Consider the following 71549-nt stretch of genomic DNA (forward strand, 5'->3'; position numbering starts at 1 on the left):
CTTCTTCTAGGTGCTGCCCTGACATCTGCAGCAGGGGTGGAGACAGCCCGTTCAATGGTTGGCCCTGTTGCCTCTAATGACTTTGGCATGCGTCCTCTGGCGAGCAAAGGCCCTGAGGGCCCCGGCTTGCTTTAACTGTCATTCTGTGGGCCAGCTGCTCCCTCTGCGTTAAGGGAGTCACAGGCAAAGGGGACTCAGAGGGAGCGGACAGCCTCCGAGATTCCTGAGTGGATGATCCAGGGCTATCCAGCTGCTGCTCCTCCTCCCTTTGGGTTCCCAAGGGCCCCGGCCTGACTCCTTGAGGAGAAGGAGCACCTGCGAGGATGTCAATGTGCCCCGTTTCCCTCTCGTGTTGCCACTGTAGGAACTCGCTTATGGCTATCATGATGGGATGCAGGTCTACGCAAATTTCCACATTCCACTGCACCAGGGCCTCCATGACATCTGCCACCTTTCCCATGGAGACCTCCATAAACCTACACGGGCATCACTTCATCAGAGAGCAGGCGGATGCACTCCTCCGACTCATGCGCCACTGTTGAGGGTTTCCAACAGCTCTGTGTGATGTTCCGGCGCCTTCTGCTGACTCTCCACGATGACCTGGGAAGCCAAATCCAGAAGCTCGTCACCTGACTCGGATCCCACAGACACTCTTCCCCAGCCATCCTCCGAGTGCCGGGGAGCTCGGCTGACCCTGCCTCCTCCTGCTGCGGACATGTGTCCGTGTGGTGACCACCAGATTGTGAAGCTGAGCCTGCTGTCGATCCATGTCCCACTGAGGTGTGTGTCTCTGCGCTGGTGGAGGGTGTGGGTAAGCGCTGTGACGGGTCTTCCAGGCTGCTTATTTCCAGCTCTTCAATGGAGGACGTGTCCTCTTGGCTGGAGGTGAGGACCTGGATGGAGCTGAAGGACTGGTTGGCTGAGGGTGTTGGTCGCTTGGCAGAGCTCCCTGTAAACCAAAGTAGAGATAATTAGTGTAAGGCAGCAGAGTCAAAAATAGGAGAGAGAGAGAGAGAGAGAGAGAGCACTCGCAGTTGCATTGAGAGAGGGATACTCTAAGGGTCTTCACTGCCAACCTCACTGTCACTGCAGGCAACGTCCATGTCCTCACCAGTTAGCGCTTCTCAAAATGAGTGAGGAGCCTAATGTGGACCACTCCACCCCTCATCTGGGTGCTCCCCCTCCTGTTGTGAGCCATGACTCAGATGAAAGCAGATGAAGAGAATGTGAGGACGCATGACACAGCAGATGATAAGGATGCGGGGAATGTTTCTGTGGTGAGTGGAGCCATGGACAGGATGAGGAGGTGAGCTCGAGAGGATATGAGCCTGATGGAGATGTGAGGGTGTGTGTGAGAGATAGTGGTGTTGACCCTTGAGGTGTGAGATCCCTGTGGGTGTGTGATGGGTTTGGGAGTGTGTGAGTTGAGAGTGATGAGGTGGTTGACTTACCCTGGAGGAATGGATGGCAGCGTTCACCCTCTTCCTGCACTGGATGGCTGGCCTCCTCTGTGCTCCATTGGCACTGTCTGCTGCTGCCACCGCCTCCCAGGCTGGATTGGTGACTCTGGTGGACCTCCTGTGGCCAGAGCGGGGTTAGGAGAGTTCGTGGAGGACTGCCACTGTGTCCAGCTGGTGCCCCAGTAAGAGGGCTGCATTCACCTTTGCTTTCAGGGCCAGCTGTGGCCTGGAGCAGCCCTGGTCTGTAGACATGAGGTAGGCTGTGCACTTTAAACATGGCTCCCAGAGTGAGGAAGGGCTGAGATCACGCCATATCAGGCAAATCCATGCCTACCCGCCAGCGATCCAGCGTGTTTCCCATGAATGCATTATCAATGAGGTGGGAAGAGTTTGAAAATTCGCCATTGCGGCCAGCGGGTACAATGTAATTTTTCACACCATGTTAGTGAAAATCTGGGACAATTTCACCCAAAGGTTTTGGAACTTTTGGTATTCTCTGTGCCAGAGAATTGTGGATGCTTCATTGTATGATTGTATGTCACTTCTAGCAAGTGTAAATGAGCCACATTGAGGGCTCGATTGATTACCTTAAATTGGTTGTTAGTGTAGCTGTTAGCACACTCAGGATTGTTCAGCAAGTGCTGTCTAGTCACAGACTCACATCTAGCAGTAGACATTTTGTTTCAGGGTTTGCAGGAACAGGCTGTTTTTGTTATTCATTCATGGATGTTAGCACTGCTGGCTAGGCCAGCATTTATCACCCATCCCTAAATGCACCTTGTTCAGAGGGCATTTTTAAGAGTAAACCACATGGGTCTGGAGTCACATGTAGGCCAGAACAGGTAAGGACAACAGATTTCCCTCCTTCAAGGGCATTTGTGAACTAGATGGGTTTTCACAACAATGGTTTCATGGTCATCTTTTAATTCCAGATTTTTATTGAATTTAAATTCCACCACCTGCTATGGTGGGATTTGAACCCACGTCCCCAGAGCATTACCCTGGGTATCTAGATTACTAGTCCAGTGACAATACTACTACACCATTGCCTCCCCAGTACAGTTTGTAGCCTCTGCCTATAATGAAGAACTGAAGGAAAAAGTCCCTTCAGAATTCTGCCCTTCTCAATGAGATTCGCCTCTCATCCTTCCAAACTCCAATTTACTCAACCTCTCATCGTAGGACAACTGTCCCATTCCAGGAACCACTTGAGCGAACCTTTGCTGTGCCACCTCCAAGGCAAGTATATCCTTCCTTAGAAAGAAGAAGAGGGGTTATTTTGGACTCGAAACGTTAACTCTGTTTCTCTCTCCACAGATGCTGCCAGACCTGCTGAGATTTTCCTGCATTTTCTGTTCTTATATCCTTCCTTAGATTTGGAGACTAAAACTTCACTGAGGAGTGCCCGCACCAAAGCTCTGTGCAATTGTAGCTGTTTCAGGACTGACAGCAGTGAATTCATTTGGCCGCATTGAACTTATGGATAGAAATTTAACAATGGTAATATTTCGAGAATAGTTCATGAGGTGATTTTGGTGGTGGGCTGGAGAGGGGAATTTGAATTAGGAGCATCACTCCTGACCACTTCTTCCAATTTCTCCTCCTGTTTAAAAGTGAAAAAGTGGTCAGCCGGGTCCCCCAAACATCACACAAAACCTTTCCCAAAGATTAGACTTAAAGGTCAGTTTGATTTTTAGATTTGAGGGTGATACTGGGTGCAAAGAACTCTGTCAACCAGGAACACTCTGAGATCTGATATAACTGCATCAACAACATTGAGGAACTATCTCTTCCCTTTATCAAAACCAGAAACAGAAATACCTGGAAAAACTCAGCAGGTCTGGCAGCATCGGCGGAGAAGGAGCACAGTTCACGCTTCGAGTCCTCATGACCCTTCATCAGAACTAAGTAAAAATAGGAAAGGGGTGAAATATAAGCTGGTTTAAGGGGAGGCGGTGGGGGACGGTTGTTGGGACAAGTAGGCATTGATAGGTGGAGATAACCAAAAGATGTCACAGACAAAAGAACAAGGAGGTGTTGAAGGTGGTAATATTATCTAAAAGAATGTGCTAATTAAGAGTGGAGAGCAGGACAAGCAAGGTACAGAGAGCTCTATTGGGGGTGGGGTGAAATAAGACTAACAGGGCATAAAAGATATAGATAAACGATGGATGGAAATACATTTAAAAATAATGGAAATAGGTGGGCAAAGAAAAATCTATATAAATTATTGGAAAAAACAAAAAGGAGGGGGAAGAAATGGAAAGGGGGTGGGGATGGAGGAGAGAGTTCAAGATCTAAAATTGTTGAACTCAATATTCAGTCTGGAAGGCTGTTAAGTGCCTAGTCGGAAGATGAGGTGCTGTTCCTCCAGTTCTTCCCTTTATCATATGATCTTCTAAGTGTTTGCTATGTCAAATATTTCCACAAAATTAACACACCTTTTATTTCCATTCCAAAGACTGGTGTTGCTCAAAGGAATGTACATTGTAACAGAGACATTTACCCAATCACATCACACACTACTGAACAACTGTTAAGCAGTCACTCCTGCTGCTTTAGATTATCTGGGGTCTGTGTCCTTTTGTCTTTATGCCAGTGTCTTTCTCTGGCTCTCTACACATTCCTCTCAGGCTCTGACCCAGTTTGGTGACCTGGTTTTCAGGAAGGTTTAGCTAAGCGGCCTAATTTAATCAGTGGCTCTGGCTCCCTTTCAACTCATGGCACAATACAAACCGCTGGGCTCACTTAACAGGCCTGCTTGGCGGGTGGAGTGCAGTCTGAGTGCGTGTAGAGGTCGACAGTTCAAAGTATGCCCTGTTCTAAAGAAAGAGCTTGCATTTGTATCATGGTTTCCAAACCGCAGGACGTTCCAACTCATTCTACAGCCAACAAAGTGTATTCGCTGTTGTAATGTTGGGAAAGGAGGCAGCCAATTTGCACACAGCAAGCTCCCACAATCTGACAATGACCAAAGAAGCTGTTTGCTTTGTGACGTTGATCGAGGAAATAAATGTTGGCCCAGGCACTGGGGATAGCTCCCCGAGGTTTCTTCAAAATAGTGCCATGGGATCTTTTATGACACCTGAGAGAACAAACAGGTCTCTGTTTAATGTTGCATTGGAGAGATAGGGGCTTCATACAGTGCAGACTCCCCAGGGACTGCACTGGGAGTGCCAGCTTACATTGTGTGCTCAGTACTCAGGGACATGACTTCAGCCACACCCTGACCCAGTGCTCACGGAGCCAAACTAAACTGGGTGATTGTTTCTTTAGTGATGCTGGTGGCAAGAGGAGGCATAATGAAAGGACACCAGGTAAACTTGCTCTTCTCCTTTGGAAAGTGCCATAAAAGCACTTTAAATTCCCACATGGCCGACTTTAACAAAGGCAAGTTGACACTCCAGCCCTCCCTCAGTATCACACTGTGGGATCAGCCTACATCAATTAGTCTGATCACCCCCTTTTCCCTCACTTTTAATAAATTTACAGCCAGTATTGCTTCTTCCTTTTCTTTCGCAGTTTAATTTGAGAACCAAATGAAAGTACAAAGCTATACAACAATAACATGACAGCTCTTTACATATTATACAACTGACAGTAAAAAAAAACATTCATAGTCAAGTGTCTGATAGATAGGAGAAGCTTTACAATTAACACAAAACATGAAATATCAGAACTTTTCCATCCCCCCATTATAAATACATAAACCGTGTCAATATTTACAATGCAACATATCGATGATTGATACAAAGTGCACGCTTATTCAAAGAGGCACTAGCCCTTGGGCTGACTAGGGTCTAACCTCACTGGGGATTTCATTAACATCTAGGGCTGGTTGGGCTCTAACTTCACTGAGGTGCTCACGTTTCGACAACACTTGAGATTGCCTTACAGGAGAAAAGAGACATCCTTACAGTGAATGCGTTGGCTTGTGAGATCAAAACTCCCCACGTACAGTAAACTAAGCAATTGGTCTCCGGGCTGGTAGGCTGGGGAGAGAAACCTCAGCTCCCTATCTCCCTGCTGCAATGATCTGCACTCGAAGGGACAAGTGTGTGAATGCCAGTCTGGTGGCGTTGCCCGTCAATGATTGAATTGCATCGCCAACATTCAATATCTGGCCTGGCAGGAAACATGAGAATGATCCACTTTGATGAGGGACTGGAGAAGGGCCTAGTTCCCATGGAATTTCCCTTGTGAGAGGCAGACCTCGCAGGAAAGTCTAACTCACAACAGTATAAACAGTCATCAGATATCATTCAGTTTGATCCTGTTAGTAGGGATCTAAACCCTTTACATAGTTTCGAGGTTGACCCACAGTGCAGAAAAATCAGACAGCTTCCTGGAGGGAATCAAACACAATATTTCCAAGTTTGCTGATGACACAAAACTAGGTGGGAATGTGAGTGGTGAGGTGGATTTTAAGAGGCTTCAAGGCGATTTAGATAAGTTGAGTGAGTTGGCAAATAGGTGGCAGATGCAGTATAACGTGGATAAGTGTGAAGTTATCCACTTTGGTAGGAAAAACAGAATGTCAGACTATTATTTAAATGGTGATAGATTGGGAAATGTTGATGTACAAAGGGACCTGGGTGTCCTTGTACATCAATCACTCAAAGCCAGCATGCAGGTTTTTAAAAATTCTTTCATGGGATGAGGGCATCGTTGGCTAGGTCAGCATTTATTGCCCAACTCTAATTGCCCTTGTTCAAAGGACATTGAAGAGTCAACCACATTGACTCTCAAAAGCAGCAAGTAGTTAGGAAGGCAAATGGTATGTTGGCCTTCATTGCAAGAGGACTTGAGTACAGGAGCAAGGATGTCTTACTGCAGCTGTACAGGGCCTTCGTGAGACCATATGTGGGCTGTTATTTGCAGTCTTGGTCTCTTTACCTAAGAAAGGATATACTTGCCATAGAGGGAGTGCAGTGAAGGTTCACCAGACTGATTCCTAGGGCGGCAGGATTGTCGTATGAGGAGACATTGAGTCAACCAGGCCTGTATTCCCTGGAGTTTAGAAGAATGAGAGAGGACCTCACTGAAACGTGTAAAATTCTGACAGGGCTGGACAGACTGGATGCAGGGATGATGTTTCCTCTGGCTTGGGGGGGAGGGGGGGGGGGGGGGGGGGGGGGGGGGGGGGTGTTGGTGGGGGGGAGGGGTGCCTAGAACAAGGGCTCACAGTCTCAGGATGCGGGGTAGGCCATTTAGGACTGAGATGAGGAGAAATTTCTTCACTCAGAGGATGGTGAACCTGTGGAATTCTCTACTACAGAGGCTGTGGAGGCCAAGTCACTGAATATATTTAAAGAAGGAAATAGATTTCTAGACTCTAAAAGTGGGATTATGGCGCTGAGATAGAGGATCAGCTATGACCAAACTAAATGGTGAAGCAGGTTTGAGGGGCCAAATGACCTACTCCTGCTCCTAATTTCCAAGTTTCTATGGATAATTGAAATATCCAATAAGGATCCAGTGCCAAAAAAAGATTGGTCAAATGTTTGTAAACATTGGATCTGAATTATCAAAACAGGATCAAAATTGTTCTTATATTATCAGTTTCTCTGACCATGAAAGAGGATAATGCTCCTTTAAAACAGGCTTAGGTTCATATATGATATTCGGAACTCCATCTCTAGGACATTCGCCCAGTAACTGGGAAACAATTGTTACAGCATTAATGATCTCTGGATGGTCAGTCAGTGCCATTTTGTTTTAATGATGAGAAGGGATGATTGACAGATGCCTGTCAGAGTGCTACTGATCTCATCCTAGATCTGGATACTCTCAGCTCCCACACCACTGCCTCAATTTCATTATATTTTTAATGATAATTGCACGTGGGCTAGACTAGATTAATTACACCAGGTTGAACAGCGCAGCTACAGTCTTGCTGATCCAAAACGTGGAGTGAACACCCAGAATTACAACCCAGTTGACACAATAACAGACAGGAATTTCCATTAGGTTCTGTGCAATACGCCCAAAATCAGCTAAACCAGCGGAATTTCAGGCATACATTACGTCCAGTGCAAATTGAGCTTCTGTGATCTCTCTGTATTTGTTTAAAAAGAATCTTGTGCTAGAGGCCAGACCTGGCCTCAAAACTGACCACTCCCCACAGATCAAAATACTGTAATCACCTTTGCAAGTTTCCACTAAGTGCAACGTGGGTCTTCAAGGAAGCTCTTCAAGTTAGGCTGCACTTCTTTTTCAAAAAAAAATGGCAGGATACGAATAGGCGCCTGAAAATCAAGAGGTGAAAGGGAGGGAGGAACTTCAAATAATCACCATCACCAGGGAAAGGCGCTGGGAAACGATTAGGCCTGAAGTCTGACAAATCCCCTGGGCCAGATGGCCTGCACCCTAGGGTCTTAGAAGACATGGCAGAGACAGTAGGGGCATTGGATATAATCTTCCAAAATTCCTTAGAGCCTGGAAAAGTCCCAGCAGATTGGAATAAAGCCAGTGTAACAACTTTATTCAAGAAAAGGAGGGAGACAGAAAGCAGGAAAGTATAGGCCAGTTAGTGTAACATCTGTAATAGGGAAATTACCAGAATCTATTATCAAGTAGGTTTTACAAGGATACTTAGACAATCCTAATGTGATCAGGCAGAGTCAACATGGCTTTGTGAAAGGGAAATCATGTTTAACTCATTTATTAGAGATCTTTGAGGAAGGAACAAACAAGCTGGATAAACGGGAACGTGTAGATGTGGTGTACTTGGATTTTCCTAAAGGGGTTTGGGATTGGAAGTGTGGTGGGGACAGCTTCGGCCAAGGTATTCAGGAGGGCATTAGATAATTGTTTAAATTGAAACAATGCGCACGAGTACAGGGAAAAGGCAGGGCAATGGCACTAGGTCATAATACTCATTTGGAGAGCTGGTTCAGACATGACGGGCCAAACAGCCTCCTTCTGTGCTGTTAAAATTCTGTGATTCTGTGTTTGATAAGGTGCCGCATCAAAGATTATTACCTAAAATAATAGCTCATGGTGTAGGGGGTAACATATTGTCATGGTTAAACTATTGGTTAGCTAACAGGAAGCAGAGAGTAGGGATAAGTGGATCTTTTTCAGGTTGGCTAGCTGTAACTAGTGGAGTGTCACAAGGTTCAGTGCTGGGGCCTCATCTATTTACAATGACCTGGATGAAGGGAACGAATATATAGTAGCTAAATTTGCTGATGACACCGAGATAAGTAGGAAAGTAAGTTGCCAAGAAGCGGTCAAGAGTCTACAAAGGGATATAGACAGGTTAAGTCAGTGGGCAAAAATTTGACGGATTGAGTGTAATGTGGGAAAATGTGAACTAGTCACTTTAGCAGGAATAATACAAAACCAGAATACTATTTAATGGAGAGTGATTGTAGAACTCAATGGTACAGAGGGATCTGGGTGTCCTGCTACACGAGTCACAAAAAGTAGAAGGCAGGTACAGCGAGTGATTAGGAAGGTAAATGGAATGTTGGTGTTTATTGGAAAGGGAATGGAATATGAAAGTAAGGACGTTTTACTGCAGCTGTACAGGGTCTTGGTGAGACCACATCTGGAGTATTGTGTACAGTTTTAGTCTCCTTATTTGAAAAAAGGATATAATTGCATTAGAAATAGTTCAGAGAAGGTTCATTCAACCCCTTCATCCCGGGAATAAGTCATCTTATGAGGAAAAGTTGAACAGGTTGGGCCCATAGCCATTGGAATTTAGAAGAATGAGAGGTGAAATTATCGAAACATATTAGATCCTGAGAGGACTTGATGGGGTGGATACAGGGAGGACATCTCCTCTTCTGGGGGAGACTAGGACTAGGGGATACCGTTTATAAATAAGGGGTCCCCCGTTTAAGATGGTGATGAGGAGAATTTTTTTCTCTTAGAAGGTTGTTATTCTGTGAAATTCTCTTCCCCAGAAAGTGGTGGAGGCTGGGTTGCTGAATTTATTCAAGGCAGAGTTAGATAGATTTTTGATAGTCATAAGTTTTGGGGGCAGACAGAAAAGTGGAGTTGAGAGCACAATCAGATCAACCATGATCTTTTCGAATGGTGGGGTAGGCTTGGAGTGCTGAATAGCTTACTGCTGCTCCTAAGTCCTAAGTTTCTATGTCCCCCATATTTCTTTTAAAAGCTTTTTTAAAAATTTCCTAAGAAACTGAATACTCAACACCAACGAAACTAGTACATGATTCTGTATAGATTTTTTAAAAGTCATTTTCAGTTGTTTAAAATTGGGTTTCTCACATATGTTCGACTCCACACTCTGATTAAAAGTGCATAAATTTTGTGATTAAACCCATTTTCAGCCATATTAATCAAATTGTACCAAGTTAACACTCAAATATACCAAGGACTTGTTTTTAACGCTGATTAGTTAGATTCTAAAACACTGCCTGATTGCAATGGGTCATGGGGTAGTTTTACATTTAGCAATGTGCAAATGCACTTGAGCGAGAAATTGAGCAGCAAAAAACATTTCTGAGAACTTCTGCAATTTGACCACAATTTGCACTCAAGGTGGAAACTCTTGGCCAATGGCTCCTGTTCTCTGATGCTGTGATATCAGGTCACCAGCACATCGATGATCATGCATCACTCACTCTAGTGTAAAACTCCAAGTCATATTCTGACATTATGACATTTTTGAGTCCGCACAGCAAAACCTTTGGCATTTTTTTGCTGCTGCAGTTTGACCTAAAGGAAGTTGAACTAATGTGTTTTGTGAAGGGGCACCAAAAGTGGGTAGAGCAGTGGGTCCAAATTCTGACCTTTCAGCTTTGAGGACTGGGGAGACAAGAGTCTCCCAAGTGAACCATGTTTTGGGTGGTGAGTACGAAATAGTAAAGCAAGGAAGTTAAGAAAACCTGTACAAAACATTGGTTCGGCTTTAACTGGAGTATTGTGAAGAGCTCTGGGCATCACATTTAATGAAGCATGTGAAGGCTTTAGAGAGAGTGAAGAAAAGATTCAAAAGAATGGTTCCTGGGATGAGGATGTTCAGCTACGTGGATAGATTAGAGAAGCTGGGGCTGTTCTCCCTGGAGAAGAGAAGGTTGAGAGGAGATTTAATAGAGGTGTTCAAAAGCATGAAGCGGTCTGGGCAGAGTAAATGGGGAGAAACTGCGTCCCATTGGTGGAAGGATCAAGAACCAGAGGACACCCATTTAAAGCGATTAGCAAAGGAAACAATGGTGACAGGAGGAAAAATATTTTTTCACACATTGAGTGGTTAGGATCTGGAATGTACTGCTAAAGAGTGTGGTGGAGGCAGATTCAATTGTAGCTTTCAAAAGGCAATCGCATAATTATCTGAAGAGAAAAGATTTGCAGGGCTATGGGGAAAAGGCAGGGGATTGGGACTAGGTGCGTTGATCTTGCAAAGTGCCAGCACAGACACGATAGGCCAAATCTCCTCGGCGAGTGCTGTAACGATTCTGCGATTCTACGATACTACAAGTAGGACAATCCCAGAACTATTTGGATGAGCCTGTGCTCAGTGGTCAAAGGTTATAGGATGCAGGAAATAGCAAAGACCCAGTGGAGCTTCCAACCTGTGTTTGTAGCTTGGGGGCTGGAGAACTCCTGACCAAAGGCCACTGACCTGGAATAGTAACTCACGTCTCTCTCTCTCTCTCTCTCTCTCTTTCTGTCTCACACGACAGGTGCTGCCTAACCTACTGAGTGTTTCCAGCCCTTTTTTTTTAAAAGCCACATTGGTCCCACCTTGTGTCCTGTATCAGCTGAGCTTCCAATACTGGGAGCAAAGGTGGAAGAATGTTAATGCATTCCAGGCTGCCACCACCTGAAACCAGCTAGAGACTGAAGCTCACACAGATCAAATGGTGATCCGGATGCAAAAGCAACCATTTCACAGTGGCTCCATGAAGAGGCTTGTTTCACTAATCACTTCTACTCACCGAAATGACATGTAATAAATTGCTACAACTTTCCAATTCATCGACAAGAGTGCAACCAACAGAGCCAAGCTGCCATATAGCAGCGAGAGATGGGTTAAAATAGCATGGGGCTGTTGGTTGTCAGAACAGAAAATCATGGATTTGAGCCCTCGTCACACAGACATTGATTGGTTTTGGTTCTAGATCTATTCAGATAGACCAGGAGAATCCAGGTTGCCACTGGTCTATTGGCTGGCGAGACTTGCTTACCTTAATCTCAGGACAAGCTTATTTGAACTTAATTGCGTCCATATAATCTGATCAACTTGGACCAGTCCCTGAAACATTGAAGGATCTGGACACAATGTCCCACCTGACAATTCCAGTGTTGACCTATGCCTGTTTGCCAGTCTTCTAACATCACTGTGCTGGTATTCAACAAGGAGGAGAGCACCCTTGTCATTAAATAGTTTCGGCCATTCAGACTAACTACTGTCCACCGTTTACATCTTTACAACTGTGTTTCTCCATCTTTCTCTCATCCTTCTGTGGGACTGACTAAATGGTTCCTCTTGTGAAGGGACAGTTTCTCGGGTGATTGCACAGTATTCCGCTCAAAAGCCTTGAAGTATGCTGCTTTTACAGCGTGGAGGCTTGAGCTGGTTGATGTATTTTGGTAGTTCTGGTGGCTATTGGTCCCATTGGGAACATGCCCCTGTAAGTTATTTAATCCTCCTGGCTGACACTGCAATGTTTTAATATCTAGAAGCCCTGATTTTCTCCAGAGTTCACCCTCATCAGTGACCGAAATGTAATTCTTCATGATACAACCATCAAAGGTGGAATTTTGATGGAAACTATTGTGTTTCTGCAGGGCAAGTCCTGGGTCACTAACTTGCTGGGAATGGTCTTGGCCATAGACTTGCTGCTCATTGGCTAGCATTGCTCTTACTTTCAGGCGCAGTTTATGTGGAAGGGCTGTTCTTCTGACCTCCTGGTGTGTGCCAGAGTGCACGAGTGTGTCATAGCCCAAACCGTCAACTTTCTCTTGACTATCACTATCTGAACCTTCAGAAAGGGTACAGTCTGATACCTTATCCGTGGTAATATTGGAGTGTGTGATAGCGCCTTGATCAGACACTCGTGGCACCTCAATAACCGAACATGGGGTGAAGGGGCATTCCAATGGCTCTTGCTTCCCAGTCTGAGAATTGTGGGAGGTGGAGCATTGAGGGAACTTGCTGTCAGGACATTGGGAATCAGATTCTACAAGCTCCCCATCCTTGCTGGTGGAATGCAGGGAATGTGCACCTTCCAACACACCGAATGGCCCTTTGGCTGAATGCTCGGTAGGAGGCTTCTTAGAAATCTCAATAACAGACTCTTTCGGCAATAGGTGGCCTTGTAGCTTCTGTGCCTCGGTGTCTGAAAGCTCACGAGAATACTGCTGAGTAAAACCAATCAAGGAAGGCGGATCATGTAGCTCCCTGACAGTGAGCGGCTTTGCCGAGATGGTGTGTCTCACTAACTGTGCGTAACCTAATCCGTGGCTCATAAGGGCTGCCTGGCTATGTTGAGGCACAGCAGAAGTAGGATGAAAGTCCTCTCGTTGGGCAGAATGAGTTTGAACATCTTCTCCATACCCTTGTGCCCTGTACTGAATAATGTCCCTGGGCACAAGGTTATACTTCACTGGCTCCTTATAATTTATGAATTCAATGTCATCACAACTCCTTAGCAAAGATGCTGCCTCGCCTCCCTCGTAGGTGACCCGCACACTCACAACCTCCTTGATGTCCTTCATCAGGTCCCTGTCCACCAAGTTGTCATCTTGCTTGACATCCCCGTGAATCACTGGCTCTGGGCTGTCCCCAGTGCTCGATAATCCATCAGAAATGTCGGAGAGAGAGCCCCGGGGTGAATACTTGCTCATTGGCGTGAATCCACCCCCTCGGCTCGAGTGCTCAGCCTCCGAAGAATCAGAGTTGAGGAGCACGCTGGAAGTGTTTGAAAAGCTGCTGTAATAAGAGCTCACTGAGGTCCCTGCCAACTGTCGGCTCTTCTCTGTGTACGCAGCAGTGGTTATCAGCCCAAACCTCAGCTTCAAGGCCAACAGTTCTGATTTCAGCCTGACATTTTCCTCATTGAGTGCCAGGACTCGATTCTCCAAGACCATGTCGCTGATCCTCCTCTTCTCCCGCGACCTCTTGGCGGCTTCGTTGTTCTTGCGTCTCTTCTCCCAGTAGCTGGCGTCTTTCTTCTCGTCAGAGATGAACTCCCGCTTCCTCCGGCCGGAGCTGCTGGGTCTGCCCTTCACCGGCCTGTTTCTCTGGGCCAACCCTTCACTGTAAGAGCCGAGAGGCTCCGAGATGCAGAGAGATGCTGAGCCCAGGTTCTCCATCTCGGAGTAGTAGCCGGACTCCATTGGGGGGTCCTGGGCAACTCGAGCAAGCTTGCTGGACTAAATATCAGGGGTTTTCTTCCAGTGGTTCTAAGACTCAATTTTGAGACCGATGATTCCTGCCATTTTGAAATGATGTCAAGTTCCTTCAATTGGCCTAAGAGGAATACAAAACATATTGACTTTAATGTTCATTCATATATTCCACATTCAACTACTAAAAGAGAAAACATGAGAGATTGGCAATGACTCCCTTTCGGGAATTCCAAAACAGGGAACATAATGTTAGAATTTGAACAAAAAGCAAATGCAGAAATCAGCCAGATCACCATTGCTTTTCCAGTTCTACTCCTGGGACATTAATGGATGTGGACAATGGGTGAGGACAGAATCAGGATCAACTGTGATTTCCCACATGGTCAAATAACTCTCACACTCAGAGGTCAGAGGCTGGGAATTCTGCAGAGAGTGACTCACCTCCTGACTCCCCAAAGCCTGTCCACCATCTACAAGGCACAAGTCAGGAGTGTGATGGAATACTCTCCATTTGCCGGATGAGTGCAGCTCCCACAACACTCAAGAAGCTCGACAACAACCAGGTCAAAGCAGCCTGCTTGACTGGCACCCCAGCCACCATTTTCAATTCTCACTCCCTCCACTACTGATGCGCAGTGTGTACTGTCTACAGGATGCATTGCAGCAACTCATCCAGGTGCCTTCAAGAGCACTATTATCCTCTACCACCTAGAAGGACAAGGACAACAGCAACTGGAAGTTCCTCTCCAAGCCACTCACCATCCTGACTTGGAAATATATCGCTGTTCCTTCACTGTCACTGGGTCAAAATCCTGGAACTCCCTCCCTAACAGCACTATGGGTGTACCTACATTCAAGGCGGCAGCTCAGAACCACCTTCTCGAGGGCAATTAGGGATGGGCAATAAATGCTGGCCTAGCCAGTGACGCCCACATCCCATCAAACAATTCTTTAAGAACTCAACACAAGAAATGGCTACTTGGAAGGTACAAGAAAGGAGTCCACAGCTTAAAGTCATGGCAGTAAAGAAGGAATGAACAGCGAGAGGAGGCCATTGGCTTTATGAGACATGTTAGGGGACATGTCTGAATCATCACAAAAAGGGTTGTCAGGAAATAGAGACTTCCCTAGGATTCCATTTGAAAAAAGTCAGATGAGGTGTTTGAAAGGGGGATAGGTAATTGGGAATAAAGGGTGTGGAGGAAGGAAAAGGAACAGGGCCCAATGAGATATGGAGTTGCTGTGGCAAACTCCTTGCAAAGCCAAATTGATGGGTATGTCCAGGGTGGGACAAAGCCATTCAGGCCATGGACCTTGCTGCACTGACAGTCCATACCCGATTATTATGAGCATCCTTCATGCTGTCCTGACACCTTTAGGGTAAGAGAATGGGAGACTAGGTATTGATAAAGAGGGGTGGGGGGGAAGGGAAAATGGAAAAAAACTGCAAGTGTTGGACATACACAGCAGCTCCTTTAAAGGGTCAAGATAGGTTAGTGTTATGGGCAGAGATTCTTCAACATACTCAAGCAGGATCTTGCCAGAACTGGTCATCTCGGGGGGGCGGGCGGTTGGGTGGGTGGGGGGGGGGGGGGGGGGGGGGGGGGGGGGGCGGGGGGGGGTGGGCGGTGGCGGTGCAGGTGAGAGAGACAGGAGGCGAGAGGAGAGAGGGAGAGAGGCAAGAGACAGGGGGTGGGAGGAGAGAGATGGCGGGGGTGGGAGGAGAGAGAGACAGGGGCGAGAGGAGAGAGAGAGATGGGGGGGGGCAGGAGGAGAGAGAGGGAGACAGTAGGTTGGGAGGAGAGAGAGTCAATAGGGTGGGAGGAGAGAGAGATAGGGGGCAAGAGGAGAGAGAAGAGAGAAAGAGAGAGAAAGAGAAAAAAAGAGAAAAGTGAGAGAAAAGAGAAAGAGAAAGAGTGAAAAATAAAGTGGAAAATGAGTAAATTAGGATAAATAGTGGGGCTGGGGGTAGTGGTAGTGGAAAACGAGTGAAATTAAAAGATGGTTTGTCTTTCTCAAAATCTCAAATCAATGGCAGGACTCAGTCCAATGGTAATATTCAAGGTGAAATAGTGAGCCCTGAGCTCATCTCACATCCCAGTCAGGCCAACCTGTGACAGGTGAACATGTCCACCATAACCCAGAAAGGACAGTCTGGCTTCCTGCTGGGCCTGGGCATGTATGTCGTGAACAACAGGGAAAAGGGATCATTCTACACCCACAGGTGATGCTTGTGCAGACTGAAATAGGTCAGGGGAGAATGAATATGCGGCAGCTTAAGAGTCCAAGCCAAGTGGGGTTATGTACCTTTAGTAAATGAGGTCAAACCAAATGGTAAATAGCATTGAGCAGAGATTGCCCCATGGCCCCAAAATCAAGAGGAAACGTAGATTTTGAAACACAGCAAAGCCGAAAGCAATGCCAGTGAGAGCTGGCTGATGTAATCCAGCCTTTGTCTCAAAGGACAGGAAAAATAGGTCAGCAGCATTAACTGGACCAGTGCATTGCAATGAGGCTTTGGGCTAAAATTAAACTCCGTGCGTTTGGACCCAGCAGAGAGCAGGGTTAGGTACATTATTATGGCCATAGATCTTTCAAAGAATGAATTTGATTTTTCAAAGCATGAAATTATTATTTTTTTTACATCAAAAGTTTCTTCCCACTGGCTGAATCTGGATCCGGTCCAAGTGTTTCTTTAACTGGCCTCTCCCCAGGATGATGATGGAGATCTGCAATTGGCTCGGGGAGGGGGTGTTTCAGAGAAGGGACAATGGCCAGTGGTCCTGTGCTTTGGCGTGGACTGAGTGAGGATAGGACTGGAATAAAACCAAGTAAAAATGTGCTGGAAAGACTCAGCAGGTCAGGCAGTATCTGTGGCGAGAAACAGAGTTAACGTTTCAGGTCGATGACCTTTTATCAGGTGTGGGCTTGGCTCAATAAAGGCTGAAGCCTGTCCTGATCAAGGGGACAATGAGGTAGTGTTTCTGTCCTGATCTGGCCTGTGTGTGTGTGTGGGGGGTGTGTGTGATGTGTGTGTGATATGTGGTGTGGTGTGTGTGTGTGTGTGTGGTGCATGTGCTATGTGTGTGTGTGTGGTGTGTGTGCGGTTTGTGTCGGTGTGTGGTGTGTGTGTGATATGTGGTGTGGTGTGTGTGTGTGTGTGTGTGTGTGGTGCATGTGCTATGTGTGTGTGTGTGGTGCGTGTGCGGTCTGTGTGGTGTGTGTGTGTTGTGTGTGTGTGTGTTTGGTGTGTGGTGTGTGTTGTGTGGTGTGTGTGTGGTGTGTGTTGTATAGTGTGTATGTATGTATGTGGTGTGTGTGTGGTGTGTGTTTGGTGTCTGGCGTGTGTGTGTATGTGTTGTGTGTTGTGTGTGTTGTATGTGTGTGTGTGTGCTGTGTGTGTGTGTGCTATGTATGCGTGGTGTGTGTGTGCTATGTGTGTGTGTGTGTGGTGTGTGCGTGTGTTGTGTGTGTGTGTGTGTGTGTGTGGTGTGTGTGTGTGTGGTGTGTGTGTGTATGTGGTGTGTGTGGTGTGTGTGTGGTATTTGTGTGTTTTGTGTGTGTGTGTGTGTGTGGTGTGTATGCATGGTGTGTATGTGGTGTGTGTGTGTGTGTGCGGTGTGTGTGTGTGTGCTGTGTGTGTGTGTGCTATGTATGCGTGGTGTGTTTGTGCTATGTGTGTGTGTGTGTGGTGTGTGCGTGTGTTGTGTGTGTGTGTGTGTGTGTGTGCTGTGTGTGTGTGTGCTATGTATGCGTGGTGTGTGTGTGCTATGTGTGTGTGTGTGTGTGTTGTGTGTGTGTGATGTGTGTGTGTGTGTTTGGTATGTGGTGTGTGGTGTGTGTTGTGTGGTGTGTGTGTGTTGTGTGTTGTGTAGTGTGTATGTATGTATGTGGTGTGTGTGCGGTGTGTGTTTGGTGTCTGGCGTGTGTGTGTATGTGTTGTGTGTTGTGTGTGTTGTGTGTGTGTGTGCTATGTATGCGTGGTGTGTTTGTGCTATGTGTGTGTGTGTGTGTGGTGTGTGCGTGTGTTGTGTGTGTGTGTGTGTGTGTGGTGTGTGTGTGTGTGTGGTGTGTGTGTGTATGTGTTGTGTGTGGTGTGTGTGTGGTATGTGTGTGTTTTGTGTGTGTGTGTGGTGTGTATGCATGGTGTGTATGTGGTGTGTGTGTGTGTGTGCGGTGTGTGTGTGTTGTGTGTGTGTTTTGTGTGTGTGTGTTGTGTGTGTGTCGTGTCTGTGTTGTGTGTGATGTGTGTGTTGTGTGTGTATGTGTATGTGTGTGTGTTATGTGTGTGTGTGATGTGTGTGTGTGTTTGGTGTGTGTGTGGTGTGTGTGTGTGTGTTGTGTTGTGTGTGTGTGTTGTGCGTGTTGTGTGTATGTGTTGTGTGTGTCGTGTCTGTGTTGTGTGTATTGTGTGTGTGTTGTGTGTGTCGTGTGTGGTGTGTGTGTGTTGTGTGTGCTGTGTGTGTGTTGTGTGTGTGTGTGTGTTGTGTGTGTGCCTAAGTGTTGTGTGTGTGTAGTGTGTATGTTGTGTGTGTGTGTTGTGTGTATTTGTTGTGTGTGTTGCATGTGTGTTGTGTGTGTTGTGTGTATGCAGAGTGTGTGGTGTGTGTGTTGTGTGTGTGTGTGTTGTGTGTGTTGTGTGGGTGTTGGGTGTGCGTGTGTATGTTGTGTGTCATGTGTGTATTGTGTGTGTGTATTGTGTGTGTGTGTTGTGTGTGTGTTGTGTGTGCACTGTGTGTGTGTCATGTGTGTGTTGTGTGTTGTGTGTGTGTTGTGTGTGTGTGTTGTGTGTCGTGTGTGTGTGTGTTTTGTGTGTGTTGTGTGTGTATGTGTGTATGTATTGTGTGTGTGTGTGTTTGGGGTGTGGTGTGTGGTGTGTGTTGTGTGGTGTGTGTGGTGTGTGTTGTGTAGTGTGTATGTATGTATGTGGTGTGTGTGTGGTGTGTGTTTGGTGTTTGGCGTGTGTGTGTGTTGTGTGTTGTCTGTGTTGTGTGTGTTGTGTGCTGTGTGTGTGTGTGCTGTGTATGCGTGGTGTGTGTGTGGTATGTGTGTGTGTGGTGTGTGCGTGTGTTGTGTGTGTGTGTGGTGTGTGTGTAGTGTGTGTGTGGTGTGTGTGTGTGGTGTGTGTGTATGTGGTGTGTGTGTTGTGTGGGTGTTGGGTGTGCGTGTGTATGTTGTGTGTCATGTGTGTATTGTGTGTGTGTGTTGTGTGTGTGTTGTGTGTGTGTTGTGTGTGTGTTGTGTGTGTGTGTTGTGCATTGTGTGTGTATGTGTTGTGTGTGTATGTGTGTGTTGTGTGTGTGTATGTGTGTGTGTGTGTTGTGTGTCTTGTGTTTGTGTGTTTTGTGTGTGTTGTGTGTGTATGTGTTGTGTGTGTGTGTGTTTGGGGTGTGGTGTGTGGTGTGTGTTGTATGGTGTGTGTGGTGTGTGTTGTGTAGTGTGTATGTATGTATGTGGTGTGTGTGTGGTGTGTGTTTGGTGTTTGGCGTGTGTGTGTGTTGTGTGTTGTCTGTGTTGTGTGTGTTGTGTGCTGTGTGTGTGTGTGCTGTGTATGCGTGGTGTGTGTGTGGTATGTGTGTGTGTGGTGTGTGCGTGTGTTGTGTGTGTGTGTGGTGTGTGTGTAGTGTGTGTGTGGTGTGTGTGTGTGGTGTGTGTGTATGTGGTGTGTGTGGTGTGTGTGTGTTTTGTGTGTGTGTGTTATGTGTGTTTGGTGTGTGTTGTGTGTGTTTTGTGTGTGTCTTGTGTGTGTGTGTGTGTGTGTGGTGTGTATGCGTGGTGTGTATGTGGTATGTGTGTGTGTGTTTGGTGTGTGTGTGTTGTATGTGTGTTGTGTGTGTGTGTTGTGTCTGTGTTGTGTGTGTTGTGTGTGTTGTGTGTGTATGTGTGTGTGTGTTGTGTGTGTGTGATGGGTGTGTGTGTTTGGTGTGTGTGTGGTGTGTGTGTGATGTGTGTGTGTTTGGTGTGTGTGTGTTGTGTGTGTCTGTGTTGTCTGTTTTGTGTGTTGTGTGTGTGTTGTGTGTGTGTCGTGTCTGTGTTGTGTGTATTGTGTGTGTGTCATGTGTGTGTTGTGTGTGTTATGTGTGTTGTGTGAGGTATGTGTGTGTTGTGTGTGTTTGTTGAGTGTGTTGCATGTGTGTTGTGTGTGTGTTGTGTGTGTTGTGTGTGTCATGTGTGTGTTGTGTGTGTGTGTTGTGTGTGTGTGCTGTGTGTGTGTCATGTGTGTGTTGTGTGGGTGTTGGGTGTGCATGTGTATGTTGTGTGTCATGTGTGTATTGTGTGTGTGTGTTGTGTGTGTGTGTTGTGTGTGTGTGTTGTGTGTGTGCGCTGTGTGTGTGTCATGTGTGTGTTGTGTGTTGTGTGTGCGTTGTGTGTGTGTGTGTTGTGTGTGTGTTGTGTGTGTTGTGTGTGTGTGTGTTGTGCATTTTGTGTGTATGTGTTGTGTGTGTGTTGTGTGTGTATGTGTGTGTTGTTTGTGTATGTGTGTGTGTGTGTTGTGTGTCTTGTGTGTGTGTGTGTTGTGTGTATTGTGTGTGTGTGTGTTTGTGTGTTCTGTGTGTGTGTTGTGTGTGTGTATGTGTGTGTTTGTGTGTATGTGTGTGTTTGTTGTGTGTGTGTTGTGTGTGTGTGTGGTGTGTGTGTTGTGTGTGTATGCATGTGTGTGTGTGTGTTGTGTGTGTGTGTGTGTCTGTTGTGTGTGTGTATGTGTCTGTGTGTGTGTGTTGTGTGTGTGTGTTGTGTATGTGTGTGTTGTGTGCTGTGTGTGTGTATGTGTGTTGTGTGTGTGTGCTGTGTGTGTTTGTGTGTGTGTGTATGTGTGTAAGTGTTGTGTGTGTGTGTTGTGTGTATTGTGTGTGTGTGTGTTTGTGTGTTCTGTGTGTGTGCTGTGTGTGTGTATGCGTGTGTTTGTGTGTATGTGTGTGTTTGTTGTGTGTGTGTTGTGTGTGTGTGTGTGGTGCGCGTGTGTGTTGTGCGTGTGTGTGTGTCTGTTGTGTGTGTGTCTGTGTCTGTGTGTGTGTGTTGTGTGTGTGTGTGTTGTGTATGTATGTGTGTTGTGTGCTGTGTGTGTGTATGTGTGTTGTGTGTGTTGTGTGTGTGTTGTGTGTGTGTGTGTTGTGTATGTGTGTGTGTTGTGTGCTGTGTGTGTGTATGTGTGTTGTGTGTGTTGTGTGTGTGTGTTGTGTGTGTGTGTGTATGTGTGCGTGTATGTGTGAACAAGCAAACCCACACTCAGATCCTCGAGCCAGTGTTTTCCAATCCTGCCCCACACATTCCTGGAAAGACTCCCTTGCCTGGCCGGAAGAAGTAAACAAATGAGCATCTGCGTTTTTACTAAGATTTAGGGTGCCCTAGATTTCTTGGTGGCCGAGATTCATCAGACCCGCACTCCAGAGGCAGGAACCAGGCTGAGCACAATAAGCTGTATTGAAGTCGCCTGTTTGTTGAGAGACTGCAGCCCGGACTGCATCAACTGTTCAACTTCACCAGGCAGCCAAGGCTCATGGCCAGCAAGCTATCTCACTGGAATGATTCCATGAGAGGAGATGCAGACACCAGAGATGGCAGTGGGAGTGGGCAGGGGGAGTGGGCAGCGGGGGGTGGGCAGGGGGAGTGGGCAGGGGGAGTGGGCAGGAGGAGTGGGCAGCGGGGGGTGGGCAGGGGGGTGGGCAGGGGGAGTGGGCAGGGGGAGTGGGCAGCGGGAGCGGGCAGGGGGAGTGGGCAGGGGGAGCGGGCAGCGGGGGAGCGGGCAGGGACAGCGTCCCCACAAAAGGAGCCTTCTTTTTTTGCAAGTGTTTGACACGTTCCATAAAACACCCTCATCAGTAAAAATCACAAAGACGCAAACACTGAAGTACCAGTGAGTGAGGGTTTCTGTTTGGCGGACGCCATGTAAACACTCACTTCTCTCAGCAACACAACCCCACAGAGCCTGGGTACAGGCTGGCAAGAACCAAGGCTTCAGCACTTAGAAGGTGCTAGAATCTGTGCAAACCTGACTGCGTGCCACTTTACATGTGCCCAATTGCACTTCAAGTGTGTATCTCACTGTGTCAGTACAGGGGGGTGGTGTGGTGGTGATGTCACTGGGCTAGTAATCCACAGGCCCAAGTTAATATTCTGGGGACATGGGCTCAAATCCCATCGCAGAAGCTGGTGGAATTTAAATTCAATTAATAAGTCTGGAATTGGAAGCTAGTCTCAGTAACAGTGACCATGAAACTATCATTGAGATAAAAACAAAAAAAACTGCGGATGCTGGAAATCCAAAACAAAAACAGAATTACCTGGAAAAACTCAGCAGGTCTGGCAGCATCGGCGGAGAAGAAAAGAGTTGACGTTTCGAGTCCTCATGACCCTTCGACAGTTGCTGAGTTTTTCCAGGTAATTCTGTTTTTGTTATGAAACTGTCATTGATTGTTGTAAAAAACTCATCTGACCTGAATGCCCTTTAGGGAAGGAAATCTGCCATCCTTACCCAGTCTAGAATTGTGGTCAATTCTTAAATGGCCTAATAGGCCACTCTGTTCAAGGGCAATTAGGAATGGGCAACAAATGCCAGCCTTGCCAACAACATCCATGAAAAAATGAAGAAAACAAGTACATTTGTAACCCACTGTGTATCAGTGCAATTATACCTGACTGTTTATCAAAGTGCAGCATAACTGTACATCGTCGTGTGCCAGTGTAACTACGCTAGCATTTTTGCCTGCATTTTATATTAGGGATTCAACAGAAATGTTACATTTTTAATGAGCTGCTGGGTTTTCAAGGGTTTGATTTTGGTCTAAAGATTAGATGTGAAGTCTCAGTTAACCTCAGAAACAATGAGGCAGATGGAAAGATTCATCTCAGTGACATTTGGAAACAGTCCCTAAAATCTTATCACAGACATTCAAGTTTCACTGCTTCCCACGTTTATCAGCAGCAAGGATCAGTCAGACTGTAAGAAAGAATTACATCACCACAAAACCATCACTACAGTACACACAAGCTGAAGGTAAACAGCTAGCAGCTGTGCATGGTTACTTCAGTCCTTGTACTGTACAGCTAATGTATGTCTTGGTATTAACCTACAGTGTACAAGCTTGGGAAACCTTACAGCAGTCAGAAATCCAAACACTAGGTACATAGTGAGACAGGCTGTGTGTGGGTGATGGTGAAGGTGATATCAGGGAGTGGGACAGGTTATAGGTGGTGGTGATGGAGGAGCTGGTATCACTGAAAGTAAAGGGTGTGTGTGAGAGAGACAGAGAGAGAAGAGCTGATATCTATGAGTGAAAAAGGGTGTGTGTGGATGTTGGGGGAGTTGTTATCTCTGAGTGGGACAGACTAAGTGTGAAACAGATAGAGGATCTGGCATCTATGAGGAGGACAAGGTATGTGAGAATTATGGAGGAGCTGGTATCTGAGAGAGGGACTGGGTGTGTGGGTATGTGTGTGTGTGTGTGTGTGTGTGTGTGTGTGTGTGTGTGTGTGTGTGTGGTATTGGTGAGTGGGACAGGGTGTGTGTGTATGTGTGTATATGTGTGGTTTCTGAGTGGGACAGGGTGTGTGTGTGTGTGTGTGTGTGTGTGTGTGTGTGTGTGTGGGTGTGATATCTGTGAGTGGGACTGTGTGTGTGTGTGTGTGTGTGTGTGTGTTTAATCTCTGAGTAGGATTGTGTGTGTGTGTGATATCTGTGAGTGGGACTGTGTGTGTGGTATCTGTGAGTAGGACTGTGTGTGTGCGTGTGTGTGTGTGGTATCTGTGAGTAGGACTGTGTAGGTGTGTGTGTGTGATATCTCTGCGTAGGACTGTGTGTGTGGTATCTGTGAGTAGGACTGTGTGTATGCGTGATATCTGTGAGTAGGACTGTGTGTGTGTATGTGTGTGTAATCTCTAAGTAGGACTGTGTGTGTGATATCTGTGTGTAGGACTGTGTGTGTGTGTAATCTCTGAGTAGGACTGTGTGTGTGATATCTGTGAGTAGGACTGTGTGTGTATGTGTGTGTTTGTTTGTGTTGTATCTGTGAGTAGGACTGTGTGAGTGTGTGCGTGCGGTATCTGTGAGTAGGACTGTGTGTGTGCTATCTGTGAGTAGCACTGTGTGTGTGTGTGTGTGGGGTATCTGTGAGTAGCACTGTGTGTGTGTGTGTGTGTGTGTATGTGTGTGTGTATGTGTGTGTGTGGGGTATCTGTGAGTAATACTGTGTGTGTGTGTGTGTGTGTATGTATGTGTGTGTATGTGTGTGTGTGTGTGTGGGGTATCTGTGAGTAGCACTGTGTGTGTGTATGTGTGTGTGTGTGTGGGGGGGGTGGTATCTGTGAATGAGACTGTGTGCATGTGTCTGTGTGTGTTTGTGAGAGAGAAATGGAGGGGCTGGTTTTTGTGAGTGGGACAGGGTGTGTGTGCGTGTGTATGTGTGTGTGTGTGTGTGTGTGTGTGTCTATGTGTGTGTGTGATGGAGGAGCTAGTATCTGTGAATGGAGCCTGTATGTATGATGGAGGAGCCTGTATACAGCGGGGCAGGTTGTATTGTAACTGTTGATTAAAAGTCCTGTCTTCCGTCAAGCATCCACCTTACAGGTTTACTGTGGCTCTCTCAATGTACAGCCATGTGATGGATACTGTCATTGAGTTATACCCTCTCTCATCACACAAGCAGCATCCTTTTCATATTTGATTTCCCCATTGCTGATATGCAATGATCTGGATGCCTAAGTTCCTCTTTCAAAGTACACCACAGTCAATTCTATTACATAACCTACGGCTGTTATAAGCCATGTAAAGATATGTTTATCTCAATAGGGAGGGGCAGCTCCTTCATAGAGCACTCTCTCTTTGTCCTTTCAAGCAGGTGGAGTGAGGCTATATCTGGAGAAAAAAAGTACTGGCACCAAGTTAAATGTCACAATCTCCAGTGCCTTGGTTGTAATGCTATTTTTACACACAATTTTATAACAGACAGCATTGTTTAAATCACTTCCCTATAGTGAACTTAAAAATAGGTATTAAATACAGGCTTGTGAACAAAGGTCACAGTTCCTAGGTTAGCCAAGTAACCCAAGCCTTCAAGATAGGTTTTACATAGGATAAACAGCCCAGAAACAGGTCCCTGGCCCAACCCATTCAGACCAGCAAAGTGCAACTATGGCAGGTTTTAGAGCTCATTTTCTCTTGTCAGCCCCTATGCATTACCAGACAGGTATGAATTCATATTTCACAACCATCCTTGGTAAGATTCAAACTCACTACCTTTGGCTTAGTACTCCAGTGTCATAATGACTGCACCACATTACCCTATATGTAATATGACTGTACAAAAGCCTACTGCATTTATGTTCATTGTTTCAGTGGAAGTGTCAATCAAACCATAACATGGCACAGCAAAATTTCATGGCGACATTGTGAAACTTTAGAAACTGCAAGTGCTGAGTAACAGAGAACTACAGAAGAGGCTGGAAACACTCAGCAGGTCAGTCAGTGTCTGTCGATGAAGGAAGGGGGCTGACTCACATTCTAAACAGTAATTGCTACCTCTCTCTTTACAGGTTGCAGCTGCCTCACTGTCTACAATCAGCATTGCTGTTTGAAATTTTACAGCAGGTTTGGTGTTTGAAGAGTAGCTTCCTGTGGTCAGAGGTTAGGAATCCTGTGGTGAGTAACTCATCACCTGACTCCCCAAAGCCTGTTCACCATCTACAAGGCACAAGTCAGGAGTGTGATGGAATACTCCCCACTTGCCTGGATGAGTGCAGCTCCCACAACACTCAAGAAGCTCGACACCATCCAGGACAAAGCTGCCCCATTCACCACTTTGAACATTCACTCCCTCCACCACCAACACACTGTAGCAGCAGTGTGTATACCATCTACAAGATGCACTGCAGGAACTTACCAAGGCTCCTTCAACAGCATCATCCAAATCCACGACCTCTACCACCTAGAAGGACAAGGACAGCAGAAAGATGGGAACACCACCACCTGGAAGTTCCCTTCTAAGTCACTCACCATTCTGACTTGGAAATATATCACCGTTCCTTCACCGTCGCTGGGTCAAAATCCTGGAAGTCCCTCCCTAACAGCACTGTAGGTGTACCTACACCATATGGACTACAGCGGTTCAAGGAGGCAGCTCACCACCAGCTTCTCAAGGGCAATTAGCGATTGGTATTAAATGTTGGCCTAGCCAGCGAAGCCCACATCCTGTGAAAGAATAAAAACAAGAATATCTTTGGATTAATTTTTGCTGAAACCTATTTCACTGCCACAAGGAGTAGTTGAGGCAAGTTCCACATTCAAACCAGTCTCTGGGTAAAGGAGTTTCTCCTAAATTGCATCGATTTGTCAGTGATTGTCTTCTATTTATGGCCACTAGCTTTGGTCTCCTCCACAAATGGCAACATCTATATATTTTTTCTTCATTCTTTTATGGGATGAGGTTATCACTGGAAAGGCCAGCATTTGTTGCCCATCCCTAATTGCCCTTGAACTGACCTTGCTCGGTCATTTCAGAGGGCAGTTAAGAGTCAACCATATTCTACTCTTTCGAACCCCTTTGTGATTTTAAAAACATCTGTTCAGTCACTCAGTTTTTTTTTGAAAGAGGACAGTTCCCCAGCCTCTTCAATCTCTCCTGATGGCTATGAGTCTGACAAGAGTTTTATATTCTAAACAGGACCTGATCTTTTTTTAAATATGTTCTGTTGCTGACAGAACACTTTGTGCATTTTCCCTCTTTTCTGTTCACACAACATAGAACCAGAATTTGCATAGCTCTGAAGGTTAGGGAATCCAGGAAACATATGGTGTTAGGTTTATTTTTAAGACTGCAAAGGGAGTCAAAATAGATTGCATTCTGGAAGTAGAATGAACAAGTCTCACTCCGAATGAGAGAGAGTTGAAAGTCGCTCAGTTTCACGTCAGCTAGGTGGGCTCACGAAAAGGACAACCCTGCATTTATTTAGCACCTTTCATTTCCAAGGCCAATTTTGAAGTGCAGTCACTATTGTAATGGCAGCAAACGCAGAGGCCAACTTGCACACACAGCAAGATCCCATAGCCAACATGCAACTGGGTAACCCACTAAACTGTCTTGATGGTACTCGTCGAGGGGTAATCATGTCATGCAAATCAGTTCTACATGTGGCCTCTGGGATAGTGGAATTTGGTGGGCCAGGGGCAGGGAGGGTAAAAATGCCCACCAGCTTGCCCCACATCCGACTGCTGGCCAGGGACCCCCGCTGGGCAGCATGTGTAGACATCAACTGAGGAAGGTTCAAGGTCAACTGTGATGCCCTTTGTGGTTGAACAGCCTCCTGGGTATGCACACTTAGCCAAGTTACCAGACGCCAGTGGGCATCTATGGAATTGTATCCCAACATAAGTCTGTGCCATTGAAGGGGAGAAAGAGGTTTAACATTGAGGCTTACACGCTAGCAAATAGGAGTGAAGGCCTGAGTTGGTAGCACTTTCTGCAACCACCCCCCCCCCCCCCCACCCCCCCACCCCCAACCCATCCTGCCCCTTGAGTTCTGCAAGCAATCCCAAGAAATGGCCACAAAAATCTAAGGTGATGCTCCAATACAGAACTGTTGGGAGGTGCTGTCTTTCAGATGAGCTAATCTCTGTCATCTCTGATAGACATTAAAGATTCCATAACACTATTCCAGAGAACCACTGGGGAGCTTGTCCTGGCTATGTTCATCCCTCTGCCAAGATTGACAGGCCATTGTCTGACTGCTGTTGGGGTATCTTGCTGGGGACACATTAGTTACCCCATTTCTTAAATTTACCCCTCAGCTAATACCCAAAACAGATTATCTGGTCATTCAGCACACAAGTTGTGGGAACCCGCCACCTGACTTGGTTCACTGGCTGTCAAATGCTTTGGCACATCCTGGGAATTGAAAGGTGCTACATAAATGTAAGTTGCCTCTTCTAATTTGGAACAAACTAGGTTTTAAACCCCCGGAATAAATCCAAAACAGAACACCGCAAAAATGGCTCATACTCTGAAGCAGTTTCTCCTCAGGTTAAAATTGATTAAAATCCTGTAGCCACACAATCTTAGAAGCTGATTCAGCAATGAGAACTGGTCACTAATCTTGATTCAAATTTACCTGACAATACTGCTCACTTAATTACTGATTCAATTAATATCTCCCTGGTTAGGTTTTGTGAGTGTCCTTAACTTTTGTGTAAAATTCCTTGTCAAAGCTCAAAAAAAACCCTTAATACAGTTCAAACATCAGTAACCACAAGTCACTTAAAACAAAACCAGTTCGATTCCAGTATTGGAGTGAGTTTCTATTTAAAGTTTCTTTGTTACTCTCTCTCCTGTCCTTTACATTCTGTTAATGGGTAACTAATTCTGGTCGTCATGGGTATAAAATCCCCGCGCTTGAGAAGCCAAACTCCCATCCCCAATGGCAAATACATTGCAAAGTGCCATAAGGATTATTACACACAAAAATAGAGTCCCCGCCCCATTATAATGCACCCTGGAACAAGAGGTGCTTCAAATAAAGTGCGGGTCAAGCAAGGACCCCAATTCGCATGGTAAACGCAGGGTTAAATGGGACCGTCAGAGGCAGCCTTCATTTTTAGAATGCACTCCCACGCAACCAACGTACAATGTTTTTTTTCTACATAATACGAGTAAAGTTTAATAATAGAACAAGCAAGATATTAGTCCACTCTTCTGTCGCGCAGATCTCAAAAATAAACTGTCCAATTAGTCTGTGTCTCTCTGATTCTGCAATCAGTTCAATAGGGTTTCATTTATTTTCATAAAACCAAATATATAAGTAAATTAGCAATAATGCAAGCATTAGTATTTCAATAATCATTAATACGTGATTAATAATAATTCATGATTATTCGAGTTTCAAAACACAAAGAACGTATCACATCCCTTTAAAGTATTTTTCAGTGTTTATATGTTAGCAATCAAATATATATCACAAGTCTCTCTCCCCCCCCCCCCCCACCTCACATACACTCACGTTACCTACAATTCGAGGACAGCTCTCCGTCACTTAATTAGATCAACATGTACCAGACATCTACACCACGCTGACCCACTTTACACAGAAGTAGACAGAAAAGAGGGAGAACATTGCCAAGCCTGGTAAATTAGGCTGGCAGGATAAAACAGGGAAGAGACAAGAGAGATCATCACTACACATGTACAACGCTGAGATTCCACACTACCTTCCGCTAAGAATTAACACAAAGCATCCAAACTGTGAACTGTTCCTGGCTCTTTTCCTAAACATAATATATATACATTTCTATATCCAGATATGTTTGTTTCCCTGGGTGTCTTGCCTGTGTGGATATTGGAGTACCTTGTACCTTTCCTGGCTGTGTCCTTTGCTCTGGCTTGTGTGTTGTACCTTTGCCTTCCTCATTGCCAGGAACTGTGGGGATGTGTGTTAGTAGGTCGCCGGTTGCATAACAGCCACTTTACTGCCTAGTCACGTTTGAACAGGGCTTTTTTTCTCTCTCTTTTTTTTCCGCAGTGAGAAAGGGAACCTAGGCAGGAAGCCAAAGAGCTGGAGGAGAATTGAGAGAGAGAGAGAGAGACCTATCGCCAACATAAGGGGAGGGGAGCGGGTGATGTGTACAAGGGAAACATACACAATGGAAAAAAAGGCAGAGAATAAGAGGAGTGAGAAAGGGAGATGTGATGAATCCAAAACTGAACTGGAAACAAATAGCAATTTAAAGGCTTTCGGTAGCTTTCTCCAAACGTCGTACGAATAGATCTAGGGGGGCTTTGAGTGGGAGAAACCTTGTCTGGCGTGAAACATGCAGCATTCTCAAAATGGCACAGAGACAAAAGAGACACGGTGTTGGGGGGAGAGAGAGACAGAGAACAACCTCCAGTGTCACAGGGCATTCCTGTGTCGTTAAGCTAACGCACAAAGGGATTTCCCGCAAGTCTGGGACACACTGTCATTTCAAAGCTCAGAATGTAACGAAGAGGGTCCTCAGCAAGCAAATAGGCTCGCTTGGGTGAAACACAGAATGGTTGCAGCACAGAAGGAGACCACTCGGCCCGTCAGGCACCTGCTGGCTCTTTGCAAATCCGGCTCCCTCCGGCTCTTTCCCCTGCAGCCCTGCCCAGCTCCTCCCATTTCCAGGTGCTGAGCCAAACTCCTTTTGAAAGCCGAGGGTGAATCTGCCTGAAGCAAGCACTGCCCCTCCCCCATCCTTCACTGAGGTAAAAGTCTTACATCTGGAGGTGCCACACTTTGCTGCAAAGGATCTTTATATATGTGTGAGCCAGTCATGAACCCAGAGTTTGCAGTTTACAAGCAATAATAGACAGTTAAGGACAAGCTACCATTATTTGGATTTATCTGGTTGGAGTTGGGGGGAGGTGGTTTGCAGCTAAAATCACAATGATGCTTCAGACCCCAAGCCCACTGGCTGAATGGCCGCTTGTGGCCCAGTGAAGGCAGATCCAACTCCAGTCCCACTTCAGCTTTGAGTCCGTAATCTAGACTGGCATTCCCAAATGCAAGTATTGTGCTGTCAGAGAGTCTCTGCCCTGAGATGTTATCTGAGTCCCGGGCAGCTGTTCGAAGAGCAGAGGAGTTGTGCCCTGGCCGTTATCTATCTCTCAACCAACATCACCAAAAATGTGGTCATTTCTCACATTGCTGTTTGTGGGAGCTTGCTGTGCACAAATGGGCAGCCGCGCCTTCCAATGTTACAACAGTGACTACACTTCAGAAGTAATTACATTGGCTGCAAAGTGCTTTGGGTGTCCAACAGTTGTCAATGGTGCTATGGAAATGCAAGCGAGTTTACCTTTATAGATCTACACATTTAGGGTAAAGAAACCTTAGAGAGCAAATATCTGAATAAAACATTTATTCAGAGAGTGAAACTGTTTGGAATCATCCAAGTAGCCAGGAAATGCCGGCATCAACTCAAAAGTACAAATAGATGCCATGATGGGAGGGTGATCCTGACAGGGGTGATGAGTGCATGCCTTAAATCGATTATAGAATTATACTGCCCTGAAGGAGGCCATTCAGCCCTACATTGCCTCTGCTAGCTCTCTTTCCCTTTACTTTAAGGGAAATTGAGTGAACATTTAAAAATCATTTTCGATTCCGATTCCACCTCTTCCTCCATCCTGTTTCTCTCTCCACAGATTCTGCCTGACTTGTTGAGTATATCCAGCACTTTTTGGCTCTTATTTGAGTAGATTGAGCATCTTGCAGTCTCCTAAACCTCACTGTTCTAATGAAAAGAGTTCCAGTTTGCATAGTCTCTCCTCATAACTGAAGTCTCCCATTCTGACCTTCGTGAATCTCTTACTCACTAACACTATGGGCTTGATATCCATGCTGAGAGTGAGGCAGTGATTGGACAGAGGCCAGGTGCTACCTCCTTACTTCTATATATTGAAGCCAATGGAAATAAAAAAGTTGGTGGAGATATAAAATGAGCTATCACCCATTGTACACAATCGTAGAGTCGGTTGGTGTTGGTGTGTTACTGATCATTCTGGTAGTCTGAGTTGCTGTGGCAACATGCACGTTTTACATGCATGTTGTAGCCTGGAGCTATGGATAGTGATGGTAGAGGCTCCACCATTCATTCTATACATGGAATCCCTCCCGCTCTTACCGCCTGCCATTGGCATGTGTTGGAAGGATTTGCAGGTTGATGATCAATCTGATTGGCCACAATATGAACACAGCTTCTTTGATCATCAAGTTCTGGGGTGGACCCGGATATTCTGGTTCTGAAGCAGGGACACTACCCACTGCACCACAAGAACTGCCAGAAGCAACACCCACTCTTATATCTATTTTAATAACCCCTTATTATTTGTATTTGAACCCCAAAGTTTCATTTCTCCTCTGCTCATTGGCTGTTTCCAGAAGGAAAAACCAGTAATACTTGGGGAATGACTGGTACTGGTCCAAACTGGTCTTGTCTATCTTAAAATGGAACTCCAGTTTGGGCCAGAATTGGTCATTTCTGAGTTTTACTGTTTCTTCTTTCTGGGTTATATTCTAATGGAATGCATGACCTGGAGATGTTAAAGAAGAAAGACCTGCATTTATATAGCACTTTTCACAACCACTGGACATCTCAAAATGCTTTACCGCCAATGAAGTCCTTTTGAAGTGCGGTTATGTAGGAGACATGGCAGCTCCCACAAACAGCAATGTGATAACGGCCAGATAACCAGTAACCCCAACAATACATTCTGACACCATGTTTGTGGTGACTAGTGGCAGATTGAGTTGCTGCTATCAAGACTGTGACTCCAATTCCCATGGGATGACATCCTGGGCTAGAAGCTCTTCCACAGGGGAAAAAGGGAACGACTGGGAGAATCAGCTCAGCCTGTTTTCAGAGACCCCACCCTGCCACCTCACTCCACCCCCTACCCCCTGGCACCAGGCACCAGAGTAACACTGGCAAAGGTTTTAAGAAGTTTTGGTAACACGTCTGGGAAGTTTCCATCAATCAATCGATCAGTTTGAAATGTCATTGGCATCTGACACAAAAGTGCCTTAAACTCCAGTGCATTTTCACAACACAGTGCTCCGTATCACCTGCTTGACCTCTTGCATCCAATTAGAAGGTGCAGGTAATTAAAATATCCATTTTTTGGGTGAAGAATTGAGGCTGACTGCAAATGTGAGCTTGGCTGTTCCTGTACAGCTACTACACTGGCATCTACCCGGCTATGTGGAAAATTACCAGGTATGTCCAGTACACAAAAAGCAGGACAAATCCAACCCTGCCAATTACCGCCCCATCAGTCTACTCTCGATCATCAGTAAAGTAATGGAAGGGATCATCAACAAGGATATCAAGCAGCAATAATCTTGTCACTGACACTCAGTTTGGGTTCTGCCAGGGTCACTCAGCTCCTGACCTCATTACAGCCTTGGTTCAAATATGGACAAAAGAGCTGAACTCCCCAGAGTGACTGTCCTTGCCATCAAGGCAGCATTTGACCGAGTGTGGCATCAACGAGCCCTAGCAAAACTGGAGCCAGTGGGAATCAGGGGGAAAACTCTCTGCCGGTTGGAGTTATACCTAGCACAAAGGAAGATGTGGCTGTTGGAGGTCAGTCATCTCAGCTCCAGGACATCACTGCAGGAGGTCCTCAGAGTAATGTTTTCAGCTTAACCATCTTCAGTTGCTTCATCACTGACCTTCCTTCCATCATAAGGTCAGAAGATGATTGCACAATGTTCAACACTATTCACTATTCAGATACCTAAGCAGTCCTCTCCAAATGCAGCAAGACCTGGACAATATATAGGCTTGGGCTGACAAATGACAAGTAACGTTCAGGCCACACAAGTACCAGGCAATGACCACCTCCAACAAGAGATAATCTAACCAGCACCCCTTGACATTCAATGGAATTACCATAGCTGAATCCCCCATTATCAACATTCTGAGGGTTACCATTGACCAGAAACTGAACATGACTAGCCATATAAACACTGTGGCTACAAGAGCAGGTCAGAGGCTGGGAATCCTGCAATGAGTAACTCACTTCCTGATCCCCCCCAAAGCCTGTCTACGAGCTTCAAGGCACAAGTCAGGAGTGTGATGGAATACTGTCCACTTGCCTGGATGAGTGCAGCTCCCACAACACTCAAGAAGCTTGACACCATCCAGGACAAAGCAACCCACTTGATTGGCACCACATCCACAAACATTCACTCCCTCCACCACTGACGCACTGTAGCAGCAGTGTGTACCATCTACAGGAACTGACCGGGGCTCCTTAGACAGCACCTTCCAAACCCACAACCTCTAACATCTAGAAGGACAGAGGCAGCAGGCACATGGGAACACCACCACCTGGCAGTTTGCCTCCAAGCCACTCACCATCCTGACTTGGAAATATATCACCGTTCCTTCACTGTTGCTGGGTCAAAATCCTGGAACTCCCTCCCCAACAGCACTGTGGGTGTACCTACACCATATGGACTGCAGCAGTTCAAGAAGGCAGCTCATCACCACCTTCTCAAGGGCAATTAGGGATGGGTGATAAATGCTGGTCTAACCAGCAATGGCTACATTCGATTAATGAATAAAAAAAGCGTATCATGGTTGAAAAGGGGTGGGGGGTCAACTTGAGTGCCAAGTAGATGGAAAAAAATGAGTTTTGGGGCTGAAAAGATTGAGTCGTCCTAAATGCTTGGCTGACTTATATCCTGTGATCCACAGTATATACATGTATAAATATACATGTATGTGTTTATTTGCATGTATGCCAAATTTTGTTTGATACTCATTCCTGTGAAGCACTTTGGAACATCTTGCTCGGTGAAAGACACTAAAGAGATGGAAGTTGTGCGTAAATGCACAATTGTGTGTCTGGTGTGTTTACAAAATGTTTATAAATGATCATGTATATGTCAATCGTTACGTATAATTTATATGTAAAAATAAAGAAAGACTTGCATTTATTTCAGCACAACCTCAGGTTGCCCCAAAGTGCTTTAGGAAGGTGAGGAAGGATCGCCTTGATTCCCTGCAACCTCAGGAATCTTGCTCTCCTGGTGACGTCAAGAGCTCTTCCTTCTTAACTGTCCCTCCTGAATGCGAAGACGATGTACTCTCCCCATCTGGAGGAAGTGGCCTTTGTGACCTCTCAGATGCTCCACTGGACGGTGCGCTGGGATACGTCAGGGATGTCTCCCGCTCTCAGTTGGAAGGAGCCGGCTGCACTAAAGGTGATGGTGAGCGTGTGGCACCGCTGGTTCGAGGCTCCGGCTTGGGCAGTCGGAGGTGGGACAGCTCAGTGCCCACCTCCTTGTTGAACCTGAGACACCTCTGGAATTCCTCCTGGGTGAGGCGTGGGCGGAAGAATTGCTCCCAAAACACTCTTGGTGGATAGGCCCCTCTGATTGGAGCCCCCCTCCTCTTCCCTCTTCTCAGAGCTTCTTCTCTCTGCTACATCTCATGGTCACAAAGGAGGCAGTGTAACCATGGCCCCCAAGCATTGGTCAGCAATCCCTGGGCCCTCTCTGACTTTAAACAGCAGTTCTCAAGCAAACGGCTCCAAACACACAGCACAATCCTTTCCTAAAGCCTACACAAAAGTCTACATATGAATTATACATAACTATTGATACATACTTGATCATTTATAAACACTTTGTTAGGACACCAGATACACAATTGTGCATTTATACAGAAGCCTACAACAACAACTCACCTGCAAACTGTTGTCTGGCCTTTTACAGAGCACCAGTGCTGGGCTCTACTTACAGCTGAGTTCATGTGCTTTGCTGAGTGGTTTGAATTAACTAAATTCCTAAATAGGGCATCAACTCAGCCAGTCAACCCTGGATTATTTCACAACAGCACCAGATGTGGGGCTTCCAGCATTGGCGGGGAAGGGGCATGCATCCATGCCACCAGCAGCTAGAGGCACACCGTGCCCCACACAGACAGTGCCCGGCTTCCCTCATACCATCTCCAGCAACACTTCGGGTCCAAATTTCACAGCCCCACTGTTTAGGAACTCCAGGCAATTCCAAATGAAGATAATCAGCGATTAAGACCAAAGTTGCTAAATCCAGACGCACTGCACCCATTTCGTTTAGTGCCTGTTTTCACCCTCTAGTCCAAAATAACCCCCTCATTGCTAACAGTGCAGCTGCAACAACAGCAAAAAGACACAATTGCATTTATATAGCACCTTTAATGTTGTAAAATGCCTCAAGGCACTTCACAGGAACATCTGACAAAATTCGACACTCTGCCACATGAGGGGAAATTGGGTCAGGTGACTACAATCATGGCTGAAGAGGTAGGTTTAAGAAGCATCTTTGAAGATGGGGAGAGAGAGAGAAGTTTATGGAGGAATTTCCAGAGGATGCCCAGGCAGCTTAAGGCACAGTGCCAGTGGTGGTGAAGGGAGTGGGCAATGCCCAAGAGGCCAGAATTGGAGGAATGTGGAGGGTTGTAGGCCTGGAAGAGGGCACAAAGGTCGAGTGGAGCAAGGCCATGACGAGATTTGAACACAAGAATGTGTTTAAATTGGAGGCATTCGGATGAGCTGAAGTTTATGTAGTGCACAGGAGACCACCCAGGAGAGCGTGATAGTCAAGCCTAGAGGTAGCAAAGGCGTGGATCAGGGTCTCAGCAGCAGGAGAGCCGAGACAATGGTGGAAACACGTTACATATAGGCGGACTTTATGAAGGAGAGGACATAGGTTTGGAAGCTCAGTTCAGTGTCAAATAGGCAGTGAGGTTGAGAACTGTCTGGTTTAGCCTGAGACAGCAGCCAGGGAGGTGAGAAGAGTAGCAGGCGAGCGGGTGTGGAAGATGGTAGGAATAAGTACCAGCATTTTTGGCGCTAACCCCATACTGCCTAAATCTAACCCCTTCCCTGCTCAAACCAATATCACTCAAGCCCTTGCAGCTAGTTTTATTAAACGCTCCCTCGAGTGCAGAGTGGTGCAGCTGGCTGGAGGTTTACTGAGCAATTCATTACACAACCATCTCAAAATCTTTTATATCAAGTCCTCTGTGTTGCTGCCTCTACGTGCGTTATGTGGACACATTCATCTACAGCCTTCCAGTTGCATGCCAAAGTGTTGACACAGTTGCTTCAAGTTAATGATCTCAGTAGGAGGCAGAAATGCTGACACCAGCTTTCGAGAATCCACCCAAGAATTCACTGACTTACAGTCATCACAGACTCAGCCTTGTGCATAGCTCCATCTAGTGAGGAGATGCATCAGAGAGCGTCCTGCCCAGGGCGGATAACAATATTACTTCTTCCCTCATCTTCAGAGTGTTCCAGATCCGGGTCTTAAAATAACAAAATAAAAACAGGAGGTGCTGGAAATATTCAATCTGAAAGAACTAGAGAGTCATATTGGACGTGAAAAAATGAACCCTGTTTCTCTCTCCACAAGGTGCTGCTGGACTTGCTGAGCTTTTCCAACACTTTCCGTTTTTATTTCAGATTTCCAACATCCGCAGTATTTTGCTTTTATTTTAAAATAAAATTTCAGTTGATTTCAGTTTTTCAGGTCCAAAACGCGTACATGCGTCTACACACACACTGACACACACAGACACAGACAATTAGACATTCGGGCTGTAATGAGAAGACTGTGCTCTAGGGCTTGCTGCACCACTAGCCAAGCTGTTCCAATGCAGCTAAAACACTGGCCTCCACTTGACAATTTGGAAAATTGCCCAGGTATGTCCTGTCCACAAAACTAAAGGACAAATCCAACCCAGCCAATTAGTTCCCCATCAGTCTACTCTCAACAATCAGAGAAAGGATGGGGGACTTAATCGACAGTGCTATCAAGCAGCACTTCCTCACCAACAACCTGCTCACTGATGCTCAGTTTGGGTTTTGCCAGGGCCATTCTGCTCCAGGCCTCATTACAGCCTTTGTCCAAACGTAGACAAAAGTGCTGAACTGAAGAGGGGAGATGAAAGTTACTCCCTTAACATAAAGGCAACATTTGACTGAGTGCATCATGAAGGAGCCTTAATAAAGCTGAAGTCAATGGGAGTCACTGGTTAGTCATACCTGGCACAAGGGCGATGGTTGTGGTTGTTGGAGGTCAGTCATCTTAGTCCCAGGACATCACTGCCAGAGTTCCGCAGGGTAGCATCCTAGGCTCAACCATCTTCAGTTGCTTCATCAATAACCTGATATCCATCATAAGGTCCGAAGTGGGGATGTTCACTGATGATTGCACAATGTTCAACACCATTCGCGCCTCCTCAGATACTGAAGCAGTCGGTGCCTGCAACCCATTGCTGGTCCAGGTGCCTGCCACTGGCAGGCGCAGCTATGGTGACATTCACCCCCACCTAACCTGCCAACATTCACGTCAAGCCTCACAAGGGACTAATGGCCCATGTGGGTGAAGCACTGAGGAAATTGATAACCCAGCAAGGAGCAAGTGTCTTCGGGAATGGGGAAGGGAAAACACTGGGAAAGCCTGGAGAGCAAGGCAAGAGAAAAATGCAGCAGAAGTTGGAAGTCTGAAATAAAGCAGAAAATTCTTGGCAGGTCTGGTGGCATCTGTGTTTCAGATTGATGACCTTTCACCGGGACAGTGACCTTAAGAGACAAACGTTGCTAAGAGAGCAAACTTGGGGAAAACCGAATTTCCGAAAACCAAAGAGGAACATGCTCATTTTAGAGATGAAGACAGCCCTTAAGCATAGCAGGCCTCATCCTCAGAATTATAGAGAGAGGGGCAGGGAAGGAGGCCATTTGGCCCCTCGGCCCATGCTGGTTCCTATTTGGAAAGGCTTTCCAATGACTCCTAGTTCCCTGCTCTTTCCGCATAGCCCTGAAAATTGTCCCTTTTAAAGACTATAACTAGTTACCTTTTGAAGTTGCTGTTGAGTTTGTTTCCAAAGTCTTTTCCAATGGAGACCTCCACTTTCACATCATTGTGCCAAGTTTCACTAGAAACTAGGAATAGCTTGTGAAAGGGAAGGCATTTATATAGCAGTTAATGTTCATGTCCACAGGACAACTCAGAGTACTTTACAGCCACTGAAGTGTTGTCATTGTTGTAGGAAATGTGGCAACCAATTCGTACACAGCAAGCTCACACAAAGAACAATGTGATAATGAGCAGAAAACCTGTTTCTGTCATGTTGATTGAGGGATAAATATTGGCCCAGGGCACTGGGGAGAACTCCCCCCTCTTCAAACTGGTACTGCAGGATCTTTTGCATCCATCTGTGCAGGAAGATGGGGCCTCACTTTAACATCTCATCTGAGAGTCAACACGTCTGATAGCAAAGCACTCCTTCAGTATTGCACTGAAGCATCAGCCTTGATTTTTGTGCTCAGGCCTGGTGTTGGACTTGAACCTGGGACCTTGTGACTCGGAGATTGCTCACCACTGAGCTACGGCTGACATCATGCTTTCTGACTGTCCAAAGTTGCTATGCCAACAGGGAAAAGAGCAATAGAAGTTGACGCGCCACTGATAGGGTTGCCAGCCTTCCAGGATTGGCCTGGAGTCTCCAGGAATTGAAGATCAATCTCCAGGACACTCCGCTGTACAATCCTGGAGAAAAATCATCGGCATATTCAAAAATACTTTTTTGGGTCTTTCTTTTTGGATCATTTCTCTTTATCAGATATAAAAACATTGAAAATAGAGTTGGGGGGAGATGGGGGGAGGGGGAAGGCTGTTTGGTTGACAATCAAGCATCATCCAATTGGGTAATGAGTCTTTTTGCTTGCCAATTGGCTTAGGAAGGCAGCGCATCACAAAGATGGATGTGTTGACTGATGTAATGGCTGGAGCATGGGGGCAAGTCATGTGATGAAACCTCCAGGAATACATTTAATTACAGTTGGCAATCCTAGGCCACTGCAGACTATGCAATAGATCATGAAGTGGCTATTTGCAGAATTCGAGCTGTTTCGTTTACAGACCTCAGAGGTAGGCCGCACCCATTGCCCAAAGACATGTCAATGTTGCAAGGTACACAATGCAAAACATTAGTTTGTTGCTTCTGTATGGCTGTGGTTTAGTTGGAAATGCTTTCCTATCTAAGCCAGGAAAGCTGTGGCTCCAATCCCGTATGAGTGTACTATGCCAGACTGACATCATTTTGAATGAAACATTAATTCGAGGCTCCACCTGTCCTCACAGGTGGATATAAAATATCCCTTGACACTATGTCAAAGAACCTCTGGGGAGTTATCTCTGGGAATCCTGGCCAAATGTCTCCTTCAATCGACATGACTAAAGCAGCTGACCTGGCCATTGTTACTTTGCTGTTTGCGGGAGCTTGCCGTGTGTAAATTGGCTGCTGCATTTCCAACATTACAACAGTGAGTAGGCTTCCTAAAGTATTTCACAGGCTGTAATTGGGATGACCTGTCATTGTGAAAGGCAGTAAATAAATGCAAGTCATTCTCTGTCAGATGCTGTCTTCCTATTGCAGTTTTCTTGTTTTAATTTATGATGTCATGAGGCCCCTCACAGCCAATGGCGACATTTACTTCCCCAGCATTCTGGCCAGGAGGTAAAAGGCTGCTTTCAAATCCACAGCTCCAACTTGTCAAACTGTTGGGACCAAAGGTGAGGACAGTCACCTTACCGTTTTAAGCTCAGTACCCCAGAAAAATGCGCAACACACTGTCTGCTTGATGAATGGAGCGTGGGGTGGAGAGGTTGCAAGGGAGGGAGATCATCCATCTGTAGTGCAGTGAGACCTTGGGAGGATTGGAAAACTAAGATCCTCCAGTCAGTGTGCTGATGGTTGATAAACACAAGGAAAGAGAAATTCCACAGATATAAGTAGAAATTGTAGAACATTTGTGAGACAGAAAGATGCCATTCAGCTCATTATGTCCATATTGTTTGACAAAGAGCAGCACAGCATAATCCCACCTTTCTGCTCTAGTCCCTAGCCCTGCAATCACTGCTCTTTAAGTAGACTTATGAGTACTTTTTAAAGGATTTATAACTCCTTGAGATCTTTGGGGAACCCCAGGGATAATGGTGGAGGAATGGGAAGAAAGGCCATTCATCGGTGATTCATCAGCTATACTAGCAAAAAGGAACTGAGGTGACATTTTTTTCACACAGTGTATTATGGTGATGTGGAATGTGCTGCCTGGAAGGAGGGTGGAAGCAGCTTCAATAGCAACTTTCACAAGGAGAGATTGGATAAATACTTGAAAAGGGAAACTGCTCTGGGGGAAAGAGGAGGGGAGTGGGACAAATTGGATAGCTATCTGAAGTAGCCGGCACAAGCATGATAGACCGAATGGCCTCCTTCTGTGCCTAATGGGTCTATGAGTGGTGGGAAAGAACCGGACATTGGATTAGTGGTCTACAGAACTAGAGTTCAAATTTACAGGGCTACGCGGGGTTGGTGTGGGGGTGGGGGGTGGGGCGGAGTGGGACAAGCCAAGTTGCTCTTATAGAAAGCCAGTATGGAAATCATGGGCCAAATGGCCTCTTCCTGTGCTGTAATTATTTTATGATTCTGTAAGGCAGACATTAAGAAAATCAACAAACATGAAATTCCCCATTAGGGAATACTTTGACTGGTTACATACAGGAAGGTGTTTGTGGTCCCATGTTGGTCAGCAATTAGTTCTAAAGAACCATTTTCCATATTACTGAAGAAAGTTCTTCAATGAGGATCTGCCCATCAGAAATAAAAGCTATACACTCATTGCCTCCTAATGTGCAGTGCAGTGAGCGCCCCCATTTGGAATGAAGAGACATCGGATAGACATGTGTTTATATAGCCATGGTAATACTGAACGTACAACTGAGGCTACTCGCTAAGGAGGTTGTGGCTTTTACACTATGACTTTGCTTGCTTACTTTTCTGGTTTTAACCTGTCCCCCACTGGTTTCGTATTTATGTAAAGCAATGTAGGTCAACTTCTAGAGTGGTGAGATAGCAACTCAAGAACACTTTTAACGGAAGATATTGGATATTGCATCAGAGGTGTGTGGCACAGTGGGCAGCGTCCTTACCTCTAGGCCAGAAGCTCCAGGTGCAAATCCCACAGCGGGAGCTTGATGGCCATGGAAGGTATGTTCAGAATGTGGCCAAACAGGTTGATTATCAGCCTGTAAATCCTTCCAATGCACCTGATGGCAGGTGTTAAGAGTGGGAGAGTTTCTGGGTCATTCATACTGCAGAAGGCAGCGGCAAACCACTGCTGTCCAAGTATAATCATGGACCAATCCAAAGGAAGTCCATGGTCACCAATGGTACCTGAAGGAGAAGGATATTGCAGTGACCCACGTGAGCCAAGCAAGGAAAATGGCATTTAACCGCTGAACTCTGACTGTGAATATGTTTTATTTGGCTAGCTGAGTGTTGAGTTTATCCCGGTGCATTTCTTGAGAGTATGTTCTCGAGTTTGTTAGGAGGATTTGCTGGGCATGTTTGGATAGGTTGCAGCTTGGGCTTGATGGTTGCGGTTGAGTGCGTTTGAGTGAAGTAGTTGGGTGTGTGTAAATGGGTCATTGAGGGGATTTGTTAAGTATCCTGGGGTGGGCATGTTGAATATTTGTTGCACTTTTGGTGGCTTTATTACCCTTTTATCTTAAGAGGACTGGGCTGAAGTGAAACATATAGAAATGTCGACGACCAATGCTCCTGGGAATGAATTTTGAAATTCTGTGGTCTATCGCAATGAGAACTGTTTTGTTTTCTTAATCTGTTGTTATTAAAGAGATGGCAAAAGGCCAGTAGAAATGAAAGCTATCAGTGTTCCTTGTGTTCGGCTGGCCATGGGAAAGCATGTTTCTAACCTCCTGTGAGAATTATATTATCGATCTACATGATAGCAACAACCCAAACATATTTTTGACTTTTCCCATCTTTTTTCCAAGTTCTTTCTCTTATATAACATTGTTATCTTCTCCCATTCCATCCTTCTGCCCTTTTTAAGATGATGGACGTGCAACACATCCATTGGGGATGGGATAGATTCATGTGGTGCACCCTTGCTGGTGGCTGAAGAGACCAATCCATGAGAGGCAGGTTCTGTCACAAGTGCTGCCACGAGTGTCTCCAAATAATAGAGTTTCAATCCCTAAACTCATCATAACTTTCCCTCTACTCCCCCTCAGACGATGTGTTCATTCCTGTACCAATCAGCTTTGAGCTCTGTGGGGCATTGCCCAAGTTGAGATGAATTGTGGGTGATTTTGCAAGGTACCTTTAGTCAGGTCCCTTTGGTGTCTGGCACACGTCTAGTGATGTTGCCTCTAAAATGCCTCACAGGCACTGCCTGCAACCCACCCAAGCTAAACCTGTGCACAGCACAGAAGAGATCCGAAGAAAGTACAGACTGCAGAGGGGATGAACACCACACAATTTATGGAAAAATTAAAGAAATGAATATACGAATGGATCAAGCCATATTTTTCAAGCTTTCTTCCTCTCTAAACCAGGTTGTAACAGGCTCGATCGACATCACTGGGGACTCTGAGATTTCTTGGGTTAGCCCATCCTTTAAGGTTCTTCATTTTAATTCATGCCACAAGTCCGGAAGGACAGTGCCTTGGTCCGACTTTGTGATATTTGGTGAAAAATGTCTTATCCTTTACCTTGCCAAATGAACAAGCTCCATGCTGTTGTGCAGTGTGTAATCCTTGCCCTGCTTAATAAACAGTGACATTTATTTCACATACAGAGTGGTAAATATGATAGCAGTTAGAATTTTTTTTTGCCAAAATGTGTATGGGTTACAAAACATAGGCAGATGGCCAATGCCCCTCCATACGAGATAATAACAAGGCTGAAGTTAATGGGTGAAAAGATGAGGTAAGTCCAGCAGTTATTGACTAGTTCATACACAGATGCCAATATAATGAACGTTTCTCTTATGCTGGCTTCCTGTTTGAAAGAGCCTCCATCTGCAATAGGGTTGCCAACCCTCCAGGACTGGCCTGGAATCTCCAGGAATTGAAGATCAATCTCCAGAACGCTGCTGTGTGCAACCCTGGAGACAAATCAGCAGGACGTTTAAAAATTAGGTTTTTTTTTGTCATTTTCTTTTAACATTTCTCTTTACCAAAAATGGGGGTAAAGAAAGGTTTGGTTGACAGTCAAGCATCATCCAATTGGGTAATGAGTCTTTTTGATTTCTGATTGTAGGAAGGCAGCGCGTCACAAGGGTGGAGGTGTTTGGCTGACTAATGGCAAGTTATGTGATGAAACCTCCAGGAATTCATTTAATCTGTTGGCAACCCTAGTCTCTTACTGTCATTTTTGTAAATCTCCTTTGCTTGTTTCTTGAGAAAGTTAAGTTTAAAAGTATCAGCCAGACAGGCTAGGCAGACACAGTCTGTGGCAATCTCTCTTGCTAAGCATGGTTCATGGAAAAATGGTGCACCTATTTCACTTGACTCTTTGGAATGGCTGTAAGTGAAACCTTGCCTCTTGGAGGCAACCCAGGTCTTGCTGTTCTTTAGGACAATATGTGGTCCTGTCGAGTTACTGCACGCACACTGTGCTCATTCTGATAGTTCCCAATATTCATTCTATTTCTCAAGCCTGTCCCTAAATGGCTGTTGCACCTTTCTTACAGACCCAAGTCTGCATATCGTTAAAGCTACTGGATAGCATTTGTTCTTCTCTGCACTAACCATCACTCCCCAGCTCCATCCCTTACATCTTTGTGTTGGGGGGAGTGGGGGGCGGTGCCACCCAGGACTGTCTTGCTTGGTTGCCACCCTGCTGGAATGAACAGGACTGGACTCAGCTGTGATGCCTCCTATAGTTGAATAGTTTGTCAATCACACCAGAAAGAATGGCTGCTTGGCTCAGTTGCAGGCGGGTCTGCCAACGCCCACAGAGCTGACCCAAGCAAAGCTTCCCTCTGCCCCCCAGCCCTACCTCTCCTCTTTGTGTTGGGGGTGGGGGTAAAGCTTTGCTTGGGTCAGCTCTGTGGGTGTTGGCAGACTCTCTTGCATCTCAACCAAGTAGCCATTCTTTCTGGTGTGATCAGCAAGCTATTCAACAATAGGGGGCATCGCAGCCAAGTCCAGTCCTGTTCATTCCGGCAGGGCAGCAACCAAGCATGATGGCCCTGAGATAATACATCCGCAGGCCCTGAGTTGAACTGTGGTGGCTGCTGCAGCTCAGGTCAGCTAACTCAAGGCTGACTGACCCATTGAAATTGAGGCCCTTAAGTGTGTTTGGTCTCATTCCACATTGGGCAAAGCCTTTTACAAGCCATGGAGAAGCAGCCACTGGGTATACTAACAGGTGTTTGAACGTGAAGAATTTCCATTTCCAGTATGGTTTTAAAAGAGTTTATTACAACGACAGTGATTGATTAGAAAATAAAGTAAAAATATATTTACACGCATCTTAAGTCCACTTAGAACACCAACAATAAATATTTGCACAGACTCAGGTACTTGCAAATAACTTAACTACTTAAATGAGAAGCAAATCAAAATAAATGTACAAGTCTCAACAGGCACCTCTTCTTAATTGAGATTGGAATACATTTGCTGAGAAAACATCTTCTTCAGCTGTGCCACCTCGGCTGAGAGGGAAGCAAGCTGATTCTTAAGGACATTGTTTTCTGATTTGTAGGTGGAGTCCTCCTTCAGAGTGTCTTTTGGATATCCTGGAGCACCCTGGGCGCTGAGGTGCACAGAATCCTGCATACATCTATAGTTCAGACCACTTTTGCTCTCATCTGGTAAATGTCCAGTGTGAGCTCTCCAGGCAGGTGGTACCAAACCAGCGCTAACTCCTCTGTCTGCCTGGGGCATCAAAGTGTTAGTGTAGCATCCATGCTGTTGCTCCCTGATTTGGCCAACTGGTTGCTCAGGAGAGCCCCGGCCAAAGTTGCCCATCGCCATCTGGACCACCTTTACCTTCACATCGACCTCGGCACTTTCTTCTACTCCAGCTCCAATCTTAAACCGCAGTTTGTGGGGCAAGCTCTTGACCATCTCTGTTAGCTCGAGGGACCTTGTTGGCTTCATGTTCTCACTGGGATACATTCTCCCAATGTCCACCTCTGCATCGCTGTTGGAGGACAGTTGGCTTTCAAAGTGGTCCTCGTGATTAGGAGAAAATTTGTCCTGGTCGCTCAAGTGGTCATCAAAGAAGACAGGACTTCCGACGTTGGAGCTTCCAGGTGTAGAAATCCCAGAGTCTTCAGACACCATGCAGGACTCTTGTTCCACCCCAAGTTCAGCTCTGAACTGCTGATTCCTGGGTGGAAGACTCTTATTGTCCACAGGCTGCATGACATAGCCATTGTCAGGTCTGGGCAGGAAAGCTGGTTGGATGCCAGTAATGCAGCGGAGAGGCTGGGGGTTATTCTGGACAGATGGTGCCTCCGAGGGGTCCTTTATGAGACCGAATCTGAACTTTAAAGCTAAGAGTTCAGCCTTCAGTCTGGCATTCTCTTCCAGCAGGGCAATGACTCGCTGCTCAAGGACCATGTCATTGACCCGACGTTTCTCCCGTGATCTCTTGGCCGCCTCGTTGTTCTTTTTGCGCTTGTCCCAGTAGCTGTTGTCTTTCTTCTCATCCGGGATGAACTCTCGTTTTCTCCGGCTCATGGAGTTAGTGCCTTTATGTTTGATCTGCCTGGCGCCCAGTAGAGACCTGGCCAGGAGGTTGTTGGTGGTGAGCAAAGACACAGCTTCATCAGTGAAGGACAGGTGTGGAGCACAGAGATCCAGTGTGCGAGGGGGTTGCGTTACGCCCTGGAGGTGGTCTGTCTTTGGTTCTCCAACCTCCTGGAATGATTCAACTACAGACATGTTTATGAAACTGATGGAACCGATTGCCTCAGACAGAAAATCTCAGTCGTGACATAACCTGTTAAAATAAGAAAGCAAAACACCAGATCATCAGCTTGTTTGCATATTAATTTTGCATCGTTGCCTTAGGACCATCTAGAGGCTGAAAGGATATTGGACTTTATAAGACCCTTTGGTGAAGGGAATGCCACCTTGAGCAGCTTCACACAGCCTGAACATCCACAAGGGGGTGGTTATTTTGACAATTCTCTGTTGGATAGTGAAGCATCTAGGTTGTGTCCAACCTTCTCCAGCTCTGAAGCACGAACCTCCTCTAAGCAAATTATTATTGGCTCAGTATGACAAGGCTCCTTAAACATAATGACTTGGCTGAAGCCAAGAAACAAACTTGGGGATGCTCAAGGTAGATGGTGGCATCTGTAACCCTTGCATTTTTTAAGAAGGTATCTTCTGGGGGCTCCGAAATTGCTGGTAAAATAATAGCAAGTTTAATGCTGCCCAAAGAGAGGAGATTTACACAGTCAGTTGCGAATTGTCACAGGTTACTGGGGGATTAGTGCCAGTCTACCATTATCCTCATGAATTTGACATCCCAGCGTCAACTTCCCTCCCCCACTTTCAGGATCATGTTGGATTTGCTTTATTTTTACCATTAAACTCAATGCAGAAAGTTAGGGCTGGCACTTAATGGCGCAAGGAGCCTTTTAATGGTGAGATTTATGTCCCTGCAATTCAACCTCTCCAGCCTGGGAAGAGAGCCATTGAAGCTCTGAAGTCTCATTCTTTCAGGTAGTAAACTGTTCCTAGAGGTTTTGAAATGTAAAATTGAATTGTTTGCTTACTTTTTATTTCTGTCATTCATTCATTCTCTCTCACCGTATCTAAATTGATTCTAATCCACCCTCATTCCTCTATCTCCTGCAGTCCATATATCTCATAGATTAAGGAGATGGTCTGTCAATCCTGCCATTCACTAAAACCCCAGTAGTGTTATCAACTTGCACTTCCCTGTAAAAATATTTGCACTGGAGGGTGAGGGGATAAAATAACTTCAAGAAGCCTTTGCGGTCTGGTACAGCACACAACCATACTAAAAATAATCATTTTCTGTCGAGAGTCTGTTGAAATTCTCCTGTGTTTGTTGTACTAGTCAGTCATAACACCAGTTCTTAATCGTGTACTGTATCTCATTTTATGTCTTAAGGTCAAACTGTCATTTAAAACTCTGCTTGCCGCACCTTTTAGCTTTTCGTTTTAGTTAACTCAATAACCCTTATTTATGTAGCACCTCTTAACAGTGTAAAGCATCACAAGGTGCTTCACAGGAGCATTATAAAGCTAATTTTTTTGACTCTGAACCAGAAAACACATTAGGGGCAGATGACCAATAGTTTGAAGGTCTATAAAGAACTATGGTTTTATGGAGTGTCTTAACGGAGGAAAGAGAGAGAGAGATAGAGAGGTGGAGCGGTGTTGGGAAGGTGTATTTCAGAGCTCAGGGCCCGGGCAGCTAAAGGCATGGCCACCAGTAGTGGAACAATTAAAATCGGAAATGCTGATGAGACAGTGTTTGGAGATCTCAGGTGGGTGCGGAGGGGGTGCTGGATCGTGTCTCCCCCACCGTTTGGAGTTTTAAACCAGATTGCCTTGTCGACACTGAACCAAATCACGGGGAAGGGTTGATTTAAAATAGATTAAAGCAATACTCTAGTAAAAACGATAATATCGTTTTAGAGTAAATACAGTAACCAATCCCAGGGTTAGGCATAGTAAATACAAGTAAATGATAATTAACAGGAGTGAGAGGTCACCTGGAACATTGTCTAACATTCAAAGCGCTTTCCTACACCCAGCCCTAGTGTATTCCCTGTTTGATAGAGAGTAATCGGCTTGGTGTATGGGACTTTCTCACATTGTAGGATTGAATGCCCCATCAGCATATCCCCACTAAACTGGCCACACATTGGGAAGGGGTGGAACTGGAGTTCTTTTGCGAATATTTCACGAGAGATCCTCTCAGAGTTGTTTGTGAATTAGAGCCATTTTTCACGCCAGCTTCCCCACAGCACAGCACAGCACACACACCCTCCCTGGCCCCTCGCTAACCTCTGAACTTCACGGGCCTTTGGTGTCACATTCAAGTGCGGGAAACATTCTGCTAAGGTGGGCATTGTGGCTTTTAATTATCGCAAGCTCGCTTCCTCCTCAAAAATAAATCCGCCGATTTATTAAACACACAAAAAAACAATGTCAAACAAACCTGCCTACACTCGGTCTCACACAGGCGAAGTGCTCTTAATTCAAAGATGCTTAACGTCCTACTCCTTTATTGCTAATTCAACATTTCGGATAATTCGACTTCAACAAAGATCCTGAAGTCCCTGAAGACTTGATGGGACGAACACACGAGAACACAGATAACATCCACTGTTAAGAGTCTCTCTCTCTCCCCCTCCTCCTCCTCCTTTCTGCAGCAGCTAAGAGAAAAAAAAATAACCCCTCACATTTACTCACAGCTCGGCTCCAGCGAGAAAGTATCTGAAGTTCCTCTCAGTTCCGAGTATGAGTTTCTTTTTCCTCGAAAGCAGATCTGTTCTGTCAGCAGGAGCTGGGTTATCTAAGCTGTTGCAATAATTTTTTTTTAAAAAAGGTTACCCAACACCCCCCCACCCCCCTCCCCTCCCCTCTCTCAGGAACTCCTCCCAGCGCTGGCGAACTCTCTCCTCCCTCCTTGCAACTATTTCTGTCGCTCACTCCTGCCTTTTCTGCAGTTTGTTTTTTTCCACTGCTCATTGATCTGGAAACAGATTAATACACCCGCCGGGTCTCTTGCTCGCTGTGGCCAGCAGTCTCATCTCCCCTCTTTCCCCAGCCCTGGTGTGAAGTCGGTGTCCACTGGAGCATTCCTGCTTTCAATCATTGTAACCTTTCATTTACTGAATAATTAGATCTACCTCCCATGCCCCACCCCCCACCATCACATTTTATTGTTTACTTGCCCCATCGTTAGCTTGTGATGTTTTACACGGGGAGTGTGGGGAGAATCCCTGTTCACGGGTTCCACCAGACCCTTGATTATTTAGGAATTTCTGGGGGAGTCCAAGACCAGCTACAAACAGAAGATTTACCAAGCACTTAATGTTGCTCCTGAATGTTGATCCTTCCCCTTCTGAAGGGACTGACTCCCATAGATTTCTAACATCCTTCCTATGAGAGCTGGGCAGTGGTTGTCGCCAACTGTTTGACCAGGGGGGTCCTCACAAACTCATACAGTCATTAGTGCACAGGAGGCCATTCGGACAACTGACCCATGCTGGCTCTCTGTCCAGCAATTCAGTCAGTCCCATGCCCCCGCTCTACCGCCACCTCCCCACCCCATTTCCCTGTAAGTTTAATTCCTGCAAGCGCCCAATCAATTTTCTTCTGAAATCATTGATCGTCTCCGCTTCCACCGCCCTCATAGACAGCAAGTTCCAGGTCATTACCACTCACTGCATTAAAAAAGTTCTTCTTCCTGTGCTGTACCACCCCTCCCAAAAAAAAACCCCAAATCTGTGTTCCTTAGTCCTGTATCATTAGCTAATGGGAAAACTGCCCTTCCCTGCACCCCCCTTTGCCAGCATGCCTCCAGCAGAGATCATTGATGAGGAGTAGCTGATTTTGTTGTCCAATTTTAGCCAGAGACACTGAGGTGAATCAGCAACTTGGCTTAGATCCAGTGACTCAGCGAAAACTGGAGAACAAACCAGAAAAAAATTTTTATGAGAAAGCTCCCATCTCCAGGGTATAGCTTTATCTTTACATGGGAGTGAATCGTTCCTTTCTGAGAGTCACAAAGGAAGTCAGTGAGCCCCAAGATTGGTGGTTAAGTACCATTCAAGATTTGAGCATGTAAATCCTGCAGTATTGTTAAACCAAGACCCTGCCTGTCCTCTCAACATCACTATTTGAAGAAGGGCAGGTTGTTTTTGTTTACCTATCAATTCTTTCATGGGCAAGACCAGTGTTTGTTGCCCATCCCTAATTGCTCTTAAACTGAGTGGCTTGCTAAGCCATTTTGAGAGGGCAGTTTGCTATAGGTCTGGAGTCACATGTAGGCCAGACTAGGTAAGGATGGCAGGTAGATTTCCTTCATTAGTGAACTAGATGGGGCTTTTTAAGTTTTCAATTCCAGATTTATTAATTGAATTTAAATTCCATGAACTACTATGGTGGGATTTGAACCCATGATCCCAGAGCATTAGCTTGGGGCTCTGGGTTACTAGTCTAGCAACATTATCACTATTCCACCATCTCTACATCTTTCTCTGGTCTTCTGGCCAATAATTATCTTCCATCCAATACCTAGTCATTATCTCATTGCTAGCTTCTGGAAGCCTACTGCATGCAAACTGGCTGCCAGATTTCCTACATTACAACAGTATAATTACAATTATGACACTTCAAAAGTGTTTAATTGACTATGAAATAATTTGGAATATCCTGAGGTCATGAAAGATCTAGCGAAGGTGTTTTAGATCATGGGGCAATGCCTCAATTTTAAAATTGCCATCCTCATTTTCAAATCCCTCCAAGGCCTCACCCCCTTCCTCACTCTGTAACATCCATGGGTTCTACAACCCTCTGAGCCTCCTGAAGTTCTGGCCTCTTGAACTTCCTTCAGTATATGTGCTCAGCCATTGGTGGCTGTGTCTTCAGCTGCCCTGTCACCTCAGGTTTCAGGAGGTGCCTCCTTTGGCATATCCATAATGGGCTAACTCAACTGTTGAGAACTCCTGTGTTAATTGTCTACTGACAGCGATGCTGTGGTTAAGTGTTAGTGATGCTATTGTTCTGTGGCCTAATAATGGTGAAGTTATGATTAAATGTCCTGGTGATGGTAATGTTTTGGTTAGTTGTTCCAGTGATGGTGAATTAACCTCCTTAGCATTGCCCCTTATTGAATTATTCAACATAGTGCAAATATTCATAAATATTCATAAACTCAAAAAGAAGTTCATGGATACAACCACAATCCCTGAAGCTCTACCAAAGGACGAGTCCTGAGAATCAGTGTGACTTAATAACTGTCTTAACACATGGGGCTGAGACTCATACATGGCACACTTTTGAGTGTTGCTTTATGCACAGTTTGAGTGATCTCAGGGGGACAGTGACATCCTGCGAAGAAACACCATAAGTTGCTATGCATACCAGTTACTGCCATTCTGCGTACAAAACCCTGCTGTTCCAGAACAGCCTTGAGTGAAAATGAATCACTTTGTCCTAATTATAACCCATTGACAGCACACAGCTAAATATATACCAGTTAAAAGACATCTTCCACTTTTACACCCAAGCATGAAGACAATAAAACTATCACTGATCTTCCTAGGTGACACATAATTAGAATCTGAATCTTTAGATTGGAGCCCACGCTGCTTACTGTCTTGGTCCAAACTTCATCAATCACATACTAAAAAAAGGAAACACTATCACTCAGCTCCAAACACCCCTAAATCAGCACTGCATAATTTTTTAAAAAGGAAGCCAAACACTAGGCTTCATTTCTAGAGGGGTAGAATTGAAAAGAAATGGAAGTTAAGCTAAACTTGGATTGAACCTTAAAGGCACCACACTTGGAGTACTGTTCTGGTCCTATGAAAGGGATACGGAGGCAGTGGAGAAAGTGCAAAAAGATTCAGTGGGATACTACCAGGACTGAAAGGATTACCAAGAAAGGTCAGAAGAGACTGCGGCTCTTTACTCTAGAAAAGAGGAGTGTGAGGTGACCTGATAGGGGTTTCTAAGATTATGAAAGGGGTTTGATGGTTGGACTTAGAGCTTCTACTTGTGGAGGTGATCAAAACCAGGGACTATCAATGTAAGGTAGTCATCAATAAATCCAATAGAGAAGTCAGGAGAAATTTCCTTATCTGGAGAGTGATGAGAAGGTGGAACTCACTACCACAGAGAGTAGTTCAGGTGAATAGCATAGGTGCATTTAAGGGGAATCTAGGTGAGCACATACATACAAACATATGAACTAGGAGCAGGATTGGCCATTCGGCCCCTTGAGCCTGTTCTGCCATTTGAGAAGATCATGGCTGATCTGATTGTGGGTCCAACTCCATATTCCATCTACCCCCGATAACCTTTCACTGCCTTGTTACTCAACTATCTACCTCTGCCTTAAAAATATTTATTGACCCTGCCTCCACCGCTTTCTGGGGAAGACAGTTCCAAAAACTTATGACCTTCTGAGAGAAAACATTTCTTCTCATCTCCATCTTAAATGGGAGATGCCTTATTTTTAAACTGTGCCCCTGGTTCTTGTCTCTCCCAGAAGGGGAAACATCCTTTCAACATCCATGAGGGAGAAAGAAATAGAAGATTATGCTGAGAGGGTTCGATGAAGATGGGTGAGAGGAGTTTGTATGGTATCATAAACATCAGAACAGACTGGTTGGGCCATAGGCCCTGTTTCTGTGGTGTACATTCTACGAAATTCTATGTACTAATATTTATCCTTAAAACCAAAATAAATCCAACTTCACTCAGAATGAACAATTTCTCTTTCCCATTCACTACCTTTACCTCATTCCTCTCATCTGTTTCTCTCTCTCTCTGTTTCTTTCTCTCATTTACGTTCCTGTGCTGTCACAGTTGATTACCCCCACGTTTTCACTCCGGTTTATTTTCACTCTCACCCTACTTTCACTTCTTTTTTTTGTTGGTCTCTCTTTCTCTCTCTCTCTCTCCCTTCCTCAATATCTCCTTCACCAATACGTAAGTCATGCCAAGGGTTGTTGCTGAGTTAGGGGAGAGTGGTCCATGGCTTCTGTAGTTATGAAGGATTGCCCATGACCGAACACTACATTAGAGGTTGGAATCTCACAGAGAGGCATTTAATAAGTCACAGCCCTGGGTTTACAATCAGGTACAAGCTCTTAACATCGCTTGTACCTGCCAAAAGAACCCACAAAGTTCTTCTTGTATAACTTGTTAAGAAACACAGAGTTAACCTCAACCTGTCCCTTAACTAAGATGCATTAATTTTAAAGGCATTTTTGAAATGTTGGCTGAATCTGCACAGAAGGAATTTCCAATCTCTGAAAGGTCCCACTTTTATGAAACAAACCAAGTTTAAGAAGGCTGCTTAAAAATAGAAACCAGGTTTGCTAGAGGTGAGCCTCAGTTTTACCTAACCAATAATGCACTTGCAACCCACCCCCTCCCAACCCAGTCCCATCACAGACCAACTCAGTGCAAGCAACATTAAATCAGAGATGACTTAAGGATCTACCCACTGTGCTTTCAGACAAAAGAGACTTACCCCGGATTAACTTTTATACATCCTCCGTTCCTCCTAGCTTTGACAGACTGGCTTGCTTTAAAGCTTCTCTTGATAGTATCTGTGTGTAATAATCTGTGTGCTTCCCTCTCCCTCACTCTGAGCTGCCACCTCTCCCCTCGCCTCCCATTTGAGCTGCCAGCTCGCTCGGAGAGTCAGCCAGTGTCGGGGGTTGTGGGGGTTGGTGGTGGGAGAGGTGGTGTTGCTGTGAGACGGGGAAGAGTGTCACCTGAGGTAACCCTGAGCTGTCAAGCCTTCTTTTCTGATCCCAACCAGGATGCGCAGTAGCCTTGGTAACTGCATCCCCTTGGCAACAGATATGTGTGTGAGAACACGAGTATGTCAACCCCCGGATCGCTATGGCAACTCATGACGTCAAAGAAGCCAGAAATAGCCTCGGCAATTTTGCAAATGTTATTCCGTCGTAGGCTTTGCCATCAGTAAATCGGGGCAAATGTGTTTGCAAATAGATTGTCTCGAATTGTCTGCATTATCAAATCTGCAACACCCTCAATAGTAATTCCTTAACCCTTTCGATGAATTCACATACATCTCAATTATTCCAATGAAGTGGGCCAACAGCGCAGTGACCAGGCACACACCAATCGGAAATGTAGGCTCATTTATATCCACATTGAACCAGTCTGTCGCACTTTTAGTAGAATGGGACCTGAGTCACAATGATGTTTCTACATGTACCTCTGCAACTGGGACAAATCAGAGCTATAATTAAGGGAGCTTCAAAGTCCTGTCAGGTCTAAATCTGAGGTTTGGATGCTTATTCCAAACTCTGTAGTGTTCAGACCTCGCATCAGCACCCCAATCCAGCTCAGATTGGTGCTACACTGCGGGCATTACTCTCGCTATCCTACGTTAGCTCCTAACCCAGGGACATCCCCTTTAAAATTCTCATCTTTATTTTCAAATCCCTTCATGGCCTTGTTCCTTCCAATTTCTGTAATTTCCTCTGGTCCTGCTAACCTCTGAGATCTCTAGCGTTCCTCCAATTCAAGCTTCTTGCACATCCACAATTTTTACCGCACCACATAAGCAGCTGAGTCTTCAGCTGCCTAGGGGTGAAGATCTGGAATTCTCTCCCTTCACCACTCTGCCTCTCTACCTCCTTCTCTTCCATTAAGACACTCCTTAAAATCTACCTCTTTGTTATAATATCTCCCCATGTGGCTCAGTGTCAAATTTTTTAACACCCCTGTGAAAGGTGCCTTTGGAGGTTTTACGACATAAAGGTGCTATGTGAATCCAAGTTGGAGTAAGGCTGAGAAGCTGCACTAGGTGTGATCACATATGATGTGTCAGTGTCCCCAGTGTCTCAGTGTGCTGCCTTACTTATCACTGTGACCCACTATATCCTAACCCTCCTATCCCCAATCACCAATCTTCGCCTTGCTCCCACTGCCCCTCACTCACCCACTCACCTGAACCCCAAAGCCCTGTCACAGCCACTAACCTCAGTCCCACTCTCCCCACCCCACCCATACCCACCAACCTCAGCCTCACTCTCCCAGCCCCTCCTCCACTCACCAACCTCAGCCTCACTCTCCCAGCCCCTCCTCCACTCACCAACTTCAGCCTCACTCTCCCAGCCCCTCCTCCACTCACCAATCTCAGCCTCACTCTCCTGACCCCTCCTCCACTCACCAATCTCAGCCTCACTCTCCCAGCCCCTCCTCCACTCACCAACTTCAGCCTCACTCTCCCAGCCCCTCCTCCACTCACCAATCTCAGCCTCACTCTCCTGACCCCTCCTCCACTCACCAATCTCAGCCTCACTCTCCCAGCCCCTCCTCCACTCACCAACTTCAGCCTCACTCTCCCAGCCCCTCCTCCACTCACCAATCTCAGCCTCACTCTCCTGACCCCTCCTCCACTCACCAACCTCAGCCTCACTTTCCCAGCCCCTCCTCCACTCACCTATCTCAGCCTCACTCTCCTGACTCCTCCTCCACTCAGCAATCTCAGCCTCACTCTCCTGACCCCTCCTCCACTCACCAACCTCAGCCTCACTCTCCCTGTCCCTCGCACACGTGCCAATCTCAGACTCATTTTCTCTGCCCCCTCCCCACCCACCAATCTCAGCCTCTGTCTCCCCGCCATTCCCCCGCCCACCAATCTCAGCCTCATTCTCTCCACTCCTCCCAGGGAAACTCTGGGAAATTCCTCCTGAGGTCATGGGCTTGAAAATCATAGTAACCACCTCTCCCCCTCCCCGCCGCCCCCATCCTGGCATGTCCCATGGCCAAGTTAACCCATCCACCCATCCTGATGCACTACCTATGGTTCCTCGCTTACAAAACTATAGCAAAGAAGACATTTGGGCCGAGGGGTCCATACTGGTGCTCATGTCCCATGTGAGCACCCTCCCCACCCTCCTCCAGGAGTGTAGTGATCCTTCACTTCTCATTTCTAAAAATTCGGTATCAGAGAAACAAGGTTTCTTCATATTTCTGGTTACTGGAGCCATGTGTTACATACAGGGCTATATGAACTTCCTTATTCTCAGAACAAAGCAATGTTTCATTAGGCTCCCATTATTAACGCTGGCTGCACTGGGTACTTTTTAAAGAATGTTTCACAAGAGCTGTGTGCCTGTGTGCCACATAAGGTCATGCACCAAGTGGGTGCCATTTAGCTGTGGAGAGCAGAGAACCCCCCACACCCTATCCATACACCATGAGGCCTCAGTCTCAGGTCTCGAATACTGTGTGTGCAGTTTTGGTCTCCTTATTTAAGGAAGGATGTAAATGCATTGAAGGTGGTTCCGAGGAGATTTACTAGATTGATACCTGGAATGAGTGGGTTGTCTTATGGGGAAAGGTTAGACAGACTGAGCTTGTTACCGGTGTTAAGAAAAGCAAGGGGTGACTTAAGTGAAGTATATAAGATCCTAAATGGTATTGACAAGGAGGATGTGGAAAGGATGTTTCCTCTTGTGGGTGAGTCCAGAACTAGGGGCCACTGTTTTAAAATTAGGGGTCGCCCTTTTAGGACAAGATGAGGAGAATTTTTTCTCTCAGACTGTTGTGTGAATTTGGAATTCTCTGCCTCAGAAGGTAGAGGTAGGGGTCATTGAATATTTTTAAGGCAGAGGTAAATAGGTTCTTGTTAGGCAAGGGAATCAAATGTTATTGGGTGGTTGGATGGGAATGTGGAGCTCAAACCACAAACAGATCAACCATGATCTTATTGAATAGTGGATCAGGCTCGAGGGCTGAATGGCCTACTTCTTATTTTTTATTCATTCATAGGATGTGGGCGTCACTGACTGCACCAGCATTTATTGCCCATCTCTAGTTGCCCTTGAGAAGGTGGTGATGAGCTGCCTTCTTGAGCCGCTGCAGTCCATGTGGTGTAGCTACACCCACAGTGCTGTTAGGGAGGGAGTTCCAGGATTTTGACCCAGCGACAGTGAAGGAACGATGATATATTTCCAAGTCAGGATGGTGAGTGACCTGGTAGGAAACTTCCAGGTGATGGTGTTCCTATCTATCTGCTGCCCTTGTCCTTCTAGATGGTAACAGTCGTGGGTTTGGAAGGTGCTGCCCAAGGAGCCTTGGTGAGTTGCTGCAGTGCATCTTGTAGATGGTACACACTGTTGCCACCATGCGTCGGTGGTGGAGGGAGTGAATGTTTGTGGATGTGGTGCCAATCAAGCGGGCTGCTTTGTCCTGGAAAGTGTCAAGCTTCTTGAGTGTTGTGGGAGCTGCACTCGTCCAGGCAAGTGGAGAGTATTCCATCACACTCCTGACTTGTGCCTTGTAGATGGTGGTCAGGCTTTGGGGAGTCAGGCGGTGAGTTACTCACCGCAGGATTCTTAACCTTTGACCTGCTCTTGTAGCTACAGTATTTATATGGCTCGTCCAGTTCAGTTTCTGATTAATGGTAACCCCCAGGATACTGAGAGTGGGGGATTCAGCGATGGTAATGCCATTGAACATCAAGGGGCGATGGTTAGATTCTCTCTTGTTGGAGATGGTCATTGCCTGACACTTGAGTGGCATGAATGTTACTTGCCACTTGTCAGCCCAAGCCTGGATATTGTCCAGGTCTTGCTGCGTTTGGACATGGACTGCTTCAGTATCTGAGGAGTCGCGAATGGTGCTGAACATTGTGCAATCATCAGCGACATCCCCACTTCTGACCTTATGATGGAAGGAAAGTCATTGATGAAGCAGCTGAAGATGGTTGGGCCAAGGACATTACCCTGAGGAACTCCTGCATTGATGTCCTGGAACTGAGATAATTGGCTTCCAACAACCACAACCATCTTCCTTTGTGCTAGGAATGACTCGAACCGGCGGAGAGTTTTCCCCCTGATTTCCATTGACTCTTGTTTTGCTCGGGCTCCTTGATGCTGCACTCGGTCAAACGCTGCCTTGATGTCAAGGGCAGTCACTTTCACCTCACCTCGGGAGTTCAGCTCTTTTGTCCATGTTTGAACCAGTAATGAGGTCAGGAGCTGAGTGGCCCTGGCAGAACCCAAACTGGGTGTCGGTGAGCAGGTTATTGTTAAGCAAATGCCGCTTGAAAGCCCTGTTGTTGACCCCTTCCATTACTTTACTGATGATGGAGAGTAGACTGATGGTGCAGTAATTGGCTGGTTTGGATTTTGGATTTGTCCTGTTTTTTTTGTACAGGACATACCTGGGCAATTTTCCACATAGCCGATGGATGCCACTAGTTTTACTGGAACAGCTTGGCTAGGGGTGTGGCAAGTTCTGGAGCACAAGTCTTCAGTACTGTTGCCAGAATATTGTCAGGGCCCATAGCCTTTGCAGAATCCAGTGCCTTCAGCCGTTTCTTGTTATCACATGGAGTAAATTGAATTGGCTGAAGACTGGCATCTGTGATGCTGGGGACCTCCAGAGGAGCTGAGATCCACTCAGCATTTTTGGCTGAAGATTGTTGCAAATGCTTCAGCCTTATCTTTTGCACACTTCCCACTCCCCACTGTCCAAGGGCCCAAACACTTCTTTCAAGTGAAGCAGCATTTCACTTGCACTTCCCTCAATTTAGTCTACTGCATTTGCTGCTCCCAATGCGGTTTCCTCTACAGTAGAATGCAGACTGGGTGACCGCTTTATGGAACACCTTCGGTTTGTCTGCAAGCATTACCTAGACCTCCCTGTCGCTTGCCATTTCAACACACCACCCTGTTCTCATGCCCACATGTCCGTCCTTGGCTTGCTGCAATGTTCCAGTGAAGCTCAACGCAAACTGGGGGAACCGCACCTCATCTTCCGACTAGGCACTTTACAGCCTTCCAGACTGAATATTGAGTTCAACAACTTTAGATCATGAACTCTCTCCTCCATCCCCACCCCCTTTCCGATCCCCCTTTTTCCAATAATTTATAATTTTTTTGAATATATTTTTCTTTTCCCACCTATTTCTATCATTTTTAAATTTATTTCCATCCATTGTTTTATCTTTACCTTTTAGCCTATTTCGATCCCTTCCCCCCATCCCACCCCCACTAGGGCTATCTGTACCTTGCTCGTCCTGCTTTCTACCCTTAATGTCACCATTAGCACATCCTTTAGCTAACATCACCACCATCAACACCCCTTTGTCCTTTTGTCTATGACATCTTTGGCAATCTCTTCTTTGCTTCTACCTATCACTGGACCTCTATCCAGTTCTACTTGTCCCATCCCCCTCAACCAGCTTATATTTCACCTCTCTTCTATTTTTCCTTAGTTCTGTTGAAGAGTCATATGGACTCGAAACGTTAACTGTGTTCCTCTCCGCAGATGCTGTCAGACCTGCTGTGTTTTTCCAGGTATTTTTGTTTTTATCTTTTGCACTGATGTGCTGGGCTCCTCCATCATTGAGGATGGGGATATTTGTGCAGCCTCTTCCTCCAGTGAGTTGTTTAATTGTCCACCACCATTCACAACTGGATGTGGCAGGACTGCAGAGCTTAGATCTGATCCGTTGGTTGTGGAATCACTTTAGCTCTATCACTTACTGCTTATTCTGTTTGGCAAGTAGTCCTGTGTTTTAGCTTCACCAGGTTGACACTTTATTTTTAGGTATGCCTGGTGCTGCTCCTGGCATGCCCTCCTGCACTCTTCATTGAACCAGGGTTGATCCCCTTTCTTATTGAAAATGGTAGAGTGAGGGATATGTCAGGCCATGAGGTTACAGATTGTGTTCGAGTACAATTCTGCTTCTGCTGATGGCCCACAGTGCCTCAGGGATACACAGTTTCGAGTTACTAGATTTGTTCAAAATCTATCCCATTTAGCACGGTAGTTATGTCACACAATACGATGGAGGGTATCCTCAATGTGAAGACAGGACTTCATCTCCATGACTGTGCATTGGTCACTCCTATCAATACTGCCATGGACAGGTGTATCTGCGTCAGGCAGGTTGGTGAGGATGAGGTCAAGTATGTTTTTCCCTCTTGTTGGTTCCCTCACCGCCTGCCCCAGAGCCAGTCTAGCAGTCATGTCCTTTAGGACTCGGCCAGCTCAGTTAATAGTGGTGCTACCGAGACACTCTTGGTGATGGACATTGAAGTCCCCCATCCAGAGCACACTCTGTGCCCTTGCCACCCTCAGTGCTTCCTCCAAGTGGTGTTCAACATGGTGGAGCACTGACTCATCAGCTAAGGGAGGGTGGTACGTGGTAATCAGCAGGACGTTTCCTTGCCCATGTTTGACCTGATGTTCCTATTTCATAAGTTCATATGTTTGCATGTTCATGTGTCTCTCTTCACTCCTCAGCCATTGAAGCTGAGGTGAACTCCCAGCACAAAAGAGAATGAAAGACTTGCAATTATATAGCACCTTTCGTGAGATGCTGTACAAATATTGCATTGCCAACAGTCACCTCTGAGTCAGGAGGCCGTGGGTTCAAGCCCCACTCCAGAGCACAGAATGCAGGCTGACTGTCCAGTGCGGTGCACTGTCAGAGGTGTCATCTTTCTGATGAGGCCTTAAACCAAATCCCAAATGCTACCTCAGACAGATGTAAAAGATTCCAGGGCACTATCTTGGAGACGAGCGGGGTGGGATTCTCCCTGATGTTCCAGCTCATATTTATCCCTCAACCAACATCTCTGGAACATGTTATTTCATCATTGATATCATTGTTGTTTGTGGGAGCTTGCTGTGCACAAATTGCCTGCCACGTTTGTTACAATGGACCAGTGACTAAGCTTCAAAAGTGCTTCATTGGCTGTGAAGTGCTTTGGGACCTTCTGAGGTTGTGGCAAGAAATGTCAAAATGTAAGTTCTTTCTATTTTTAAGTCACCCTGTCCCATCTTTGTGCATCTGATACCAGAAGATGAAAATTGGACAGAGGAACCAGTGTCCAGGGGTGGGGGAAGGAGGAGTCTACCCCTCTACACCAAAGGGATATAAACAGTGAAAACTGGAAAATAAGAGTAACTGGTCCAAAGTGGTCTTGTATACCTTAAAATGGAACACCAGTACAGACCAGCACTCTAATTTCCCAGTTTTTACTTTTTATCCCAGAGGGGAGGCATTGAAATTTGTCAGAGAGGGGTAAGGAAAATGGCCACCTCGAGAGTCACTGGATGGAGGGAGAATGGGCCCTTCAAGGTCAAGTGATGTCTGGATCCCTGAACCCTTGGGACCTGCTGAACAGACAGGAACCTCCTGCCTGGCTGCACAAGGTGATGTGTTGGCTGCCGCTGAGGGAATTAACTCTCTTGGCGGTTGGCTGGTTTCTTGTAATGTGAAAGTTGCTAAAAACTGTCAGTCAATCAGTGCTTGGAGACGTGTTGTGCCTTCTCATTAATAATTCAGAGCTTCTATTATTATCGAGTTATGCAAATCCCTTTGCAACATGAATTTGCATACTTCAACCCACATGTGGATTCCAGATTTTTAACTTTTTAACCCCAGTGCAACCTGGCTTAAACATTTTCTTCAAGTTGTTGCCACACAGGCTGAGGTTGACTCTTTAGGCCTTGGGTCTGGTTTGGAGAGGGATGCACCTATCAACCACCCCCAACCCCGCAATGCCATTGATCCTCCATATCTTCCTCCATCCCCCTACCCATATTCCTGAATTTGGGGCCATATCTGACATGCAGAGGGCACCCAACTCCCAAGGTGGTGGGGGGGAGGGAGGGGGAGGGGGAGGGGGTGTGGTTAGGGGGGTGGGTGTGGTTGGCGGTGGGTGTCTGTCACGCTAATGGCAAGAATCTCAACCATGCTGCAACACCAGATGGGTTCAGGACCCAGAACAAAGCACCTGTAGGTGGCATGGAGACCACAGTACAGCATCTAATTGTTGGGCTGGAAGGGCAAGGAGGCCATTGCAAAGCCCTTTCCCTCTACTGAGAAGCCTTTACCACTGCTTGTTCAGGGGTCACTGTCACTTTCCACCTAACAGCCCAATGGGCAGGGGCTGTAAGCAGAACAGGCAGGACAGAAGCCCACCAGGGTAGGCCCAATCCAATGCCACTCACAGCAATGAACAGCCAGTGGCAACCCTACCTGGGGTAGGATAATGAGGGAGCAGGAGGCCTCAATGCAGGGAATATACTCTCGTTCTTTGTCATGACCCAGTACAATATCAGAGAGTAATGCCGGTGGAGAATCCAGCCCAGTCTCCTCACAGTGCGTCATTGTGCCTGTGGGCAAAGGTGACACCCTCTATAACACATTTGAATATAAGAACATTCGAAATAGGAGCAAGAGTGGATCATTCAGTTCCCCGAGCCTGCTCCACCATTCAAATATGACCCTGGCTGATCTTCTGCCTCAACTCCACTTTCCCACCCCCCCTCCATTTTTGATTCCCTGTGAGACCAAAGGTCTCTCTATCTCAACCTTAATCAAAGATGGAGCATTCAGAACTAGTTGTTCAGGGCATTGGTGAGACAACATCTAGAGTACAATGTACAGTTTTGGCCTCCTTATTTAGGAAAGGATATAAATGCATCAAAGCATCAGTTCAGAGAAGGTTCACTCGACTGATATCTGGGATGGGAGGGAGTCATCTTACAAAGAAAGCTTGGAGGGACTGGGCCTGTATTCAGTGGAGTTTAGAAGACTGCAAGGTGACTTTATTGAAACATATAAGATCCTGAGGGGACTTGACAGGGTGGATGCTGGAAGGATGTTTCCCTTTGTGGGAGAGGCTAGAACTACAGGTCACTATTTAAAAATAAGGGGTCTCCCATTTGAGACAGAGATTAGACAATTTTTTTTCTCTCAGAAGATCGTGAATCTTTGAAACTCTCTTCACCAGTGAGGGGTGGAGGCAGGTCAATGAATATTTTTAAGGCAGCGAGAGATAGATTCTTGACTAACAAGTGAGTCAAAAGGTATTAGGGGTAGGTGGAATGTGGAGCTGAGACCACAATCAGATCAGCCATGATCTTATTGAATGGTGTAGCAGATTCGAGGGGCCGAATGGCCTACTCCTGCTCCTAATTCATATATTTGTATGTTCATGTGTAACCCTCTGGGATGGAGAATTCCAAAGATTCACAACACTGTGAAGATATTTCTCCTCATTTCAGTCCTAAATGATTACCACCTTATCCTGAGACTGTGCCCCCCATGTTCTAGATTCCCCAGTTTGGGGCAACTGCCTCTCAGTGTCCACCCTGTCAATCTTCTTCAGAATGTTGTAATGAGATCACCGCTCATTCTTTTAAACTCCAGAGGGTAGAGGCCCAATTTCCTCAGCCTTGGACAACCCTCTCATCCCAGGAACCAATTCCGTGAACTTTCACTGTACCACCTTCAATGCAAGTACCATCCTTCCTTAAATATGGAGACCAAAGCTGCAGACGTGTGGTCTCATCAAATCCCGTATGATTGTAACAAGACCTTCTTATTTCTGTCCTCCAATCTCAAAGCGATAAAAGCCAACATGCCTTCTTAATTGCTTCCTGCTCTTCACTTCTATCTACTCATTCACCCCTGCCAGGGTGAGTATATGTGGGGTATCAGGTGGGCATCATATTGGTTGTGATGCCCTCCAACCTGTTAATGCTCCAAGATCGCATATGATGAATGGACCCATGAGACCTCAGTGAACTGCCGCCAGCCAAAGTTAATAGCTTCAGGGGAGGAGCGGGGGAAGCCTGCTCTCCAGGGATGGCCAGCCTCTTTTACTGGTACAAAGAGTTAGGCGAATGTAGGGTTGGAAATCTCAGTCATGCCTCTCCATGAGTTTAATGGTGACAGCCTTGAAGGTCCCACCTTCAATCACCAGTCAGTACTGAATGATTGATCTTAATCAATTGGCCTCAGTACCTTTAAGTAAGTGGAGAGGGGATGGATTTCATTCAGCTTTGCTGCTAGTGTTTGAACTTCTGTGGATGATGAGTGGGGACAAGATGCTTCCATTGGTGACACTTACTGAGGAAGAGTTACCAGATTGTGACTGGGGTCTGTGGAACTGTACTCACTATTGGATTAGCTAGGGTGATTGTATGTTCAACTGAGATATCAGATCCTGTATGTGTCTTACCCTTACCCTGACCTATACTGTGGAGCTGGTAACACACTCACACTCACCTTCAGGTTATGCATTCAAGCCCACAGCACACAATCTGGCAGTACTGAGGGAATACTGCACTGTCAGTGGTACCTGTGGGAGCAGGGCTGTTTCAAAGAGCCAGCATGGACAATGTGGGCTAATTGCTCGACTTCTATGTTGTATTATTCTATGGTGGCAACTATAAGTGTTCTACAAAAAGGAAAGAGGCATTTATATAGCGCCTTTCATGACTTTAGAATGTCCCAAAGTGCTTACAGCTGCTGTAGTACTTCTGAAGTGCAGTGAATGTAATGCTGGTGGTTCAGCTGCATGGACAGCAGAACTGGAAGAAGAGCAGCAAGTCCTCCTGGTGCCTTGGCCAACACTCCTCCCTCAGCTAACACCAGAGAGGAGAGATTGATGGGCCATTTGTTTGTTTGCTTTTTGTGGGCTCCTGTCTCTGCAACCATTTCCCCTGTCTCAACAGGCACCATCCTTCAAAGAAATTCGTTGTACAGGAATCATTTTCTCATGTGATTCGGAGTCATAAAACTGCTGACTTTGCAGCACTGAATTGTTGTCGCCCGGAAGGTTGTTGTTATATAGAGTCACACCACCCCAATACAAATGTGCTCTTGTGCTGGTGCTGAATGAGGTTTTTATCAAGTCCACCTCATCAAAACTGTGTCCTTACAAAACCTCTTCGATTCCGACTCATAATGTCCTCAGTTTGCACTCATATTGAAACTCCAGCTGCTGCTCAGTGATGTGCCTCTTTGTAGTTCCATAATTCAATCAGGCGCTTCTACTGCTATTAATATCAGGCTGGTCATATCTCTGGGGCCTCATCTGAAGCCAGTGTGCTTGTTAAATATTAAAGCAAGGCACTCAAATGTCCACTGCCAGTCAACAACAACCATAACTGGCATTGACATAGTGCCTTTAGTATAATAAACCACCTCACTTATAGGAGCACTCCTCCTCCTTCTACCAGTACCATGCCCTAAGAAGGCATTGGCAACCATGGACTTCCATTGGATTGGTTGATTAATATGCTTGGGAAAGTACTGCAGTGGTTTGCCATTACCTTCAGCAATATGGCTAACCAGGAAACTCTCCCACTCTTACTGTCTGCCACCCGGCATATTGGACAGATTTACAGACTGATAATCAACCTGTTTGGTCAGATTATGAACACACCTTCCTTAGCCATCAGACCCTGAAGCTTCTGGCCCAGAGGTAGGGACACTACCTGCTGTGCCACAAGACCTATTCAGAGCACTATGTCGGACAAAACCGACCTGAGACAGAGAAGGAAGTCTTAGGACGAGTGACAAAAGAAGTTGAACAAAGCACAGGGTTTAAAGGAGTAAAAGTTAAATACTGTGAACTCTGGAAATCTGAATTATTAACAGAAAGTGCTGGGAATACTCAGCAGGTCAAGCAGCGTCTATGGGGAGGGAGAAAAAGGGTTAATGTTTCAGGTTGATGACCTTTCATAACAGATTAGATATACAACAGGTTTTAAGCAAAGAGGCAAAGGAAGGGCAGAACAGAGGTGGGAAGAACTAAAGGAAAGGTCTGATAGTGTTGAAGTACGGAGAGATTAAATGACAAAAGCAAAATACTGCAGATGCTGCAAATCTGAAATAAAAACAGAAAATGCTGTAAAACCTCAGCAGCTCCAGCAGCGCCTGTGGAGAGAGAAACAAAGTTAACGTTTCGAGTCCTGTTCTTCAAAGATTACATGAAAAGAATTATTTCATGTAGCATGGGTGTCACTGCCAAAGTGAATATTTGGTGCCTATCCCTAATCGCCCTGAGCAGTTTGAGTGTAACTGAGTGCTTGCTAGGCCATTTCAGAGGGCAGTTAAAAATCAACCTGTGGGTCCACAGTCACATGTGGGCCAGACCCAGTAAGACTTCCTTCCCTAAGGAACATTAGTGAACCGGATGGGTTTTTATAACAATTTCATGCTATCACTGAGATCAGCTTTCAATTCCAGATCTTTTTAATTCATTGAATTTACATACAAACATATGAAATAGGAGCAGAAGTAGGCCATTCGGCCCCTCGAGCCTGCCCCACCATTCATTAAGACCATGGCTGGTCTGTTTGCGTTTCGACTTCCACATTTCCATCTACCCCCAATAACCTTTGATTCCCTTGCCTAACAAAAATCTAACACCCTCCACCTTAAAAATATTCAGTGACCCCACCTCCACCACCTTCTGAGGCAGAGAGTTCCAAAGTCACAAACCCTCTGAGAGAAAAAAATTCTCCTCATCTCTGTCCTAAAAGGGCAACTCCTAATTTTAAAACAGTGACCCCCTAGTTCTGGACTCACCCACAAGAGGAAACATCCTTTCCATGTCCGTCTTGTCAAGGCCGTTCAGGATCTCATATACTCCAATCAAGTCACTCCTCAGTCTTCTAAACTCTAGTGGAAACAAGCCCAGCCTGTCTAATGTTTCCTCATAAGACAACATGCACACTCCAGGTATCAATCTAGCTAACCTCCTCTGCTAACCATCATAGTGGATTTGAACCCATGTCCCCAGAGAATTAGCCTGGGCCTCTTGATTGCTGGTCCACTGACATTACCACAACCCTACTGTCTCCCCCATCCAAAGGGAAGATAGTACAAGGCAAAAGGAGATGTTAATGAGGCAATTGGAGAAACAAAGGATGGACCAAGAGAAGGTGGAAATGACAATAACAGAATCATCTCCAACAACTGCCATCTGAGAAACTGGGAACAATGGCTATGATCTGAAGCTGTTGAACTCAATGTAGTCCGGGAGACTGGAAAGCAGTTAAAAGGCTTTAAGGAGTAAAGGAGGAGAGTGAGATGCTGAAGTGGAGAGGTTTGGGGTGGGAATTCAAGAGCTTAGAGCTGAGAAAGATGAAGGTATGTTTGCCGACGGTCGAGTGAAGAGAAGGAGGATATGCCAGAGATGGGAGAATGCAGGGTCCTTAGAGGAGACGAGGACTGGAGGGGATTACAGAAATACGGAGAATCGAGTAAAAACAAAATACTGCAGATCCTGGAGATCTGAAATAAAAACAGAAAATGCTTGGAAAAACTTCTGATAGTTCTCTGGAGAGAGAACCAGGGCTTGTTTGCATTGGAGTGCTATGTTTGGCTGCAGTAGAGAGCTTCAGTTGGAAATTGGTGACTGAGGGAATTTAAGGGTTAAATTCTATCTAAAGTCTAGTCTTTCTTTAATTTAGCAATTAACTAAAAAGTGCTGTTAGGGTTGGAAGAAGGTGAGTTTTAGACCGGAGAGTAGAGGCCAATGAAAGCGATATAAAAGAGTGCGAGAAACAGTGATCGAGACCAGAGAGGGGAGGCCAGCAAGAGCAGTATAAAACCGCATGATAAACAGAGGCAGCAACAGGAGAAGAGAGGCGTACCCTCAGGACCTTCAGGCGGTGGAGTTCGAAGTGACATCCTGATTCAAAAAGTGACGTGACACAGGGGAGGCAGCTGAGTGGGAAGTAGGGTCAGGTGAGTGCTTCTACTTTTTCTATTAATTAAACTGCTGTAGTCCATTAGCTTAAACAAAATAGGGTGAGGATTTTGGAGTGTAGTGGGAGTGTTTGGTGTGGAATAAGTCCCCTAGCATAGTTATTTTTCTTTAAAGGGAGTAACTAACGAGCTTAATCTAAAGGGAAGTCATGGCAGCAGAGCTTGGACCCATGATATGCTCTTCCTGTGCTATGTGGGAAGCCATGGACACTTCCAGTGTCCCTGGAGACTATGTGTGCAGGAAGCGTGTCCAGCTGCAGCTACTGGCTAACCACATCTCAGAGCTGGAGCTGCGGGCGGGTTCGCTGTGGAGCATCCGCAATGCTGAGATTGTCATGGACAGCACATTCAGTGAGGTGGTCACACTGTGGGTAAAGGCTGAACAGGCAGAAAGGGGATGGGTGACCACCAGGCAGAGTAGAGGAAGGCAGATGCTACAGGAGTCCCCTGTGGCCGTCCGCCTCCCTAACAGATATACCATTTTGGATACTGTTGGGGGAGATGACTTCTCAGGGGAAAGCAGCAAGAGCCAAGTCCATGGCACCACGGGTGGCTCTACTGCACAAGAGGGGAGGAAGAAGAGTGGCAGGGCTAGAGTGACAGGGGATTCAATAGTAAGGAGAACAGACAGGCGTTTCTGCGGCCACGAAAGAGACTCCAAGATGGTAAGTTGCCTCCCTGATGCCAGGGTCAAGGATGTTCGTTGAGGCTGCAGGGCATTCTGAAGGGGGAGTGAACAGCCAGTGGTTGTGGTACATTTTAGTACCAACAACCTAGGTAAAGAATGGGATGGGGGCCTACAAGCTGAATATAGGGAGCTAGGATGTAAATTAAAAAGTAGGACCTCAAAGGTAGTAATCTCAGGATTACTACCAGTGCCATATGCTAGCGAGAGTAGAAATAACAGGATATATTGGATGAATACGTGGCTGAAGAAATGGTGCAGTGGGGAAGGATTCAGATTCTTGGGATTTTGGGACCAGTACTGGGGAAGGTGGGAACAATAGAAACAGGACTGTTGGCACCTGGGACCAATGTCCTCGGAGGGGTGTTTGCTAGTGCTGTCAGGGAGGGTTTAAACTAGAATAAACTAGAACCCGAGCAGGGAACAGAGGAGGGGGAAACAAGGATAGAAACGAAAGACAGAAAAGTAAGAAGCAAAAGTGGAAGGCAGAAAAAACAAGGGCAATAAACAAATGGGCTCATAGTGCAAAATAAAGCTAAGATGACTAACAAGGTTAAAAAGACAAGTCTAAAGGCTTTGTATCTTAATTTGTGGAGCATTCACAATAAGATAAATGAATTAACAGTGCAAATAGATATAAACAGCTATGACATAGTTGTAATGACGGAGACATGGCTACAGGGTGACCAAGGATGGGGACTGAACATCTAGGAGTATTCAATATTTAGGAAGGACAGACAAATAGGGAAAGGAGATGGGGTAGCATTGTTAGTAAAGGAGGAAATCAATGCAAGAGTGAGGAAGGATATTGGCTCAGAAAATCATGATGTGGAATCTGTTTGGGTGGACATAAGAAACACCAAGCAGCAGAAAATGTTGCTGGGAGTTGTCTATAGGCCCCCCAAACAGTAATGGAGATGTAAGGGAAGGCATTAAACAGGAAATTAGAGACACATGCAATAAGAGTACAATTGTAATCATGGGTGACTTTAATCTACATATAGATTGGACAAACCAAACTAGCAATGATACTGTGGAGGAGGATTTCTTGGAGTGTGCATGTAATGGTTCTTTAGACCAATACGTTGAGGAACCAACTAAAGACCAGGCTATCCTAGATTGGGTATTGTGCAATGAGAAAGGATTAATGAACAATCTTGCTGTGTGGGGTCTCTTGGGGAAGAGTGACCATAAAATGATAGAATTGCTCATTAGGATGGAAAGTGAAGAAGTTGAATTCAAAACTAGGGCCCTGTATCTAAATAAAGGGAACTGCGAGGGTATGAGGCGTGAGTTGGCGATGATGGATTGGGGAACCTTACTAAAAGGCTTGACAGTGGATAGGCAATGGCTAATATTTAAGGAGCATATGCATGAATTACAACAATTATTAATTCCCTTCTGGCGCAAAAATAAAACAGGAAAAGTAGCTCAACTATGGATTACAAAAGAAATTAGGGATAGTATCAGATTCAAAGAGGAGACATATAAAATTGCCAGAAAATGCATCAAAAGGATTGGGAGCAGTTTAGAATTCAGCAAAAGTGGACAAAATGATTGATCAAGAAGGGGAAATGGAGTATGACAGTAAACTTGCAGGAACATAAAAACTGACTGTAAAAGCTTCTATAAATATGTGATGAGAAAAAGATTAGCAAAGACAAATATAAGTCCCTTACAGTCAGAAACGGGGGAAATTATAATCGGGAACAAAGAAATGGCAGAAGAGTTGAACATATTTTGGTTCTGTCTTCACAAAAGAGGACACAAATAATTTCCCAGAAATTTTAGGGAACCAAGGGTCGAGTGAGAGGGAGGAATTGAACAAAATCAGTATTAGTAAAAAAATGGTGCTAGAGAAATTAATGGGGTTAAAGGGTGAATAATCCCCAGGCCCTGATAATCTACATCCTAGAGCTCTAAAGGAAGTGCCCTGGAAATATTGGATACATTGGTGGTCATCTTCCAAAATTCTATAGACTCTGGAGCTATTCCTACAGATTGGAGGGTGGCAAATGTAACCCCACTATTTATAAAAGGAGGGGGAAAAAACAGAGAATTACAGATCAGTTAGCCTAACATCAGTAGTAGCGAAAATGCTAGAGTCTATTATAAAAGACGTGGTAACAGAACACTTGGAAAGCATTAATGAGATTAGACAAAGTCAGCATGGGTTTATGAAAGGGAAATCATGCTTAACTAATTTACTGGAGTTTATTTGAAGATGTAACTAGTAAAATAGATAAGGGAGAACCAGTGGATGTGGTGTATTTGGATTTCAAGAAGGCTTTTAATAAGGTCCCACCTAAGAGGCTAAATGGCAAAATTAAAGCACATGGGATCGGGAGTAATATACTGTAATGGATTGAGAATTGGTTGACAGACCGGGAACAGAGAGTGAGAATAAATGGGTCTTTTTCCAGGTGGCAGATGGTGACTAGTGGTGTACTGCAGGGACCAGTGCTTGGGCCCCAGCTTTTCACGATATATATAAATGACTTGGATGAGGGAACCAAATGTATTTTCTCCAAGTTTGCTGATGACACAAAACTGGGTGGGGTTGTGAGGAGGATGCAAGGAGGCTTCAGGGTGATTTAGACAAGTTGTGTGTGTGGGTAAATACATGGCAGATGCAGTACAACGTGGATAAATGTGAAGTTAAAAGCTTCGGTGTGAAAAACAGAAAGGCAGAGTATTATTTAAGTGATGATATATTGGGAAATGTGGATGTACAAAGGGATCTGGGTGTCCTTGTACACTAGTCAATGAAAGTAAACAGGCAGCTGCAGCAAGCAATTAGGAAGGCAAATGGCCTTCATTGCAAGAGGGTTTGAGTTCAGAAGTAGGGATGTCTTACTGTAGTTATACAGGGCCTTGGTGAGACCACACCTGGAGTATAGCGTGTAGTTTTGGTTTCCCTTCTTGAAAGGATATGCTTGATATACTTGCCATAGAGACAGTGCAGCGAAGGTTCATTAGGCTGATACCAAGGATGGCAGGACTGTCATGCTGGAGAGGAGAGATTGGTTCGACTAGGCCTGTATTCACTAGAGTTTAGAAGAATGAGAGGGGATCTGATTGAAACATATAAAATTCTAACAGGGTTAGACAGACTAGATGCAGGGAGGATGTTTCCCCTGGTTGGAGAGCCTAGAACCAGGGGCCACAGTCTCAGGATATGGGGCAGGCCATTTAGGACTGAGATCAGGAAAAATTTCTTCACTCAGAGGGTGGTCAACCTGTGGAATTCTCTACCACAAAGGCTGTGGTGGCTGGGTCACCGAGTATATTCAAGAAAGAAATTGATAAATTTTTGGATATTAGGGGCATCAAGGGGTATGGAGAGAAAGCGGGACTGTGGTGTTGAGATAGAAGATCAACCATCATCATTATGAATAGCGGAGCAGGCACATAGGGTCGAATGGCCTACTCCTGCTCCTAG

At 45.7% G+C, this 71549-nt stretch overlaps 2 protein-coding genes across 5 annotated transcripts; both read right to left on the reverse strand.

The window, feature by feature from the left end:
* Nucleotides 1–9109: 9109 nt before the first annotated feature.
* Nucleotides 9110–25836, reverse strand: nfil3-2 (nuclear factor, interleukin 3 regulated, member 2). The gene is made up of 2 exons (XM_041176945.1): nt 25783–25836; nt 9110–13914 (listed from the first exon to the last, which is right to left on the reverse strand). The coding sequence occupies exon 2, from the start codon at nt 13779–13781 to the stop codon at nt 11895–11897; it is 1887 nt and encodes a 628-aa protein (XP_041032879.1). The 5' UTR covers nt 13782–13914; nt 25783–25836; the 3' UTR covers nt 9110–11894.
* Nucleotides 25837–44571: 18735 nt separating this feature from the next.
* nfil3-6 (nuclear factor, interleukin 3 regulated, member 6) lies at nt 44572–53500 on the reverse strand. 4 transcript variants are annotated; one of them, XM_041177423.1, is made up of 2 exons: nt 53377–53500; nt 44572–46119 (listed from the first exon to the last, which is right to left on the reverse strand). In XM_041177423.1, exon 2 carries the CDS (start codon nt 46059–46061, stop codon nt 44766–44768), a length of 1296 nt encoding a protein of 431 aa, XP_041033357.1. In that variant the 5' UTR covers nt 46062–46119; nt 53377–53500; the 3' UTR covers nt 44572–44765. The 4 variants fall into 4 exon arrangements, with proteins under 4 accessions (XP_041033357.1, XP_041033355.1, XP_041033354.1 ...); XM_041177421.1 differs by lacking the exon at nt 53377–53500 and adding an exon at nt 48576–48718; XM_041177420.1 differs by lacking the exon at nt 53377–53500 and adding an exon at nt 48566–48710.
* Nucleotides 53501–71549: the final 18049 nt, after the last annotated feature.

The sequence above is a fragment of the Carcharodon carcharias genome, chromosome 30, assembly GCF_017639515.1.
Source record: "Carcharodon carcharias isolate sCarCar2 chromosome 30, sCarCar2.pri, whole genome shotgun sequence".
Taxonomy (NCBI): Eukaryota; Metazoa; Chordata; class Chondrichthyes; order Lamniformes; family Lamnidae; genus Carcharodon; species Carcharodon carcharias.

Excerpts from the sequence above, each read along its gene's own strand:
- nfil3-2 (XM_041176945.1), bottom strand. The coding sequence starts at position 13,781 with ATGGAGTCCGGCTACTACTCCGAGATGGAGAACCTGGGCTCAGCATCT.
- nfil3-6 (XM_041177423.1), bottom strand. The coding sequence starts at position 46,061 with ATGTCTGTAGTTGAATCATTCCAGGAGGTTGGAGAACCAAAGACAGAC.